This window comes from Triticum aestivum, chromosome 1A, assembly GCF_018294505.1.
Source record: "Triticum aestivum cultivar Chinese Spring chromosome 1A, IWGSC CS RefSeq v2.1, whole genome shotgun sequence".
Taxonomy (NCBI): domain Eukaryota; kingdom Viridiplantae; phylum Streptophyta; class Magnoliopsida; order Poales; family Poaceae; genus Triticum; species Triticum aestivum.
In genome coordinates, this window is record NC_057794.1 from 390429199 (window position 1) to 390500808 (window position 71610).

Sequence of the window (71610 nt, forward strand, 5' to 3'; positions counted from 1 at the left end):
GGCCCGGCCATAATGGGTCATTAATAGGCCGTAATTGATGATGCTACGTAAACAACCCAACGTGTTAACGGGCCACAAGCAGGCCGACTGTAACCACGGGCTGAATTTGGCCCACAAGTTGAACAGGCCAGTAACAGACCGTAAGTAATCGAATTCTGGAAATGAGCCCAAGAATAAATGGGCCCTTAGAAGGCCGAAAGTTAACACGGGCTGGAAACGGTCGACGGACTAATGGGTCATTAATGGGTATAAAGCGATAGACTGTTCATTACAGGCCAGTTTCACCAGGGTCATTAAGGGGCCAAGATTTACAAAGGGACTCATATGGGCAGAAAGACGTCATGGGCCAGACATGGGCTGGAAGCTACAATGGGCTGGAATCATACTGGACAGCCCAGATGACACTACTGGGCCTAATTCGGGTAAGCCGTAATGGGCCGTGACCTAGCGGGCTGTATATGGGCTATATGCTAACAGGCCGTTAACAGGCTTTTCGTGGGCTGGACCGCTACCTCTTTGACCAAGTCAAACGGGTGGGCCTTTTCACTGAAATGTGCCTCTATTGGGTCGTGCCACGTGTCGATGTGTCATAGGCGCCTCCTGTCCAGTGAGTGGATGACATCTGTCCCAACGGTGAGCCAACACATGTTTCCTCCGGCCAATGAGAATTTTACACGTGGAAAATCCCCATTGGTCCGTGTTGTTAACGGGTTATCGGATCCAAAACCGGACCCGATAGCTTAACGGCGACTCATTACGGTGGATGCCATGTGTCGGTCACCCTTGACGAAAGCACTTTCATGAAGCGCCATTTATCGTCATGGAAATGGACACTTCCGTGATGATAATTTTGGTAATGTCATGGAACACTTCTATGACAGCACAGGTATGACTATCTTGATTCTGTCATAAAATCGTCATGGATGTACATGCATGACAGAAAACGTGACCTACTATGACAAACACGTATCATCACAGAAGTGTATTTTTTTAGTGTACACTTCCACCATTCATTTTCTAAGAGAGAACCACCTACTCATGTATTGAGATCAAGTGTTTCCATTCCTACCATTTGAACCTTGATTTCTAGCCTTCCCAAGTTGCTTTCCACTCAAATCCTTCTTCCACCATAGCCAAATATGTGAGAGAGAGTTGAGTGTTGGGGAGACTATCATTTTAAGCACAAGAGCAAGGAGTTCATCATCAACACACTATCTATTACCTTTTGGAGAGTGGTGTCTCCTAAATTGGTTAGGTGTCGCTTGGGAGCCTCCGACATGATGTGGAGTTGAACCAAGAAGTTTGTAAAGGCAAGGAGATTGCCTACTTCGTGAAGATCTACCCGAGTGAGGCAAATCCTTCGTGGGTGATGGCCATGGTGGGATGGACAAGGTTGCTTCTTCGTGGACCCTTCGTGGGTGGAGCCCTCCGTGGACTCGCACAACCATTACCCTTCGTGGGTTGAAGTCTCCATCAACGTGGATGTACGATAGCACCACCTATCGGAACCACGCCAAAAATCTTCGTGTCTCCATTGGGTTTGCCTTCTTGAAACCCTTCCCTTTACCTTCATATGCAATGTTTTAAATTCCACTACTATACTCTTAGAATTGCATGTGTAGGTTGATTGCTTGACTTGTCATAATTGCTAAAATCTGCCCACAACTATAATTGTGAAAAGGATAGATTTTTATTTGGTCAAGTAGTATAATCACCCCCTCTAGATATACTTTCAATCCTACACAAGATCCGCAAGGGATTAGTGGGGGGAATCAAATTTCTCTTGGTGGAAGTGTAGATCTAGGCCTTCTCAACCAATCCCTAGGTAATCAACAAGTTTGATTGGCTAGAGAGAGAGATTGGGCAAGAATGACCTTTTAACCAACAATGGAGCTTGGAGGAGGATGAGGTAAGTCCACTTGAAGAAGAAGACTCACTTATATAGTGGGGGAGAGATTCCAACCGTTATGGCCCTTCTGTCGGATTTCGGGTTCCGGCAGACCCTTGAGGTTCGAACACTGGGGTGCGCACGAAGATTTCGCCTTCTACCTACCTGCACCCCTCCGCCTCGCTAAGATCTAAGCTATGGAAAGAACAGCACAAGAGACACAGGGTTTATACTGGTTCGGGCCACCGTTGTGATGTAATACCCTACTCCAGTGTGTGGTGTGGTGGATTGCCTCTTGGGCTGATGATGATGAGCAATACAAGGAAGAACAGCCTCGCGAGGGTCTGTTCTTGGCTGGGGGGATGAACTGCTAGGAGGAGTTCAGTCACCCTTCTCTCTCTCTCTTTTCTCGATTCTCTCTCTGATTTTGATCCGATCTCCCATATCTCCTATGGGTGGCTAGTCCTATTTATAGGCAAAGGCCCTGGGCCTATTCCCAAATATTGAGCGGGAAGGGCGCCAACAATTGGCCATTTCGAAGGGGAACATCTGGTACACTTATCCTGACTAAAGTTGGTCCTCGCCTGCCAAAGGCTCTGGTGGTGACGCTGGCTTGGGCTCCACAATGACTTCCTCCCTGCCGTTGGACTGGTCTTGGTCTCGTTGCACCAAAACGGGTGCCTTTGCTTGATGCTCTCGCCTGCGCTTGCTCCCTTTGCACCAAAGAGGAAAGGAGGACACTGCGCGGCTGGCGCCCGCGTGGCACCCTTGGTCGTTATGGCTTGCGTCACGGGCACCTCGTGAGGTACCCCGCCTTGATCTCTCCGCCTCCTCGCGAGCCAGCCTGATGAGGCCGTGCCTGAGGAAGCTCCGTGTCATCCGCCCCGCGAGTCTTGGCCCCTCACGAGGGTCTTGGGTCTGTGTTGATGAAGATGGGCCGCGCTGGGCCCCTCCTCGAGCCACGCCGTAGGCCGCAGGCAGGCAAGTCTGGGGACCCCCGTTCCTAGAACGCCGACAGTAGCCCCCGGGCCCAAGGCGCGTCCGGACTTGGCCGTGCAGGGAGGCGAAAGGGCAAGAGCGAAGCACCGCGGGCCCTAACAGCCTGCGGCCTTGGGCGCCGCATGGCTGTTGATTGGACGTGGGCGTATCCACTTCCCACGGCGCCTCGGCAACTGCATGGACTGGACAAGTCTCTGCATGCAAAGCGGGTCATGATTACCTGCGATCGTGGAGGTCGGCGGTTGGCCTTCGCCGTCCATAAGTACGGAACGGCGCGCGCCCTTCCAGTCCATCCCTTCTTGCTTCTCCTTCTTCCCGGTCCTTGCTCCATCTTGCTGCGATGGCTCCGATCCGCCGGTTCTCGGCGGCAGAGAAGGGAAAGGTTCCCCAAGAGGAACCAGACCCGCTCCCGCCGAAGAAACGGCTCGCCCTCCGCGGCCGGGATGAAGGGGCCCATCAGGTGGTGTCGAGGCCCTGGTGCGAGCGGTCACCGCCGGGGTTCCCGCTTCCCTTGTACGCCCACATCGAAGGCTCTGAAGGAGTCGATGCCGATCGCCACGGGCAGCGCCGCCATCGGCGCCGACGGGTCACGAAGGTGCGGGTCGTCCCCCCTGGGGTCCACACCGAGGGCTCCTCCCGAGAGTTCGTGTTCCACGCTGCCATGCCTCCTCAGTCTTGGATTTGCCTTCCTCCCTTCTTCGCCTCCATCATCCCGCAGGGAGAACTCCTGAAGCTTTGGCTACAGCACGCCGGCTGCAGCACCCTCGCAACCGAGGCAGAGGTCGCGGTCGTTGCCTCGGGCGAGGTCTTCATGACTCAAGGCTGGAGCGAAATCGCCCGGGTTTGCAGGACAAGAGGCGCCCTCATGATCCACTTGGAGTACGATGGTGCTTCGGTGATGTTCTTCAAGGTCTTCGATGCTAACGGGCGCCGGCTGGAGTGCTGCCCCGGGAGAGGTGGTCGGGACCCTGCTACGGCGAGGACTGGGCCCGCCGACCGCTCCCGCGGCGGCTCCTCAGGCGGCGGAGGCGGCGGAGGTTCCAGCGACTCCAACGAGCTCTTCGCGACTCCGGAGACGAGCGACGACAGCTACGAGCCCCTGAGCTGGCGCCGCTCCTGGAGCAGGGCGGGCTCGTCAGACCGTCGCCGACTCTGATCTGGATGGGATTGGCGCCGGTGCTTGACGGCCCACTGTTGATGATGGCGTCTTTTGCAGGGGCGCGTGTAGTTAGCGTCCTTTTAGGATCTGTTCCCTGCGAGGAATCAAAGACGCGTCCCGTGGGGGCTTGTAAGGTGCCTGTGATCCTGTTTTGTTAATATAACCCTTGTCGTAGAATTGTGCGAGTTGCTCATTCCGTCTTAACTCAGTTCTCCCTTTCGAACCTCACGAGGACTTGGTGCTCTGCGCCGGCAGGTCCCAGTCCCAAGGCGGCTTCAGCCGTCGCTGGTATGCCAGGTCACGATGCCATGGTCAAGGCCAGGAGGTGAGCGACCCGGGGTCCGGTAAGAGCCCCTGAGTCGCGATGCTCAGGAGGTCCCCTTTGGCGCTCAAGCAGCCGTCGTTCGGTGAGAAAGTAGAGCGGCGTCGCTAACACGGGATTGCATTAGGTGCGGGGATGGTGCCACGGTAGCTGGTGCTTCCGGGTGGTGACTTATCTCGAGAATCAGGGGCCACTCTCTGGTGTGTCATCGGGTCCGTGCATCGGCAGGCGTGAGGTTGCTCGGCGAGGTCCTCGCGTGTCCCTCCCCTCTCGCCTTTTCTCCCCTTTCTGCTCTACGTCCTCGGGTCCCGGCCCTTGAGCGAGTCTCAGCCGTCGCTGGTATGCCAGGTCGCGATGCCATGGACAAGGCCAGAGGGTGAGGGCTGGAGAGCCAGTAGGAGCCCTGAGTTGCGATGCTCAGGCACCCCCTCCCCTTTAACGTGCAAGCGGTTCGCCTGGATGAGAGTGAAGGAGACACTGCAAGGGCCTCGCCTGACGCAGCTCCTTTAGGAGATCCTGTAGACCCATCATAGAAAGAACGAGGGGTTGCCATGACAATTGACAGTCAGCCGTTGGTTGCTTCCGAGGGGCGATGAGGCACTGAAGGCTTGACGAGGTGGCGCCATGCGGGGCTGCCGCGGCCAGAGCTCAGCCATTCAGGTTTGTCGGTGTTGCAGGGACGGACCCATGCGCAAGCGTCGTGCCGTTTGGGAGCAGCTCCATCAGTTGGCGTCAGTTGAGTGGGCAACTAGGTCAAACACATTAGCCACGAAGGAGTGGATTCATTCAAATAGATGCTGGGAAGGCGGACATCACTGGGTCAGGCCCAAGCGACTTGGGGATGATGCAGCCCGAGGGGCGCCCCCAACAAGGTAAGCTAACAACATAAAATAAAAGGGATACATGCCGCAGGGACGGACCCACGCGGCCTGGGAATAATGCCTGGGGGCGCTCCCAGCTGGAAATGAAACTTGAAAGATGTCACCTGATGATGTTGAGGACGAAGGAGTGTTGGCGTAGCAGACTCGGTGGGCTGCGGAAGCCGATCCTCACGAGCCCCCAGGCCCAGGGGCCTCGGGAGGCTCCGGAGGTGCTGGTGGCTCCTCGTGAACCATCTCCATCTCCGCCAGGGCTGCGGAACGCCTGGCCTCTTGAGCCCCATGATGCCCCTCATGAGGCGCTGGTACGTGGCAGCCGCGTTCGGCAAGCCGTAAGGCATGCGAACGTAGTTGTGGGGTGGACCTTCGCAGCGCCCCACTCGCGAGGGCCAGAGGCGCTCCAGAGAGGCGACTCGATTGAGCCCTGATATGTCGATGCGGACGCGCAGCCCACCATCCTCACCTGGATGGGGAGCCACAACTGGTAGGCGGCGGCCGCCTCTCATAACTCTTGACTCCTGTAGCTCCTGAATGGCCTTGCTGACGAACTCCTGAGGGTCTGGCCCTCCTTGCCTTACTCCTTTTTGAGGGAAACGTGCTTCGAAACACGCCTCCATGTGGTGCCCAAGCGCCTCCCTCGTGACCTTAGCCAGGTCGGTGGCCCTCTAGGGGAGAGCCCCCAAGCACTACCTGAGGAGGGCGCCGGGCGCGCTTTCTTATGTGATGGAAGGAGGTTCCCCCTGGGCAGGCGCGGGCCCTGAGGGGCCTGCCTCCTGAGGGGCCGGGCCGGACGATGTCTTCTTCTTCTTGGGGGCGGTCTCGGGAAGCCTCCTGCTTCCGCGATCCGGGTCTTCCAGCGATGCGGCCTGAAACTCGTTCCATGGAACACACCGCGTCCTTCTCTTCACAGGGCACCATGATGACTCCGCCACTTCCTGGCATCTTGAGGACATTGTAGCCGTGGTGAGTTACAGCCATGAACTTGGCCAGCGCTGGGTACCCAAGGATGGCGTTGTACGGCAGGCGAATGTGAGCAACGTCGAAGTCGATGAGCTCGGTGCGGTAGTTGTCGCGTGCCCCGAAGGTGACAGGGAGGTGGACCTGCCCAATCGGGACCATGGAGCCATCGGTGACTCCGGACAAAGGCTTGGTTGGCTGAAGCTCGTTGTAGGACACTTGGAGATTGTTGAATGTTTCCACGGACAGGACGTTGAGCCCTGCCCCGCCATCGATGAGGGTCCTGGTGACCACCACGTTGCTGATGATTGGGGAACAAAGCATCGGGAGGACTCCGGCTGTGGCCGCACACTTGAGCTGATCTGCTGAGCTGAACGTGATGGCGCACGCCGACCACCTGAGAGGGCGCGTGGCTTCGAGCTTAGGGAGGACTGCATTCACTTCGCGGGCGAACTTCTTGAAGATGCATTGAGAGGCTGGGGCTTGAGCCCCGCCCAGGATGCAGGCGATCGCGCGCGGCTCCTGGAAGCCCCCAGCCCCCTCGTCCTGATGGCGGTCCTCGTTTCTCCTTGGCTACGGCGGCAGCGGAGGGAGGCCTGCGTTGCCTGTCGGGCGATCCTCGTGAGGCTGATCCCTCCAGTCTCCCTCGCGAGGCGGGTCTTGCCATCGATCCTCGCGAGGTCGATCGCGCCACCCTTGGCGCGGGCAGCGGTCTTCCCAGCGTCCTGCGTTCCTTCCTCCTCCTCGACCGTAGCCCCGGTCACCGCGGTCGGGGCGACGGCCGATCCTTCCTTCTCGCACGGCTCAGAGCTCTTGACATTCGTTGGTGTTGTGGGTGTGGAGGTTGTGGTACACACAGTACCGACTGCCCTTGGAAGATTCGGGCTGATCTCTGCCTCGCTTGGTGTCTGGTTCTGCTGCGAGCACGGCAGCCCCCTTGCGCTTCACATCCTTGGCCTTGCGCTTCTTCTCTTCTGGGTCCGCGGCAGGCAGCTCGAGGAGGGAGAGATGCCCTTCTTTAGCCCTGGCGCACTTGGTTGCCAAGTTGAAAAACTCCAAGGAAGTGCACAGGTCTTCATGCATCGCCAGCTCCTCCTTCATCTTGACGTCACGCACGCCGTCGGAGAAGGCTGAGATGATGGCCTCCTCGGTCACCTTGGGAATCTTGAGGCGTGCGTTGTTGAAGCGCTGGATGTACTTCTGCAGGGTCTCTCCGGGTTGTTGCTTGATGCGGCGCATGTCGCTCACGGTGGGTGGCCGGTCGCGAGTACCTTGGAAGTTGGTGATGAAGTGGGTGCGCATCTCGTCCCAGGAGGAGATCGTGCCTGGAGCCAGGTTCAGGAGCCAGGTGCGGACCCCATCCTTGAGCGCCATGGGAAACCAGTTCGCCATGACCTTCTCGTCTCCGTTGGCAGCTTTGATGCCCAGCTCATAGAGCTGGAGGAACTCCGCGGGGTCGGCCGTGCCGTCGTAACGAGGAGGCAGGTCTGGCTTGAACTTGCCGGGCCACGCGATGCTGCGTAGCTCGGTGGTGAAGGCACGGCGGCCTGCTGTGGCCATGGGAGGCCTTGGGTGACGGAGAGCTTGGTCTTGCATGTCCCCATGCGCTGCAGCTGGGAGCAGCGCAGGGTCTTGACGTGCGGGAGCAGGAACATGGTCGCGACGTGCTGGAGCAGGGAGTGCCCGGGCATCTTCTTGCGGGCGAGGGACTTCTTGGCAGCTCTGCTCTTGCCGCGCTGGCACCTGACGGAGCGGGTTCCGCCCAGGGGCCACGCGCCTTGGAGCCATGGCACCTTCTTGAGGAGGAAGCGGCTGGGGCGCCCCCGAAGATTCGTCGCCCACGCGGGGCGGGGTGTGGTGCAGCGGAACGGACGGCGCAGGAGAGCCCCATGCGGCACGGACGAGCTCGGCGACGCGGTCGAGCCATTCTTCGTAGACGTCGTCGACGGGACGGTAGCGCAGGAGCTCGTTTGCCGCGATGAGCGCAGCTCGAGCCTCCATGGGTGCGCGGAGCGCGCGGGACGAAGAACCAGCTGGGATGAGCGAGGGAGTAGCGGTGCGGCCGTCTTGCCGCACGGACGGATGCTGAGACGACGCTTGCTGCTCGTCCCCCGCCGGGCCGGTGGCAGTGTTGACGGCAGGTGACGGGGAACGGCAAGGACGCCCGCCGACAGGAGCCGTCTGGGCGATGCGGGAAGCGAGAGCGTCCCGGCGCTCGGTGCGGGCCCGACGAGCGTCAGACATGGACGCGATGGTCGGAGGAGAACGGGGTGGTGGAAGACGAATTCCGGCGCACCCGTACCTGGCGCGCCAAATGTCGGATTTCGGGTTCTGGCAGACCCTTGAGGTTCGAACACTGGGGTGCGCGCGGAGATTTCGCCTTCTACCTACCTGCACCCCTCCGCCTCGCTAAGATCTAAGCTATGGAAAGAACAGCACAAGAGACACAGGGTTTATACTGGTTCGGGCCACCGTTGTGGTGTAATACCCTGCTCCAGTGTGTGGTGTGGTGGATTGCCTCTTGGGCTGATGATGATGAGCAATACAAGGAAGAACAGCCTCGCGAGGGTCTGTTCTTGGCTGGGGGATGAACTGCTAGGAGGAGTTCAGTCACCCTTATCTCTCTCTCTTTTCTCGATTCTCTCTCTGATTTCGATCCGATCTCCCATCTCTCCTGTGGGTGGCTAGTCCTATTTATAGGCAAAGGCCCTGGGCCTCTTCCCAAATATTGAGCGGGAAGGGCGCCAACAATTGGCCATTTCGAAGGGGAACATCTGGTACACTTATCCTGACTAAAGTTGGTCCTCGCCTGCCAAAGGCTCTGGTGGTGACGCTGGCTTGGGCTCCATAATGACTTCCTCCCTGTCGTTGGACTGGTCTTGGTCTCGTTGCACCGAAACGGGTGCCTTTGCTTGATGCTCTCGCCTGCGCTTGCTCCCTTTGCACCAAAGAGGAAAGGAGGACACTGCGCGGCTGGCGCCCGCGTGGCACCCTTGGTCATCATGGCTTGCGTCACGGGCACCTCGTGAGGTACCCCGCCTTGATCTCTCCGCCTCCTCGCGAGCCAGCCTGATGAGGCCGTGCCTGAGGAAGCTCCGTGTCGTCCGCCCCGCGAGGCTTGGCCCCTCGCGAGGGTCTTGGGTCTGTGTTGATGAAGATGGGCCGCGCTAGGCCCCTCCTCGAGCCACGCCGCAGGCCGCAAGCAGGCAAGTCTAGGGACCCCCGTTCCCAGAACGCCGACACCTTCAGCCCGAGCACAAGCAGTAGTACGACTCGGGTAGCGCTCGGGTGAGCGGTACTTCCGCTTACACGGAAGTTCTAGCACTGCATTCAACTGAACAAGTCAGGGAGGCGGTAGCGCCACTGGAGCGGTACTGCCGCTTCCACCGGCGGTACCGAAGGAAATATGCCCTAGAGGCAATAATAAAGTTGTTATTTATATTTCCTTATATCATGATGAATGTTTATTATTCATTCTAGAATTGTATTAACCAGAAACTTAGTACATGTGTGAATACATAGACAAATAGAGTGTCACAAGTTTGCCTATACTTGACTAGCTCGTTGAATCAATGATGGTTATGTTTCCTAACCATAGACATGAGTTTTCATTTGGTTAATGGGATCACATCATTAGAGAATGATGTGATTGACTTGACCCATCCGTTAGCTTAGCACGATGATCGTTTAGTTTGTTGCTATTGTTTTCTTCATGACTTATACATGTTCCTATGACTATAAGATTATGCAACTCCCGAGTATCGGAAGAACACTTTGTGTTCTACCAAACGTCACAACGTAACTGGGTGATTATAAAGGTGATGTACAGGTGTCTCCGGTGGTACTTGTTGAGTTGGCATAGATCGAGATTAGGATTTGTCACTCCAATTGTCGGAGAGGTATCTCTGGCCCCTCTCGGTAATACACATCACTATAAGCCTTGCAAGCATTGTGACTAATGAGTTAGTTGCGGGATGATGCATTACGGAATGAGTAAAGAGACTTGCCGGTAACGAGATTGAACTAGGTATGGTGATACCGACGATCGGATCTCGGGCAAGTAACATACCGATGACAAAGGGAACAACGTATGTTGTTATGCGGTTTGACCGATAAAGATCTTCATAGAATATGTAGGAACTAATATGAGCATCCAGGTTCCGCTATTGGTTATTGACCGGAGACGAGTCTCGGTCATGTGTACATAGTTCTCGAACCCGTAGGGTCCGCACGCTTAAAGTTCGGTGACGATCGGTAATATGAGTTTATGTGTTTTGATGTACCGAAGGTAGTTCGGAGTCTCGGATATGATCACGGACATGACGAGGAGTCTCGAAATGGTCAAAACATAAAGATCGATATATTGGAAGCCTATATTTGGACATCGGAATATTTCCGGGTGAAATCGGGATTTTACCGAAGTACCGGGAGGTTAACGGAACCCCCCGTAAATGTATGGGCCTTATTGGGCCATAGTGGAGAGAGAAAGAGAAGATACCAGGGCAGGACGCGCGCCCTCTCTCCCTCTAGTCCGAATTGGACTAGGAGGGGGGTGGCGCCCCCCTTTCCTTCCTCCCTCTCTCCCCCTTCCTTCTCTCCTAGTCCAACTAGGAAATGGGGGGAATCCTACTCCCGGTGGGAGTAGGACTCCTCCTGGCGCGCCCTGCTAGGGCCAGCCGACCTCCCCCCTTGCTCCTTTATATACGGGGGCAGGGGGCACCCCAAAACACACAAGTTGATCAGTTGATCTTTTAGCCGTGTGCGGTGCCCCCTCCACCATAATCCACCTCGGTCATATTGTAGTGGTGCTTAGGCGAAGCCCTGCGTCGGTAGCATCATCATCATCGTCATCATGCTGTCATGCTGACGGAACTCTCCCTCGAAGCTCTGCTGGATCGGAGTTTGTGGGACGTCACCGAGCTAAACGTGTGCTGAATTTGGAGGTGCCGTACGTTCGGTACTTGGATCGGTCGGATCGTGAAGACGTACGACTACATCAACCGCGTTCTCATAATGCTTCCGCTTACGGTCTACGAGGGTACGTGGACGACACTCTCCCCTCCCGTTGCTATGCATCACCATGATCTTGCGTGTGCGTAGGAATTTTTTTGAAATTACTACGTTCCCCAACAGGTACTACCGCGTAGTGTTGAGCAACCAGTAGGAACAGCGGTAGTAGAGAAGGACGATGCGGTAGTGCCGCACATAGCGGTACTACCACTGGGTACTGCCGCTCTACTTCTGCTCGAAGGACAGAGCAGTCTGGAAGACTTAAAATAAGCGGCACTCACAGCGGTACAACATAGCGGTAGTTTCACCCGGCGGTACTATCGCTTCGCATGACCGGTACTTTCGCGCTACTGTTAGTAGTCCAGTAAATTTGCGATAGTGGAGTGCTAGTCAGGGCCGCAGTATCGCGGGGGAGATACTACTGCGTTGAACTACCGCCCTACTACCGCTCATTTACAAAGCACTAAAAATAGGTGGAAGTGCCAGTAGCACTGAACTGTGGCAGTACCGCTGGAGCGGTACTACCGTGGTGCAGAGCGGTACTCCCGCTTATGTGCCTTAGGAAATCCCATGCACAAGGAAGGACAAGCTCCATTGCCGGGAAGAAAAGAGGGTACAAAAAGACTGTGTATGTGTTGATTCCACCCAAACATTTTTGAAGCGGGCCCCCTCTTAATAGTACGGTGATCCTACGACTCAAATCCACCAAAAATGAAATGTAAGAAAACAACCGTCTTCGCAATATCTCCGAGGGGTACGAATCGTATTGTGCCATATGATAGATTCTCTGAAATGCTCAATGCACATGATTAGTCCACAAAAGTATTGTCATCAATCACCAAAACCACTATGGGAGAAATATGCCCTAACACTACTTAAGCGGTGACAATCTGGTCACCTATTTACACCACCTAGTTTCCTATGAAAACAACTTGCTTGGCTTTGGATTTGATAAGTTCGAACTTGATTTAAATAAGATTGGGATAAAGAAAAGGCTTATTTATCTTGGGCTTAAACTGGTTACCCACTCATGCCTCGGTAAAGCTATTGAACAAGGTTTTGTGTGTGCGTGTGGGTGGGTGATATGGGTTGGGAGGGGGCTCCCCCCCTGAATTGTTGCGTAAGCCAACTTTGTATCTCGGTAAAGCTATTGAATCGAGGTTTTGCGTGTGCATGTGGGTTGGGTGGGGGCTTCTCCCCCGTTGAAATGTTGCGTAAACTAGTCGTGTTATGGTTGCCAGCTGGTCGATCGGCGTGAATCTCGCGAGCGATCGTAAGCAAAAGTTTTGGTCCCTTTCGCCTCGAATTCTCCGTCGCCGGGGCTATATAAAGCAAGTTTCTCGCTCCATCTCCTCTACTCTTCCCTAACGAACCTCCTCTGCTCTTAGCTACACATGGAAAACTCACCATGGTTGCCTCACTCGCAAGTTGATGGTGAGGAGTGAAGTGAAGCCTTCTCTAATTTGGCGGTGATGATCGGTAACTTACTATGTTCACATGTCTAGCTTTATGTTCGTTGCAGTTCTGAAAAATACTTGCGGGTAAGGCATAGAAGACGTGGTTTATTCTTCTATATATGAAACCCTCTCTACCAACTCCGATGATTCATCGGCCAGCCGAGAGGGGGGAGGGGGTGACACTATACTTCTTCCCCTTTGGTTTACCCATACGAAAGTTCCTCTCTTCCTATATCCCTTTCTTTCGCTGCCGACAATTTTCTCCTCCGCATCCATTATCATCCAACAATACCACCGGAGGTTCGCTAGCAGATGGGTAACTTCATCTCCCCTCCCTTCCCTCCTTGATCCCAGAGAAAATAAATTTGCTCAGATCTACTCATGTCGACAATATAACAAGTTTCATTGTTAGGATTTTTCTGTCTAGATAGATGACCGGATTGAATCGCGATATTATTCGGAAGTTTTCCATATCCTATTTAAGCACTCTAGACCGAAGAAGCAGATTTTTCTTTTAGGGGAGTTGTCCAGTTAACCCGAGCCCCCAGGTGAGCTTACCCTCTTGCAGCTCTAGAGAGTCACCACACCAGATCCGCTCCACCAAAGCCGTGGCGTGAGGAGAAAGACCTGGGGAAGATGATGTAATTTCTAACTTGTTAGGGCTAACCTTTTCCAGCTGCATCGAGCTTTTGCATTGTCGTTTTGGTAACCGAAGCTTATCCCATTTTTGGCAGTTTTACCTTTGCGTGAAACCAGGCGCAGTAAGCAACAAGGCTCACATTGAACCAGCATCAGAAGAGACCAACGGTGGTTCATCTCGCCGCTGAGCTGGATGCATGCGTTCATATGCGGCCGAGATCGAGGAGCCCCTCCCATGGACGGCGTGCACCCGGCTGCTCGCCTCGCGTGCGACCGGCCTCCTTTCCACGTCCTCTGCAGCTTACCCGCAAGCCTTTTCCGGAGAGCCGCGACGAACTCGAGGCTACTGGACGTGTAGACAAGGTGGAGTTACTGGTCTTCACCGCGAGATTAGCGGAGGGGGGCTTCAGTTCGCCCCTGATCACCGCGGGCGCACCGGCAACCGGCGGGTGAGGCGAGCGATGCCGGGCCGGGCTTTCCATGTGAAGGGTGCCGTGTGTACGCCGAGCCGTGCGCCCCTGCGCTGCGTGCTCTCCCTTGCGCGCCCTGGCCTTGTCTCGTAGCCGGGGCGCGCAACAAACCTCTGTGGACGCACGCGCACGCGCGGCGTGCCAGGGCACGGAGCTGGGCCTTTATCAACCCCACCTCGCCGTGCCATTGCCATCCGCCAGCGAGCGAGCGAGAGAGAGAGAGACAGTGTGTTTGTGTGAGAGTGAGGGATCGAGCGAGGTAGTGGTGGCTAGGCGGCCATGGCTGGATTGCGTGAGATGGCGATATTCTACTCACAAGAGCGCAGCTTCTTCCACAGGCTGGTGCGCGACCTCGGGCAGGAGAAGGAGCATATGAGGTGGGTGATCGCGCTCTGGCTCTGGTTCGAGGCCGATGGGAACGACAAGTTCATGCGCCGCGCGGCCGCGCTTCCGGGCCCCGTCGTGCTGCGCTTCGTCGACGAGGCGCTGGCGTGCCTCGCCCGCCTCGCCGGCCGCGTGCTCCCCGGCGCCAGCACCCTCCTCCCCTGCACCAACGCGCTCCTCAACAAGCCCATCGACGACGTCACCTACTTCGACGAGCACCGCGACAACATCATGCCCCGCGTCAAGTTACTGTACAAGACCGTCTGCCGCGTCGTCCTCGACGACGCCTGCGCCTCCGACGACGCCGTCTTCTTTCCCAGGAGCAGCGCCGCCTCCGCGCCGCGCGCCATCGGCACTCCCGTGCTCGCCAGCGCCGTCTCCCCACCCCCCCAGACGCCAACGACGCCGAGGTTCGCCGACCTGAACGCAATAGTGACGCCGAGGTTCTCCCAGCTGAACGCGATGGCGCCGCCGTGGGCCCCGATCCGGCTGGCGCAGCCGTACCAGCCCCAGCCCCCACCCCAGCACCAGCACCAGCAGCATCAGATGATGATCATCGACCGCCTTCCAGAGGAGTTCCGCTCGCTCTTCATCACCTTCTCCCGCGGCTACCCCATCGACAAGGACGACATCAGGGACTTCTTCAACTCGTAAGCTCATCGCGCCGCCACTACTATATATCATCAGCATATCTATCTCTGGTCAATATATATACAAACGATGACCGTCATCATATATATGCGTGCATGCATGCATGCATGGATGGATGGATGCAGGCTGCACGGGCGCCCGTGCGTGGAGGACGTGATGGTGGAGAGGGCGGCGCCGGGGCAGATGCCGGTGTACGGGAGGGTGGTGCTGCAGAGCGCGGACATGATCCCGGCGCTGCTCGGGGGCGAGCCGACGGCCAAGTTCATCATCAAGGGCAGGCACCTCTGGGCCAGGGTCTACGTGCCCTGCTCCAGGAACACCTTCCAAGCCTGAATGCTCGATCCGTCCATCCATGCATCCAGCTACCTGGCCTACAATTAAGCTGCATGCGTGCATGGAGCTGGAGCTTCAAGATGTGCCATGGCACAGTCAGTTACCCGGTTCATATGCTACCTACTACTACTCGATCGATTGGTCCAGAGACTATGCTCGAGAGATGAGACAACCATCGATCGATATACATATGTGTGTCCAGTTTGTGCTTTGTGCTTGTCTTAATTATATCGGATATGTGGAATAAATGTGTGTTTACTTCCGTTTGATACATGAAAGTATTTATGTTACTCTGTTATTATGCTTGTTAGGTCCACCAGGGCCTCCATAATGCCAAGCCCGTCAATGCTTCTTTTGTTTGATCAGCTGATCTCGATCAGGCCCTGGTTTGAGATAGCGGGGTTTATTTCCTGTTCCTGCCAGAATTCAACACTTCATTGCCTCTTTGGTTCAAAGGATTTTTATAGTAGGATTTTGGGAGGATTGAAAAAAAATTAGGAGTTAGTTCTAGGTTGGTCGTTTGATTAGTATGATTGAATCTATAGGGATTTCCATAGTAAATCTTAGCATCCACTCCAATCTGCTGGAAAATTTCTTTGCTTTTCTTGTGATGCAATCAAACAAACTCCAAAGTCAAATCATGTAGGATTCAATTGGGCATGACACTCTAAGGCTTCCTCTGGATATCATGAGAATAGGAAAATCATAAGAAATGAGATGACATGTATTTCAATTTCATGGAGAAAGAGATGTCATTCGATGCATAGGATAGGAATTTTGTCATTGAGTCTAGGGTAATGTTTTTTTTCCTTTGAAATGCGAAGTATTGGTTCCTATCCTACATAAGAATAGTAATCCATTTCTACAAAGTAAAGGGCTCCGAAGGAATTTTACCTTTGAAAATTATATCCTATATAACTCCCACAAAATTCCTACAGACCAAAGGAAGCCTGGTCATGTATTCTTCCTATTCCGGTGTTTTTACAATCATGCGAATGAAATAAGTCCAGGCCTTCTTTGGTTTAGAGGAATTTTGTAAGAATTCTAAAGGATAGAAATTTTGTAGGCAAAATTCCTTTGGAGCCATTTGCTTTGTAGGAATGGATTCCTGATCCTGTGTAGAATACGAATTAATCCTTCACATTTCAAAGGCCAATGGAAAAATTCCTACCGTATGAATCAAGTGACATCTCTTTCTCTATAGGAATTGAGAAGTAACATCTCTTTCCCTATAGAAATTGAGATACATGTCTTCTCTTCCTATGGTTTCCTATTCCTATCATATGAACCAAACGAGTGGAATTTCCCACGATATTTCTGTGTTCCAAACAGGCCACTAGTTATGCGAATCGAACAGTTTCATGTGAAGTTCCTGCATTCCAAACAGGCCGTTGTTTACGGTTTACCAGACAGTTTGGTAGCCTCTACTTACATGGCGGCACCAAGGATGTTTGCAGTCACAGAACAGGCTCAAGCTCCCAATATAGAAACTACCCAAATCCATGTCTACATCAATAGTATCTTTCAGGGTACTATGCCTCATAAGATCATATATACCAATTATGGAAACATTTTGTGGCATGTGAAATGGATACAGATGATCACGTCGACATCTACCGACTTATTCCTCCGTGGGCGTTTTCTCCCACATAATCCAGCACATCTAGTGTCACCGCCTACAAGCTTCAATTCACACTGCTTACAGTTTTGATGCTGCGACATAGCTCTGCTCAGAATGCCCCTCGACAAAGCTCTGCTTGGCATGTTTGCCAGATAGCCAGGGAGCGAGCGCGTCGACCAGCCTCTTGATGTCATCCGAGGAATGAGAAGCACTCAAAGTTATTCGCAGCCTGCCAAGAGATTCATGGCCAGTTAATCTTGGTCGACAGTTGAAACAGAGTCTCATTGGTGATCATCTGTACTAACATCGAGCAGGAATCCATAGATACAGAGACATGCATGCTACAACAGATCTTGCTAATTATGACATTGTGCTATATGCCCTTAATCGAAAAGTCCTAGTCCAGTTACTTGGACACAGGGTTGCAGGTTCTATATTGGTGAAGTTCATGACAAGACACTGGATTGCAAACGAAAAAACAGAAGGGAGGAGGGACCTGCATGAGTTGGGCGGCACGGTGGGTGGTCGAATTGGTGTAACATGAAATCCAGATCTTAGCATATGCCTGCAGTTCAAAGATGGAATAATTAGGAACATAAGATGACCAGACTGGCACTAAATAAAATTGGAAGGAAGAGATATAACCTGCCAGCCCTCAATGCTGCTTCTTCACTTCCTACTACTATGGAAATTATGGGACTAGTTATATTGAGTTTAGTCAAGGATGCAAAATACTGCACATGCCTCCAGACCAATAATCTCCGCCATCGTTCCTTCCTCGAGACATGGAGCGCAGCTGAAATGAGAAAACAGCACGGATGTTTGAAGCAGTGTGATAGTTTCTCTTTCAGAAAAATGCAAGTTCCTGATAACTATAGTTTCTTAAGCTAGCTGAAGTGTTTGTACCCAGTTATCATTCTTACTGACCAATGTGAAAGCACTAGTCATCATTTTAAGCATTTCCTAATGAAAAGAAGGTAAGAGAAAATAGTGGACATCAGCCCAATAAATGGAACACAACAATGACAGACCGCTAGCTTGCGATATTCATTTTAGAGGGTTCTATGACATACTCCCTTCGTCCCATAATATAAGAACGTTTTTGACACTACACTAGTGTCAAAAACATTCTTATATTATGGGACGGAGGGAGTAGTTGGTATGTTGTGAATATTACCTTGAACAGAAGCAACTACTGGCACTGGCAAAGCAGTTGAAAAAATGAACGAACGACCTCGCGACTGAATTAAACTCTTCCATCGGGTGCTGCTCAACACATTGCAATTTTTTAGTTATTAGCCAGTAAACTATCAAGATATCATAGTAAGTCCAAAGTGTAGGGAAGCCATGCAGTGTGGAGTGCTGATATTCCAGAGTCAAGTGTCCAGTACCATAAATATACAGTGTTGCAAATGTGCATAACATCCTATTCATTGAATTATAAGCATGGGGCACTGTGGTGCAAATTTGCCAAAGCTAATTTATATGATATGATCCAGAACCTTGAAAATCACTTTATGTGATCTCGTTTTTTTTTTTACTAAAATCAGTGCCGCAATGTACAAAAGTGTGTGCATTCATACGACAACCTGATATAAGTGTCTGTTTACCTGCATGCCACAAACCCACCCTGGCAGCCAGCAGCCTTGCTCAAGGTGCCAACACTTATGTCAATTCCACTCTCACATTCAAGCAGCTCGGGTACACCACCACCATTATCACCACAAACAAGTGTTCCATGGGCCTGTCCAAGGAAAATCGCAACAAAATCGATCACTAAGAAATTCTGCAAAACTGTATCTGAGGGGAGATAAAATTACTAACATCATCGATGACCAATAAAAATCCATACTTCCTGCGTAGTTCCACAAGTTCAGGTAATGGAGCAAAATCACCATCCATGCTAAACAAGCTGCATTGTATCAATAAAAGAGTATCTGAATTTGGTGCTCTGACAATATGCATACACAAGCATGCCTCTACTTATACTTCACACAAACATAAATATACTTTTTAAGTGAGGAAATTAAATTTGAGAAAAAACTTGCCTATCTGTGACAACAACTTTCTTTTTTATTGAGCAACTGGACCTGCACGGATAATGGTATTGTATTGTAGCTATCTCAGTTCATGATTACATATGGCATATTATGCAATAATGATATTATGACTGAAAAGTGAAAAAACATACAGGAGGAAATCAAGATGGGACATGTCACAGTGCTTGTAGACAAACACTACAGCTTCTTGCTGCCGCTCAATAAGGCGAATCCCATCGATGATTGAAGCATGATTCAGGGCATCTGAAAAAATAGCAATTCTCTCGTCCTTTGCAGGTTTTCTGCCAACCGCCAAAAGAGAGCTGATACTTCCCAGAGCAGTCATCACAGCCATATTGGCAGAAAATCCGGTGGGGCAGAGAAGGCAATCCTGTAGAAAAACTCTAAAGTGAGGATGCAAAACTTGTGAAATAATGACTACTTGAACTAAAAAAATACGACGCTGGACCTCTTTTTTCTTCAACTCTGCCAATGATTCCTCCACCAATTTGTGATAAGTAGTATACCCACATATCAATGCGGAGCCTCTAGGGCCCATGCCATACTCTTGAGCTGCCTAGCAAACGCACCCAATCGTTAGCTCAAGCAGAGACTCGTCGATTCAGAGTACTCTACAGTCCTAACAATCGCCACGATTGCAGAACTTGCACACCTTTGCTGCGGCCTCACGGACTGCCGGATGTGAGCTGAGTCCCATGTAGTCATTCCCGGAGAAAAGAATGAGCTTCTCACCCAGCTCCTCTTCCTGGCCACTGGCCTCGCCACCTAAACCAAACGTGCCCATGAACAAGCCATGTAGTGAGCACTAGCAGTAAATCTTGAAAGTGCAATATAACCAGAAACTATAAATAAATAAACACAAATAAACTCTGGAGCGTTGTTCTTTCTTTTTGCAAACCATATCCTAACAGCTAACAGGGACACAGTCACACAGCAAGGCATCAAGTATATATTAATAACACCCAAAAATAGTAAGCGGAATTGTCTAGGGCGTTATAGCGAGCAAGGGAGGTATATTGACACTGCCTGCTGCAGACCTTCGGCGAGCCACTGGTGGAGGGTGGCGCGGTCGAGGCGGATCTCGACGGCGGCGCGGTCCCACGGGCCGGGGCCTGGGAAGGTCTCCGGCGGCGCGGGCGGCAGCGCCAGGGAGATGGGGCGCGTGGCGCGCAGGAGGCTCCTGGACGCCAGCTCGCCGAGCGCGGCGTCCACGAGCGCGTCCCATTGCGCCATTCCGTCGAACAGGCGGCCGCCGCTCCCTCCTCGCTGGTGGTGGGACGGAGAGGACGAGGCGCGGACACGGAGAAGGGTCACATGACAGAGCGGTTGGCCCACGCTTCCGTGACCAACAACGTCAGCCCAACCAGGATCGGCCCGAGTTAAAGACTATATTGGGCCACAGGCCCACAACCGATTGTATTGTACTCGGCCCCGTGACGCTCATCGTGTCTCAGTTTCCCTGAAAAAACGGTAGTCATGTCTCGGTCAAGCCGCCTCGAGCTTTCCCTCGAAAAAAAGAGACCGCCTCCACCACCACCAGCTCTCCACTCCGGCGACTCGAGCGCTCCTTTCGCCGGCGGGCGGTGGTTCTGCGCGGCGGTTGCTCGTGTATAGGTGCGACTCCCTCTCGCGCTCCCGACTCCTCCTCTCCACATCTCAGACACGAAGTCCCTCGTCTGCACGCTTGTTTTCAGTAGCCTCTGTTTATGCTTGGTTTCTGCTACGTCCTGTCACAATTATGCCGGATCCGTCTGTTATGCTCGCGCGTGGTGTTCAGCCTAGTTTTCGATGTGTTCGTGCCTGATTTTGTGATGAACTGATGATGGCATGCTGTTGTTCTCGCTTTCGCGTGGTAGGGTTTCAGTTCAGCCCCTTTATGTTGAGCACGATCGAGGCGAAATAGTTCATACCATGCCTGGTATTACATGATTATGTGATACTTTCTGTAGACCTGGTATAGAACATGTTTGTGGCATGCTTGTTTAGTTCATATGGGAAGAACTGTGACTGTCCTTACCGGCTGATTTTATTTTGGCAAACACATTGATGGATTCCTGTCTTTTCTACTGTGATTGCTTTTCTTCGAGCCACGAGCTTGGGATTTGAGAATGATTCTTAGCTATTTTCAGTTGCCACTTTGTCATTAGGTATGCAGTAATTTGTCTTTGGATTATCTACTTGTTGTTGCTTGCGTAGTTCAGAACTGTTGTTATTTTTCTGAAAATCTGTAAGTTTGGACGGGGAAATTCGAACAGCATATATTTCATAACGGTCAAGGATGTGGAACTTATGAATACTTGTGTTTACGAGTTTGCACGTGACTGTGTGCTTTTAATATTTTAATTGGCAGTTTATATACATTGCGTGTTCTTGTTCAGGCTCTCGGTTATGCGGCCTGCCGGCCCACCAATATAAGAGCTGGTTCGCGAGAAAATGATGTTTGGAGATTTTTCACTTTGATTGGTGTCACGTCATGATTTTTTTGCTCCAGTTGTTATTGTTCTTGTCATGTTGCTGTACTGTGTGGATATATAGTTTGCGTGCCATCTACTTATATAGAGTCATGAAAACGTTGACTTTATTCTGCTTTTACATAGTGCTTGCTCGTAATTTTAGGACTTTAGGTATATATGCAAGGTTTAGCCAGCAGAGTTTGTCTCAATTTTAGATTTAGATGTCAAAAATTGTTTGAGTGTCCCCTGTTGGTGAGTTTTCGTATGGTTCCGGTACCTGTGTTACAGAATGGCTTCATCTCATTGACTTCATTAAGCATTACTATGTTTCTTATGTTGGAAAACTGAGAAATTCAAAGCAGATTGCACCCTGTTGCTATTTTTTACATTGAATATCTACAATTTATTCCGGAATAATGTACGTGAAATCTAGAAGCTTGCCTCTGATACCTGTTTTTTGTTGAACAATCAGGAAAATGTCATCAAATCCTGAAGAAGGCAAGCGTTATGCACGCAGAGACCTTTTGCTCAAGATCCAGTCAGATGCTCATAAGTGTTGGGAGGATAGCAAAGTTTTTCATGCTGAGCCGGGCAATAAATCTCCAGGCCCTGGTGAAAAATTCTTCGGCAACTTTCCGTATCCTTACATGAATGGATTGCTTCATTTGGGACATGCGTTCTCATTGTCCAAGCTTGAGTTTGGTGCTGCATACCACAGACTCCGTGGCTCAAATGTTCTATTGCCATTTGCTTTCCACTGTACTGGGATGCCAATCAAGGCCTCAGCTGATAAGCTGGCCAGGGAGATACAACAGTATGGAAACCCTCCAGTGTTTCCTCAACCAGAGAATAATTCAAGTGCTGAAGTGGCAGATGATAGAGAAGTTGAGCAGGCTGCTGTCGTTACCCCAGATAAATTTAAGAGCAAGAAATCTAAGGCTGCTGCAAAGACTGGCATGCAGAAGTTCCAATGGGAGATCATGAAGAGCTTTGGCCTGTTAGATGAACAAATTGCCAAATTTCAAGATCCTTATCACTGGTTGACCTACTTCCCTCCGTTGGCGGTAAAAGACCTTAAGGACTTTGGCTTAGGTTGTGATTGGAGGCGTTCATTCATAACCACCAACATGAATCCTTTCTATGATGCTTTTGTTCGATGGCAGATGAGAAAGCTCAAGAAAATGGGGAAAGTTGTCAAGGACCTGAGGTACACAATCTACTCCCCATTGGATGGCCAACCTTGCGCCGACCATGACAGGGCAACAGGTGAAAATGCACAGCCACGAGAATATGTGCTGATTAAAATGGAGGTGATTCCACCTTTTCCCACAAAGTTGAAGGTCTTGGAAGGAAAAAATGTTTATTTGGCAGCAGCTACATTGAGACCAGAGACTATGTATGGCCAAACAAACTGTTGGGTGCTGCCTAATGGAATTTACGGGGCTTTTGAGATCAATGATGCCGATGTCTTCATTCTGACAGCAAGGTCTGCTCTTAATCTTGCATATCAGAATCTATCCAGGGTCCCCGAAAAGCCAACCTGCCTAGCTGAGCTTTCTGGCAATGATTTGATTGGTTTGCCATTAAAGTCTCCTCTTTCCTTCAATGAAATCATATATGCGCTTCCCATGCTCACTATCTTAACAGATAAAGGTACTGGCATTGTGACTAGTGTTCCAAGTGATTCGCCAGACGATTTCATGGCACTGCAAGCTTTAGTCACAAAGCCGGCATTGAGAGCAAAATTTGGAGTCAAAGACGAGTGGGTTCTTCCATTTGATATTATACCAATAATCGACATTCCTGGATTTGGAGACAAGTCAGCTGAGAAGGTGTGTGTTGATCTTAAGATTACGAGCCAATACGACAAGGAAAAACTTGCTGAAGCGAAAAGGATGACATATCTTAAAGGGTTTACAGAAGGAGTGATGGTTGTAGGGGAGTACAATGGCAGAAAGGTTGAAGAAGCAAAGCCACTGATTAAGAACAAGCTTTTGGAAGAAGGCTTGGCTGTTTTGTATAGTGAGCCTGAGAAAAAAGTTATGTCAAGATCTGGTGATGAGTGTGTCGTTGCTCTCACAGATCAATGGTACATAACTTATGGTGAGGTTGAATGGAAGCAGAAGGCGGTCAAATGTTTGAAGAACATGAATACATTTTCAGCTGAAACTCGTAATGGGTTCGAGCATACATTGGGCTGGCTGAACAAGTGGGCTTGTTCACGTTCTTTTGGCCTAGGTACTCGCCTTCCATTTGATGAACAGTTCCTTGTAGAATCTCTTTCTGATTCAACTCTATACATGGCGTATTACACGATTGCGCATCTTCTACAAAATGGTGACATGTATGGAAAAGAAAGATCTTCTATTAGGCCAGAGCAAATGACGGATGAGGTATGGGATTATGTTTTCTGTGATGGTCTGGCACCCAAAAGCGACATCCCTCCTGCTCTGTTGAGCAAAATGAAGCAAGAATATGAGTACTGGTATCCCTTGGATATTCGGGTATCTGGTAAGGAGCTTATCCAGAACCATCTGACATTCAGCATTTACACTCATACAGCTATCCTTCCAGAGCATCATTGGCCTCGTGGATTCCGCTGCAATGGACATCTTATGCTTAACTCTGAGAAAATGTCCAAGTCAACAGGGAATTTCCAAACTCTTGGGCAGGCCATTAAAGTGTACTCTTCAGATGCCACCAGGTTTGCCCTTGCTGATGCGGGTGATGGTATGGATGATGCAAATTTTGTCACTGAAACTGCAAAATCTGCCATCATGAGGCTTACAAAAGAAATTGCATGGATGGAAGAGGTTATAGCTTCTCAATCTTCTCTGAGATCTGGTCCTCCCTCTACTTATGCTGACCATGTGTTTGCCAATGAGATCAACATTGCTGTGAATGAAACCGAGAAGAGCCACAGTTCTTTTATGTTCAGAGATGCCTTGAAGTCTGGGTTCTATGACCTACAATTGGCTAGAGATGAGTACAGGCTCTCTTGTGGAGCGGCAGGCATGAATCGTGATTTATTGGTGCGGTTCATGGAAGTTCAGACGAGGCTCATCACCCCAATTTGTCCACACTATGCTGAACATGTGTGGCAGAATATCCTAAGCAAGGAAGGTTTTGCAATAAAGGCTGGATGGCCTATCGCAGACACTCCCGATCCTACTCTTAGAATAGCAAACAAGTATTTACAGGATTCGATTGTTTTGATGAGGAAGCTGCACCAGAAGCAAGGATCAGGCTCCAAGAAACACAAGAAGGGCGCGGCACCACCTCGGACCGCAGAGAACAAGCTCACTGTCGGTCTCATATATGTCAACGAGCACTATGACGGATGGAAAGAGCAATGCCTGAGGGTGCTTCAATCGAATTATGATAGCCAAACGCGTTTGTTTGCTCCTGACGAGGACATTAGTGAGGCACTGAAGAATTGCTTCATTGAACATGAAGCAAGCTTCACACAAGTCCAGAAGCTCTGCATGCCTTTCATCAGGTTCAAGAAAGATGAAGCAAGGACCATTGGTCCCCAGGCTTTGAATTTGAAGCTTCCGTTTGGTGAAATGAACGTGCTTGAGGAGAACCTGGAGCTGATCAAAAGGCAGCTGGGCCTTGAGCATGCAGAGGTGCTGTCGGCATCTGATGGAGCTGCTCGTGCCAGAGCTGGACGGCATGTTTCTGTGCTGAACAACAACCCGCCTTCCCCTGGGGAGCCAGTTGCAATATTCATGAGCAAGCAGGAGTTCGAAGCCCAAAACTAAGCTCAGCTTCATCGATGTAAGTCATACTATTAGCTTGCCTTACATGTTTGCAGCTTGGCCATTTCATGTTAGTCATGGGTGTAATTATTATGAGAATAAATGTAGGTTGTATTGCAGTGTTGTGGTCTGAAACTGGTTCCTCCTTGTGATGGTTTGCTCTACTGTTAAGGCTCAATTCGCTTCTAGATTAATGTGTTTAGTCAGATTACATGCACCCATGTGTACACAAGTTCTGCTATGCTTTTTGGCTGCACTGAAACCAAGTTCTAGAATGTTCAGGAAAAACAAGTTCTGCACTGAAATCTCTGTTCATTTACCATGCCTTGTATGTGATATGTATGGGGCTTTTTACCTGTCGTGGCAATCCTGTGTGCTATATGTAGCTTGGGAAATCATGTATATAAATGAGTGATTTGTGTCTAGAATCTCCTGCACCGTTGTCAGCCTTATTAAAGATAGAAACTCTGCCACTTGATGTTACTGCTGCAACAGAAATGTTGTCAGGCTTACTCAAGATGGTCACTAGATCACTCCATGCTGGTAGTGTTGTAGCAGAAGATGGGTCAGTAGCATTACTGTAGTTGTGCCTTACGTCGCAGGGTAATTGGCTCATAGTGCTGAGGTAAATATCACTTTTGACATTGTGTGTTTGTTATGCGGTGTATGGATTCATCTGTTGCGACACTCCTATGAGGTATATGCTGCTTGAGGTCATGTATGAAATGTGCTGAGGTTCTTCTTCCTTTGGATGAATAGGTGAGGAAAGGAAAGCTGGCGTGCTTGACGGTGTGAGGATCCGAGAAGGTCAAGGATTCAGAAATGGTAGGCATGCTGTTTGACGTGGCTGTTCATTCATGGGAGTGACTTCGAATTCATCATACGGAAGAACTGAGGAAGTGCAGCCATTGGGAAATTGTACCATACTTGCACAGGTTGACACGTGGGACGCCCACGATCAGTCCCGCCTGCAGCCTGACATGACATGTTAATTTGGCAGGTTTCCTGTGTTTAGACTTGAACATACTTTTTTGCCTCGTGTGAATATTACAAAGGAATAGGTTGATGCGTGAGAACGATTCCTGAGCTCCATGCTCTTGTACAATTAGTGCAAAAAACACTATTATATTATGGGACGGAGGAAGTAGCTTTTAAGCTTGCTTGTCTATACATCTTTTTTCTGAACAAGGCGTGTACATTTTACAACTTCTCTGCTGTGTGCTTGTGAAGGTATTAGTACAGAAGCCCTGGAGTTTTTACTAGGGAGTATGGAACTCCAAGCCCTGGAGCGCGCTTCTCGCGAATTGGCGCTTGAAACTTGGAATTGCACTTGTTATTAACAGTTGAAACATTCAAGTTACTGTCAGCTCAAAATGCTCTTGTTATTCTTGGTTTCTTTACCCTTTCCAAATGCAGTGGAGGCCATCAGTTGTGTGCTCCATGCATGTGTTTCTTTAGTGCGCTGTACTCCAAGTGAGAGACCAAAAGCGGGGGAAACGGAGAGGAAGAAGATGCAAACTAAACCATACTGTATGTTACAGAAGACTGGTGTAATTGATCATGTAGATCGATCGATCTGTTGGCTCCTGTTGTGACAAACTCGTGGTGGTGCTTGCTCCTTATGGCACCGTTTGCCACACTGATCACACACAGGAGGACGGATGAAGTGAACTGAACTGAGCAGAGGAGCGTCAGGTCAGTCGATCAATCAAAGTAAACGTCGTGCCAGCTCCTCCGGCCGAGAAGCGCGGACTCGGGCGGCCACGCCCCCCACGCATGGCGCGAGCCTACTGGACCGAAGCCCAATCAGTCGCCGTCGGGGGAGACGCCCGCCAGTGCCGCCGGGCCATGCCATGCCATGCCAGCGTGCACGCCACTGTGGCTCGTTCGCCTCAGGGTGCAGTGGCGCCGGTGCGCAGCGCGTGGCGTGCGCCGCGCACATGGGGAGCGAGCGGCGCCGAGGCGAGGGCGGGCGCGCGCGGGGCTGCCGGGCACACGCACATGGTCAACCGGCACATGCCCGCCCCCTGTGCGCGCTGCGACCCCGTGCTCCGCACCGCGGCGCGTCCGTTCGTGGTTCACCCTCCACCTGGCGAGTGATCGCCAGAGGGCAGGGGGCACGCGGGTGCGGCACCGCCACCCACCACGACGCACCGGCGCCGCCCGGGCCTACCGACGATCTCTTCTCCGGCGACCGATCGATCCCGCACAGGGGCCTGTCGCTCGGCCAGCCGGGCTGCACCTGCACACACACACCCACCGGCGGCCACGCGTTCCACGCCATGTTACGCACAGTCCATGGGCCGAGCACGCACAGTGGCGGTACACATATAGAATATCTTTTCTGCCGGGGACCGCGGCCGGGTAAGTAAAATCCCTGGCCTGAAGATCAAACAAAGCTTTTGGAAGAAGCTTATTAAAAAGGGGTCCCAGGGAATGATGGGAAGTGCGGAAGCAACCGTGGCCGCGGGTAAACGCCTAGCTAGGAGAGGCCCAGACCCAAGGCCAAGGCCAAGGGGGCACGCACGCACGACACGATCACTGCACATGGTACGGCGCCATGCCATGCCACCCGGACCCGGCCGATCTAGAAGGAGTCAGTAGCCTGACAGGATCAAAATAAGCAAGGCAGCATCATGGTAAACGCAGGCACCAACATGCGCTGCAATTTGCAGGACGCCAACCGCGAACGCAATCCCGACCGATTAGTTATATGGGAATCCAAGGAAACCCCGGCCCAATTATAGGGGCTCGCCTCACTCACTCGCCGCCACAAAAATCCAAGGAAACCGAGCACAGCAGGCAAGCCTGTTTTGCTTCCAGAGAAGAGGAGAGCGTGCTCGTGCAGGGGCGCTCCGAGAGCCAGCCCCGGGCCCGACCAGGAGACCATCGCCTCGCCCTCGTCCATGTGCTCCGATCCCAATGCCGTATTGCCATCCATCCACTGATCCACACAGGCACACAGTAGCATGGTGTACAATATGCTCCGCCATGCGCCCGCCCCTTGCTTTTCCGGTTCTGCACTGGATGCATGGGCAGGCAGTCATTTTCACATCACAGCTTGGCTTGCAGCTGCAGGTACAACCGCGTTGGTTGTCTCCACTCTGCTTTGGCAGCTAAAGCCAAGGCCAGTGGGCACACCGGACGACGGACTGGACAGCAACATCAACGTGCGGCTCCTCCCTCCAGCAGGGCCTGCGTGGGTGAGTTGTAAAAACATGCAAACAGGCGTGGGGGGGGAGGGGGAGGGTGGTGTGCAGTGTGCTATGCTACCTTTGGCCTTTGGGGATGGAATGGATGGATGGGCTGGTTGTGTCACCAGCAAGGCACCAGCCACCAGGGTGGTGGTGAAAGGAACAGAGCGTTGCGCATGTCCCTGCCAGCTTCTTCTGGCAAATGGGCCCAAGCTGTCAGCCATTGTATTTTGGATTCAACTCAGTTCACTTCTTTTTTTTTCGGTGAGAAGTGAACTGAGAGAAAATACCCTGGTTCGTCCAAATATAAGACGAGGGAAATGATTTGAAGTCATTCAACGCAATTAGATCTCGTCCGAACAAAGAAGGGCAGATGGATACTTATTATTTAGCATAGTCATGATAAAAAAAATTGTAAAGAAGGATGACCCCTCAGCCTTTGCATCAGAACGATGCATGCAACCATCATAGGCGTGATAATGGTGTGCTGCAACGTTTTTTTTTTTTTGCATGAGGCCGTCACATCACATCACATTGTGGCACTGGTATGAAATGGGCTTGATGCTGATATGTGCCACCCCTGTGGTGTGCACATCAAAATGGTGTGCAGGTTTTACACGGATTTACCCAACCATGCACATCAAAAGATCTACGTGATGTTGTTTCTTTTTTGTAAAGGAGCGACGTTGCTTCTTTTACAAGACTGAATTTGCAAATTACAGAATCTGATATACTTCTTTTGTTGTTTTCGAGATCGCACTCATGTGAATATCTTATAGAATTCACCAATGGAAAATCATGTATGTCTTGACTTCTTCAAGAATGAACCCTACTGTACCGTATATGAACAACAAGACATGAACTCTACCCGCAAAAAAAAACACGTCAACTTTTTTGTGTAACGATTCAAGAAGGTTCATGAATTATAATTAAAATGGTGCTATTGATTCTCGGCCGTCAGGAACTTTCACAAACCTTAGCCAACAATAATTGCACATTATTTGCCTAATATTATGTTACTGCCAATGTATAACTTTGGCAGAACCTTGATACAATTATTAGTTGTAGGTTATATGTGTGGTGATATAAAAGGGTGATGAACAGGTGTTTAATGGAAAGTTTGGAAGTTTAGCTAACATTTAAGAAATATTAAACTAATTTATTAATATATAATCTTAATTTTGAAAAAGAAAAAAAAATCTCCATAGTCTACCTAACTTAACACCGACTCAGAGCTAGAGTTGTCTCGTCCAATATACATATGAGCACCCTTCTGCATATTGAACTAGCCCCTTGGAAAAAAGGGAAAACCATCCACAACCACTTGAATTTGTATCACTGAATATCTAGTGTGTACTGAAAAGTTTGGAAATCTAACTACACATGTAACAAAGTTCCAACTATTTTTTTCTATAGATAATCTCAATTTTGGCAACCAAAAATCTCCATAGTACCTAAATTAAAGACGACTCCGATCTAGAGTTGGTCTTGCCCCATACGTTCCGACAAATAAAACACGACATCATATTTATGAGCACCGCCTGCATATTGTGCTAGCGGGTAAGGGCCATTCTTTTGGGCGGCTTAAAAAATAAGCCGCCTCTCCAAGCTTCAAAAATAAGCCGCCCCTAATTTTGTTGACACTTCTAAATCAGTTAATCCATAACTAGTTTAAAAGTCTTAATAAATAAAAAAGGCGGCTTATGAAAAATGCCGGGGAGGAGGCGGCTTATTTTTTTAATCTACCAAAAGAACTTGTCCTTGGTATCAGGTGATACCACCATTCGCATGCACAAGTGCTCCTAATTATAGAAACTCGCACTTAAATGTTTTAAAAATTCACAAAAGTTGTGGATGTTCACAAGGGATGTCTACAACTATTTAAAAAATCAAATCCAAAATCAAAATACACATAGAGAAACAAAAAAGAAAAATTCTAATATGAATAGTGTCAAAAAAGACAAAAACATGAACAACGTGGAAACATGACGCTATTCACATCTGGATTTCCTTTTTTGTTTCTCTATGCATGTTACGAATTTTTGTTTGAAAATTTTAAGGGCTGCAGATACTTGTCTTATAGACATGCACACGAAAAAAAAATCAAATAATTGTGAACCATTTAAATGTAAATTAGGAGCATGGGAGGAGCATGCATGTGAATGGTGGCATCACCTGATATTCTCCCTTGTCCTAGCTCCAAAGCCCACCACCACTCAAATTTGTACCGTTGAATCTGTGGTGCCAATTTTGTGAAATGATGATGTATATCATGTAGTGCCACAAGGCACCAAAAAGCCAATGATGAACATGTGCCCTTGGAAACAAAACAGTGGGGACAAGACCAGGGGGGCACCAAGCATATATATCGCCCTCCCATGGTTTCTTAATGGACCCCGATAACTGCCACACGCGTGGTGTATCGGATGGTTGTGCCGCACGTCCTGTGTGGCACGGAGACGACCCCGCCCACACGATCGCGTCCGAGCGCGCGCAGCCACAGCCCGCACGTCCGGTGCAGCGCGATCGCCCCGCACGAGCACGTCCGGGTGAGCGAGCACGCGGCCCGCACGACCCGTCTCGGCCGTCGCCCCTCCCCACCTGCGAGCCACACGCCCCGCGTGTCAGTAACCACGCGTCCCGCCACGATTGGCATGATCCGGACCCTCTTCAGTTGCCATGTTGCTCAACTGCAGTTGCCATATTGCTGAACTACAGTTGCCATGTCGGACAACTACAGTTGCCATGGTTGCTCAACTGCAGTTGCCGTCTTAGGTCAAGTGCCGGATGCCATTTTTGGGCAACTGCAGTTGTTGCCATATCGGACAACTACAGTTATCATGATTTTGGAAAACTTTAAGAGTTGCCACCTACTAACACTAGACAGTTGTCATGTAACGTTGCAAAACAGACGTGGCAACAATAACATGTTCGGGTAAAAAGAGAGTTGCTATATGCTTATAAGCATGCTAGGGTAGTTGCCATGTATCCTGCAAAACACATGGCAACTGATGGCTTTTGGTGTGTGGGAGAGGAGACGGGAGGGCAGTTGCCATGTATCCTGCAAAACACATAGCAAACTGATGGCTTTTGGTGTGTGGAAGAGGAGACGGGAGGGCAGTTGTCATGTATCCTGCAAAACACATGGCAACTGATGGTTTTTGGTGTGTGGGAGAGGAGACGGGCATGTGGGTGACGGTGGTATCTTTAGGAGTTGCCACCTACTAACACTGGACAGTTGCCATGTAGCACTAAAAAACATGGCAAAAAACATGTTACGGGTAAAAAGAGAGTTGCCATCTGCTTACAATCACAAATAGGGCAGTTGCCATGTACCCTTCAAAAACATGGCAAATGACAGCTTAGGTGTGGGAGAGTGGGTGAATGGCAGTCGTGAGAGATGTGAAATAGGAGTGGTGCGTGGCGTGCGGGCGCGACAGCAGTTCCACCGCACGCCCCGACTGGCGAACGTTGGCCGCGGAGAGAAAACAGGCGTGTGGGCGAACTCCCCCACATGCCACACACACGAGTGGTCCTACGTGGCACATAAAATCAATCTTTTTATGCCAAGATTCGTGCAAAAGGCGTTGGACGGTGATGTAGGTGTGTGGGCGAGTTGGCTAACATCCACACGTGTGGGCGTTAACATTTTCGTTCTTAATTAGCTTTTTCACCAGTAAACTTTTCTCCCACCTCCCTCTCTCTCATATAAACCCCCACTGCAGATACGAACAGACACACACCACCGCAAGTCCAAGGCGGAGCGGCAAGCAAAGCCAATACTCCTTCCCTCGTCGTGCACCCACTGCACGCGACCATGGCGCCTGCTCGGGAGCTCCAAGAAACCTCGTCGTCCTCGTCGTCATCGACGTCGTCGTATACGACCAGCTCCACGTCCATGTCGTGCTCGTCCACCGTCACGGACTCCTCGTCGTGTCCCTCCTCGCCGGCGAGCGCCGCCAATGCCGTGAAGGCGGCGCCGCGCAAGCGGCAGCTGGACGAGGGAGAGGGAGGGCAGGAGGAGACGGAGGAGGGGAAGACGACGACGACGGCGACGACGACGAAGAAGAGCAAGCGTAGCAGCGACGGGAAGCACCCGGTGTACCGCGGCGTGCGGATGCGGGCGTGGGGCAAGTGGGTGTCGGAGATCCGCGAGCCACGCAAGAAGTCGCGCATCTGGCTCGGCACCTTCCCCACCGCCGAGATGGCCGCGCGCGCGCACGACGTCGCCGCGCTCGCCATCAAGGGCGCCCGGTCCGCGCACCTCAACTTCCCGGAGCTCGCCGACGTCCTCCCGCGCGCCGCCTCGCCGGCGCCCAAGGACGTGCAGGCCGCCGCCGCATTGGCCGCCGCGTTCACGTCTTCGCCGCCGCCCTTGTCCACGGATCAGTCGGAGTCGGAAGAGGGCCTCATCCAAGAGGAGACCGTCAAGAACGACGCCGGCGCGGGCGCCACCGCGCCGCCGGAGTCTGCCGCCACGGCTACGAGCTGCGGCGGCGCCGCTGAGCAGGCGGAGGAGGAGGAGCTGCGGCAGCTGTTCGACCTGCCGGACCTGCTCATCGACATCGAGGACGGATTCGGATTCTCCACCATGTGGGCTCCGCTCCCCGACGTCGAGGAGGTCAATGCAGACCTCCGGCTCGAGGAGCCGCTCCTTTGGGAGTAGCAGATGCTTGCGAAGACTAGATGATCAAATATACTAGGAGTACTTAATCGCTAGTGTAATCTCTTCTTTGCCTTTCTTTTTTTTACTACTAGCGTTTTTTTTAGTTTGCCTTTTTTCTTTTACTTTGCTGGTTTAATAAGCACAAGGGAGTACGTAGTGATATACATATGCAAAAAAAGTTTGCTACTACCACTACTACATGTTACCTGAGAGAGTTAATTATCAGTACTATTACCACATAGTAATGTGTGAATCCTAGTGGTTTGACCTTGCCATCAGATTATTGGGTGATTGTACTGTATTCGTTATGCTTGGAATACTCGTTGTACTGCATTGAGTCTCCCCAGAAAAAAAGAGAGTATAAATTTGAGTGTCATGCCATGGAGACTGAGATGAGAAGAAGGAATAGAATGCCAGGAAGCTCGAAGTTAAGAGGCCACTGAAGCTGACTTTGAAAACTTAATCTATTCCACTTCCACCCCTCACTTGTTTATCAGCAAGTGATGTTGCTCAACAAGAGGTGCTTTGCCACTGCCAGCAATTTCATGTTTCTTTATCAGCATTCAGATCCTGTCGTAAACACCATGCTGAACTTTATTAGTTTGTTCAGTGAAGTTGGGAGAAGAAGGAAGCTCTTTTACTATTCAAAAACAGCAGAAAAAAGGGTTAAAAATGTTGATTTGTGGATATGAGGTTGTCTGGCTAGTGTTGGTCTCCCCCATGATCAAGCAAGCAGAGGCGGTGCAGACAAAAGGTGGCACTCCTCATGTGGCTCCAGTGCAGCATCTCATCATCATCAACTTCTTCTTCTTCTTCTTCCTCTGGCTTCCCCTGCTTTTTTCTCCCTTTTGCCATCTGCTTTGGAAAGCTGCTGCTGATCAAGACGAGAGAATGAGATTCTTCTTCTTCTTTTCCTTGTGGGAGAGAGAGAGGAGTGAGGTTATTTTAAGCATGGCCATCATTTCCAGTGGGAAAGCTAATGCTCCCACTTACCAAGCATGTGCCGGACAGAGCCCCCTGGCTAGGTGAGCTGACCGTGCATGCATGCTCTGCCCTTTCGCTGGAGTTGAACACTGTTCCTCCAAACAAAGCATGGGTGTCATCTTCATGGCTAGGCAAGCCACAACGGCCGCCTTAATTGCATCTCATCTCCCTGTTTCTGTCAGCTCAAATCGAAGCTACAGTGCCAGTTCATCCACTCTACCCCTACCACGGTGTCACCCAGGTTGCCACGTGGACGGCCCCGATACGCCCACAAGGTTACGGCTGGAACTTTTTTTTGCCAGGTTCAGTTTGGCGTATATAAAAATGGTTTTTTGGTTGCCCACGATTTTAGGGAGCATTGGCAAGAAAAATAAATTAGAGTAGACAAAAAGTCATTGTCATGACATAGAAATTAGCAAGCATCCAAACAAATAGTACCAATTTTTTGTTTTTGTTTTGAACTGCATCGCAAAGAATTTAGTAGAATGGATTTTGTTCACCATCAAAACAATACCCTTGTGTAAATACGACGGGACCAAATACTAAAGAGGATCGCCTCGTGTAATTACAGCCCTGCCTCGCCGATCGGACGGCGGGCGGCGAAGTAGGTGGACGGCCCTCCCGGGGTCTCTGGGCCGGCCATGGTGGAGGGTGACTCACCCGCTGGTGGCGGCCACGTCGGCAACCGGACAACGGCATGACCGCGGCGCCGATGGATCGCTCGCCGAGCTGGACTGCACTGCGCTCCGGCCGGTACACTCGTACACGTATGTACTGCGTACGCTAGACACGGATCCGGCCGTTGGTAGGTGAGGCATACGGAGGCACGTGGGTGCATGGTGTGCCTACGTGCTCGTGTGTACTGTCGCGCGCGTAGGCGTAGAGAGACGCTCGTACGTACGCGTCGTATACTACAGTCCAGGTGAAGCGGAGAGCGACGCGTCGCGAGCCCCGACTATTCATGAAAAGAGAAGGGTGGGAAACAAAAGGGGAGAGGGGAAAAGATCGAAAGATTGATGCGCCCCGCTGGATGCAGTTGTCGCCCTCGTGTGCCATTAATTTGGCCAGCAACGCCCCGCCGAGCCAACACCAAGTGAGCGGTCAGTCAGAGTCTCGAGGGACGCCCCCGGCTGACGCCAGCATCACGACTGCCTGCCCGAGCCTCGGAGATTCTGGTTTCTGAACCTGCTGCAGAAGAAGCAGATGCTCTGGCTTGATTAATTACCGGGATTCACATGAGTTTTGCAGTGAAAAAACGGAATCCGACGGCGGCCTGATCAGGAGAAGCCGTAATAACCTGAGCTGATCGATGTGCCTGACAGGTCCCATTCTCCGCTGTCCGGAAGCGCTGGGCACGTTTACTTAATGGAACCGCCCGCTAACCAACGGGATCGGATGTACTGTTACCATCCATCCATGACCGGTGAAAATGAAATAAAAGTCCGGGCTCGGTGATCCCGGTGACCCGTTGCGGTCGGCCTGCCCCCCCCCCCCCCCCTCTCTCTCTCTCTCTCTCTCTCTCTGTGTGTGTGTGTGTGTGTTCCGCACTTTTTACGTAAGCTCTGTGGACTGCATGCTTAGTTAGTTTGTACTGCACTGTCAAGATGATATTCACTACGGCGGTAAATGATCCCGTGAGAATTACGGGGCAGGAGCTTGTCCTATGCCGACTTTCCTTCAACCACGACGGTAACTGCTGTAGTGGTAGGAGAGAGCGACACACGCCGTGCGCCGCAAGGTAGTGTATCAGTCGCTGCTTTTCAATCAGAGAGAAGCAGTGTTAGAGTATGGTTACGGACGGGTACGTTGCTGCTCGGACGATACGGAATCCCATCCCTGGATTCTTAAAATGTTCCATATTACTTGTCGCTGCTGAAATTACACTGAAGCAACTAAAAGTACTCCCTCCGTTTCATAACATAAGAGTGTTTTGTCTAGTGTCAAAAACGCTTTTATATTATAGGATAAAGGGAATAATATGGATCCAAGGAAGTGGCTAATTAAGCAGGCCACGATCGTGTCATGTTAATTAGGGCACCACTGCTTGATTTAGTTTGTCGAGAGCATGGGCTCAGCCAACACCAACTAGCTGGTTATTAGAACCAATTTGGTCCGCGTGTTCGGTTAATTTTGTCTTGCTTGTAGAGGCTGATCAACATGTTGCCCGGTCTTTTCTTCCACGGGATCAGATCACGCGGAAGCTATAGCTATTAGCTAGAGACAGCAAGATGTGCACACCCTGAGAAGTTGCATGCACACTAGAGTCCCACAAAGCACACTGCTCATAACTCATGAGTGCAAAGCAAGACCTCCTGGGATCAAAAGCAAATCTTTGAATCGCTAGTGTTTGTTGCAAAGTTGTGATCGCGGACCTCATCATGGCCTACTTATTTGCCAGCAAGTAGGGCACTGCATTGACACACAGGACAAATGGAAATTAAAGTATCTATCATATGTCGTATGTGCAAATATAATTTTGTTGGGAAAAGCTATTACACTGATTGAAGCATGATCGTGAACAAACAAGAATATCACATAGTACGTGCTCGCTACTCCCGGCTTGTGAGTTGTGGCTACAATTGACATGCTTGTTCATTTTCAACGATGGAAATATATTAATACCGACAAAATATCAATTGCACTCGCAAAAAGTAAAATAAAATCAATTACATCCTACCTATGCACCAATACAACCTGAAGAGCTATTCAAGATATCGAGGATGCAGACACCCAAATTATTAGTACAAAATAAGAAGAAAAAGTGACCAATGAAACAACTCCAAAAAGATAAGAACAACAGTAACCATCAATGACGACAACCATAGAATATGTGCTCCAGCAATGACGCTCCTAGGAAGAGAACGACCTAGGGGCGCCATCGTAACTGGACCTAAAAACAAGGTTAGATCATGGATTTTCACCTAGTATTGGCACTGGGGTTTTCAAGATCATGCAAGAGAATTGCGTGTATTAGAGGAGGAAAAGAGGTCAGATCATCTTCAAGGTAGACCCGTAAAACTCCGGTATATATCCGACCTGACACTTTTTTTCACTTTTGTAATCCAACACGGTCCTGCACAAGCTACCAGAGCCCACAACGCTCGTCTAGCGCCACGCAAGGGCAATGTACTACCAGCACTGGTCACCTAGCTAGATATGAACTGTTGTACTAGGAGCTAGCTTGACCAAACGCCATCAATGCAAGGTGGTTTAGAAACGTATGGATCCCAATCTAATGATGCACAAATGTTCCTACATATGCATACATACATGTCGATTCGCCCAAGACGTGAAGCTTTGGAGAGAAAAGAAGAAGAAGAAGAAGCGGGTGCCCAACTCAAAACTGTTTAACAATGACTAGGCAGCAACAAAAGGGTGCATTTTATTTTTCCTTTTGGTAATTGACTCTAGCCTAGCTCAGTTGCTTTCAGGGCGAAAGGGAAAAGGCCGTAGAGCTAGCACAGTGCTGTGGCTACAAGCAAGGAATAAAGCAACATCAACAAAGGCCCCAACTATTAGTACACACTTCCTCCTTGTGTGTCTTGTGTGTTGTGTCCCTTGCTTCTCTGCTGCGAGGTGGAGGAGATGAGCCCTGTGATGCAGCCTTGACAGTTGTTTACTGTTGGAAAAGGAAGCTCATCATATGGATTCAGCAGATGCTGACCGTTGAGCTTTTGTACTTGCCATCATTTGATGCTTCACAAGATTGGACATGCATGTGAATGGGCAAAAGGCACAAATTTGACCTTAGGTCGAAACTATTTCACAAACTAAACTGTTCTTAAAAGTATTTTACCCTACTGACCTTTAATGTGCAGCGCCTGACATTAAGGCGCTGCACTCTACTGTGCAACGCCTAACACTTAGGCGCCACACTGTGCAGCGCCTAGCTCTAAGAAGTTGCACTACACTGTGCAGCGCCTAGCTGTAAGGAGTTGCACAGTAGAGTGCAACGCCTTGTTGTCGGGCGCTGCACAAAAGGGTCAGCAGTGTGAAATATTTTCTAAAACAGTTTAGTTTGTGAAATACTTTCGTTTTAAGGTCAGATTTGCCAATTTTGCCATGTGAATGTGCTACCTTTGTTGGAGAACCAAAGTCTTCTCTCTTGCTAATTTCGTCTGGTTTGTACCTAAAATTGATGATACTCATATTCTCATTCTTGGCGAGAAAATTACGTACCATGGTATTTTGCAGTACTAATTTACACCTGTTGCTACTGACCAATTTCCTTTTTGCCGTGAAAGTATTCTCGAGAGAGGAAGAAAATTGCTCGCTCTTACAAGAAGAGGTAGCGAGTCAATCTGGTGAAGTAAATTTTAATTCATTATGAGTTAAATACGGCCATTTGGCATGTGAGCCTGACACTTTAGTCTTGCAATGCCCATTGGTCGATCAAAGAGTGTGCAATACTCCATCACAAACTCATGTCTGCCCCACATATTATATCTTTTTTTTCTTTTGCCAATACACATATTACTCTTTGCAAGAATATTCTTAGCTTGCATAGAGATTTTCCACTTTTGACTTGGCCATCAGTGATGACGCTGTCCATATGCATGCCACTGCCACTCTTGCCAGCTTAGCTTGCTAGTGTCAGATCTAAAAATCCTGAGAGAAGAGGAGCTGTTGATCCACATCGATCAGTGATAGTATACAGTAGTATCACAAAAGATATTAAGGCCAAGTCATGATGCATCACTTCGAATTAATTGAGCATTGAACACATCATAAATTTAAACCGGCAAGACCGGAACATGCATGGTCGCTTGATAAATCATATCCCATGAGTTGGTCTATGCCGAGACTATAGCCAGGATCGGATAAATTAAACATGAACAATTAGGTCAACAGTAGTAGCCACTGTTCTTTTGTTTGTAGACTTCGATCGGTCAAGTGTTCTAATGAGTTTCAAGGCAATGATAAGGGGGCTATTGGCTAGCTTCAAGGCAATGGAATTATTTTTTCGAACACAGTAAGACGCAAGCGCTCATATACACGGGCATACATTCACCCTTATGAACGCACACACACACACATCATACCTCTATGAGCATCTTCGAGAGAGACTGAGCCGGCATATCATTATGACATTTTATAAAAATATTAGTAGGGGGCTATTGACTAGCTTCCAAGGCAATGGAAAGTTAACAATGTAAAGTACCATATTGCGTGAAAAAAATATATAGTACCATGCAGTTTAGGTAAACAGTAGCGAGTGTGCTTTTTTTTTTTCTGATTTTGATCGGTCAAGCAGGCCGTATGTTTTCATGTGCAGGGCGGGGGGCCTTGGAAGAGCTCCGCAAGATTCGGCAGAGTTAGTCCTGCAACAGTGCGAAGAATCCCGAGAAGATGGTACCAGCTGTTGCTCCGACTATTACTTCCTGGGGCGTTCCCGGGAAGAGGCGCGTCGACACGCCTGGGAGGAGAAAACCCCGTCCCCAAGACAAACGAGCGGTGACCCATGCCCAAAGGATGGTCGCTAACGCTAGGTGGCAGGCTAAGGGTGTACCTCTCTGGCCTCCCGCCTATACTCCTGAGGGATCCGTGTATACCAAGGAATCCATGGTGGTCATGATAAGATTCGCCTGCTGCCCAGGAGGCAACAGTGCCGGTACTTCGCCGCCACCCAACGAATACCGAAGGAGGCGGGCAAATGTCCAGGGGGCAACGCGTTGCCCCGGAAGGACGTCATCATCAGTCGTACAAGCATGATGTGGGCGACCACCACTACAAAAAATACACTTTCATGATGATACGTGTTTGTCACAGTAGGTCACGTATTTTGTCATGCATGTATATTCATGACGATTTTATGATAGAATTAAGATAGTCATACATGTGCTGTTGTAAAAGTGTTCCATGACATTACCAAAATTATCATCACGGAAGTGTCCACTTTCATAACGATAAATTGCGCGTCATGGAAATGCTCTCGTCAAGGGTAACCGACACGTGGCATCCACCATAACGGAAGCTATCGAGTTCCGATTTGGATCCGGTAACCCGTTAATAACCCGGACTAATGGGGATTTTCCACGTGTAAAATCATTATTGGCTGGAGGAAGCACGTGTCTGCTCCTCGATGGGCCAGATGTCGTCCGTCCAATGTAGGAGACATGCCTATGATACGTCAACATGTGGCAGGCCCAACAGAGGCACATATAGGTTAAAAAGGCCGGCTCAATCAAAGACCCGTAGTACTTACTCAGGTACTAGTGGGCCAGCCCAATAACAGCCTGTTTAAACATGGCTCATTTATGGCCCGAAGCCGGATCTGTCCCATTAATTGTTTGCCAAATATTTGGGCCCAATTACGACCCGGCGACTTTCGGCCTGTTAGAGGCCCAATGTAGACATGGACCCATTTAAGTCCGGTGTATCTTTCGGCCTGAGAATGGCTTGTGCTACCCATGGGCCATATATTGTCCGACGCGACATCCGACCCGCTAACGGCCCATGAAAAAGGTGGCAATAGTTCATCCCAACGTGACTTTGGGCCTGTTAAAGGCTTGTCGCATAATTCGGCCTGTTGATGCCTGTACTAAGCTTTCAGCCTCTTAGAAGCCCATGATATCAGTGGTCCAACTAAGGCCCGAGATATGTTTCGGCCTGGTAATGGCCTGTCATATAACTGGGCCAAAAAAGGCTCGGTCTACATTCCAGCCTGTTAAAGGCCCATCGACGACTAGTGAAAATTGATGCCCGACATGCATTTCGGCCTGCTAAAGGCCCACGGTTTCATCTGGGCCGTAAAAGGCCAACAGAATATTCAGCCTGTTAATGGCCCAAAGCTACATGGGCCCAACTAAGCACTGGGTCCACTAAAGGCCCAACTAAAATTTGGGCCGAATATAGGCTCGAGTAAGTTGTGGGCCTGACGCAAAGTGTGAAGGCCTCAATGGCCTTTCAGTCCCAAGAAAGTTGCAGGCCGGCCCAATTGTGGCCTGTTAAAAAGCAGGCCCGTTAGAGGCGAATATTTCGGCCCGGTCGACTACATCAGATTTTTTTCAAATAGCGAATGATGGCAATAACTAGTAAAATTAAGAACATACCTACTCTATACAATAAAGAAATTACGACATAGTAACTTAGAATAAACCTACACTATACAATAAAGGATTTATGGTATATTACATCCACTGGGCATCTAAGTTCGCCACCAATGATCATAAAGCGCAACGAAGAAGCAGATTACAAAAACTAGGCACCATTGCAGCGTAACAAAATAATATTGAACCAAGACCACTTCCAAGACAATTCAAGAAAGGTTAGCCTTGCACGGGAACTGTTGCGCAAGCTGCTGAGCAAGGCTGTGAGACCGGCCTAGCATGTCGGTCATAGCTTCCAGGTGTAGCTGTTTAGCAATGAGGTTCTCATTGGTGTTCTACACAATCTTTCTTAGAGATAGGACTTCAAGTCGAAGTTGAGTTGCAGAATGCCTTCCTGCTAGAACTTGGGACTGAAGAAGTTAAACTGATTCAGACCACGAATTCTGTGAGCTTGTCTGACTGCTAGTCTCAAGTAACTTGAACACTGCATCAAGACAAGACTTTGGGGTTGTCTCGCTATCTTCAAGATGTTTTGCCTTCTTTGCTGCAATATATGTTGGGTTTGTCTCACAACGTTCAGCAGACTTGTGCATGCCATCAGGCATATCACCCTGAAATAAGCAGAGAGATGACAGGTTTTGCACGTTGATACGTCCATTTTGCATAATGCTTTTATATTGATATTTATTGCATTATGGGTTGTTATTACACATTATGTCACAATACTTATGCCTATTCTGTCTTATTTTACAAGGTTTACAAAAAGAGGGAGAATGCCGGCAGCTGGGATTCTGGGCTGGAAAAGAAGAAAATATTAGAGACCTATTCTGCACAGCTCCAAAAGTCCTGAAACTTCACGGAAGACGTTTTCAGAATAAATAAAAAATACTCAGCGGAAGAGATTCACCAGGGAGGCCACACCCTACCCACGAGGGTGGGGGGTGCGCCCCCTACCTCGTGCCCCCCCTGGTGGCCATCTTCTGCTATATGAAGTCTTTCGATGGGAAAAAATAACAAGCCATCTTCTCGAACGAAACTCCACCGCCACGAGGCGGAACCTTGGCGGAACCAATCTAGGGCTCTGGCGGAGCTGTTCTGTCGGGGAAACTTCCCTCTCGGAGGGGGAAATCATCGCCACCGTCATCACCAACGCTCCTCTCATCGGGAGAGGACAATCTCCATCAACATCTTTATTAGCACCATCTCCTCTCAAAACCCTAGTTCATCTCTTGTATCCAATTCTTGTCTCCAAGTCCGGGATTGGTGCTAGTAGGTTGCTAGTAGTGTTAATTACTCCTTGTAGTTGATTCTAGTTGGTTTAATTGGTGGAAGATCATATGTTCAGATCCTATATGCATATTAATACCCCTCTGATTATGAACATGTTTATGCTTTGTGAGTAGTTACGTTTGTTCCTGAGGACATGGGAGAAGTCTTGCTATTAGTAGTCATGTGAACTTGGTATTCGTTCGATATTTTGATGAGATGTATGTTGTCTCTCCTCTAGTGGTGTTATATGAACATCGACTACATGACACTTCACCATTATTTGGGCCTAGAGGAAGGCATTGGGAAGTAATAAGTAGATGATGGGTTGCTAGAGTGACAAAAGCTTAAACCCTAGTTTATGCGTTGCTTCGTAAGGGGCTGATTTGGATCCATATGTTTCATGCTATGGTTAGGCTTACCTTAATACTTTTGTTGTAGTTGTGGATGCTTGCAATAGAGGTTAATCATAAGTGGGATGCTTGTCCAAGTAAGGACAGTAACCAAGCACTGGTCCACCCACATACCAAATTATCAAAGTACCGAACGCGAATCATATGAGCGTGATGAAAACTAGCTTGACGATATTCCCATGTGTCCTCTAGAGCATTTTTATCTATATAAGAGTTTGTCCAGGCTTGTCCTTTGCTACAAAAAGGATTGGGTCACCTTGCTGCACTTTATTTACTTTTGTTACTTGTTGCTCGTTACAAATTATCCTATCACAAAACTATCTGTTACCACTTATTTCAGTACTTGTAGAGAATACCTTGCTGGAAACCACTTATCATTTCCTTCTGCTCCTCGTTGGGTTCGACACTCTTACTTATCGAAAGGACTACGATAGATCCCCTATACTTGTGGGTCATCAAGACTCTTTTCTGGCGCCATTGCCGGGGAGTGAAGCGCCTTTGGTAGGTGGAATTTGGTAAGGAAAATTTTATATAGTGTGCTAAAATTTACTGTCACTTGTTACCATGGAAAGTAATCCTCTAAGGGACTTGTTCGGGGTATCTTCACCCCGACTAGTAGAGCAAAGAGTTGCTCCTCAACCTACTGAACCTACTAAAAATGAAAATGTCTGCTTTGAAATTCCTTTGGGTATGATAGAGAAACTGCTAGCTAATCTTTTTTTAGGAGATGGAACAAAACATCCTGATGAGCATCTAATATATGTGTATGAAGTTTGTGGATTATTTAAGCTTGCAGGTGTACCCGGAGATGTTGTTAAGAAGAAGGTCTTCCCTTTATCTTTGAAGGGAGATGCATCGACATGGTATAGGCTATGTGATGATATGGGGTCTTGGAATTACAAACGATTGAAATTGGAATTTCATCAGAAGTTTTATCCTATGCATCTTGTTCATCGTGATCGCAATTATATATATATAATTTTTGGCCTCGCGAAGGAGAAAGCATCGCTCAAGCTTGGGGAGGCTTAAATCAATGTTATATTCATGCCCCAATCATGAGCTCTCAAGAGAAATGATTATTCAAAAAAAATTATGCTCGGCTTTCTGATAGCAATCACACCATGCTTGATACTTCTTGTGCTGGCTCTTTTATGATGAAGACTATTGAATTCAAATGGGATTTATTGGAAAGAATTAAACGCAACTCTGAAGATTGGGACCTCGACAAAGGTAAGGAGTCAGGTATGATACCTAGGTTTGATTGTGTTAAATCTTTTATGGATACCGATGTTTTCTGTAAATTTAGCACTAAATATGGACTTGACTCTGAGATAATAGCTTCTTTCTGTGAATCTTTTGCTACTTATGTTGATCTCCCCAAGGAGAAGTGGTTTAAATATCATCCTCCCATAGAAGTAAAAGTAGCTGCACCTATTAAAGTTGAAGAAAAGATTGTCACCTATAATGATCCTATTATTCCTACTTCTTATGTTGAGAAACCATCTTTTCCTGTTAGGATAAAGGATCATGGTAAAGCTTCAACTGTGGTTCGTAAAAGCAATATTAAAACTTATACACCTCATGAGCAAATTAAAGTTGAACCTGATATTGCTATTGTTAAAGATCTCTTGTCTGGTAATATTGATGGGCATGTTATTCATTTCCTTGATGGAACTGCTAGAATTGCTAAACCTTGTGCTAAAGATAAAAACAGACTTGTGGTAGGCATGCCTGTTATTTCTGTTAAAATAGGAGATCATTGTTATCATGGCTTATGTGATATGGGTGCTAGTTCTAGTGCAATACCTTATTCCTTATACAAAGAAATTATGCATGATATTGCACCTGCTGAGATAGAAGATATTGATGTCACAATTAAACTTGCCAATAGAGATACTATTTCACCAATGGGAATTGTTAGAGATGTTGAAGTCTTGTGTGGGAAAACTAAATATCCTGCTGATTTTCTTGTTCTTGGTTCCCCACAAGATAGCTTTTGTCCCATTATATTTGGTAGGCCCTTCTTAAATACTGTTAATGCTACCATAGATTGCAAAAGGGATGTTGTTACTATCGGTTTAGATGATATGACTCATGAATTTAATTTCTCTAAATTTAGTAGACAACACCGTGAAGAAGAATTACCTAGTAAGGATGAAATTATTGGTCTTGCTTCTATTGCCGTACCTCCTAGTGATCCTTTAGAACAATATTTGCTAGACCATGAAAATGATATTTTTATGAATGAAAGAAGGGAAATAGATGAAGTATTCTTTAAACAGGAACCTATTCTGAAAAACAATTTGCCTGTTGAAATCCTAGGGGATCCTCCTTCACCCAAGGGTGATCCCGTGTTTGAGCTTAAACCGTTGCCTGATACTCTTAAATATGCTTATCTTGATGAGAAAAAGATATATCCTGTTTTTATTAGTGCTAACCTTTCAGAGCATGAGGAAGAGAGATTATTGAAAACTCTGAAGAAGCACCGTGCTGCTATTGGGTATACTCTTGATGATCTTAAGGGCATTAGTCCCACTCTATGTCAACATAAAATTAATTTGGAAGAAGATGCTAAACTAGTTCATGATCATCAACGATGGCTGAATCCTAAAATGAAAGAAGTGGTAAGAAAGGAAATACTAAAGCTCCTTGAGGCAGGTATAATCTATCCCGTTGCTGATAGTCAGTGGGTAAGTCCTGTCCATTGTGTTCCTAAGAAGGGAGGTATTACTGCCGTTCCTAATGATAAAGATGAATTGGTTCCTCAAAGAATTATTACAGGTTATAGGATGGTAATTGATTTCCGCAAATTAAATAAGGCCACTAAAAAGGATCATTACCCCTTACCTTTTATCGATGAAATGCTAGAAAGATTATCCAAACATACACATTTTTGTTTTCTAGATGGTTATTTTGGTTTCTCTCAAATACCCATGTCAGCCAAAGATCAATCAAAAACTACTTTTACTTGCCCTTTTGGTACTTTTGCTTATGGACGTATGCCTTTTGGTTTATGTAATACACCTGCTACCTTTCAAAGATGCATGATGGCTATATTCTCTGACTTTTGTGAAAAGATTTGTGAGGTTTTCATGGACGATTTCTCCGTCTATGGATCTTCTTTTGATGATTGCTTGAGCAACCTTGATCGAGTTTTGCAGAGATGTGAAGAAACTAATCTTGTCTTGAATTGGGAAAAGTGCCACTTTATGGTTAATGAAGGTATTGTCTTGGGGCACAAAGTTTCTGAAAGAGGTATTGAGGTTGATAAAGCCAAGGTTGATGCTATTGAGAAGATGCCATGTCCCAAGGACATCAAAGGTATAAGAAGTTTCCTTGGTCATGTCAGATTTTATTGGAGGTTCATTAAGGACTTCTCAAAAATTTCTTGGCTTTTGACTAATTTATTACAGAAAGATATACCATTTGTCTTTGATGATGACTGTGTAGAAGCTTTTGAAATACTTAAGAAAGCATTAATCTCTGCACCTATTGTTCAGCCACCTGATTGGAATTTACCCTTTGCAATTATGTGTGATGCTAGTGATTATGCTGTAGGTGCTGTTCTAGGATAAAGAGTTGATAAGAAATTAAATGTTATTCAATATGCTAGTAAAACCCTAGACAATGCTCAAAGAAATTATGCTACTACCGAAAAAGAATTCTTAGCAGTTGTATTTGCTTGTGATAAGTTCAGACCTTATATTGTTGATTCTAAAGTAACTATTCACACTGATCATGCTGCTATTAAATATCTTATGGAAAAGAAAGATGCTAAACCTAGACTTATTAGATGGGTTCTCTTGCTATAATAATTTGACTTACATATTGTTGATAGAAAGGGAGCTGAGAACCCTGTTGCAGACAAGTTGTCTAGATTAGAAAATGTGCTTGATGACCCACTTCCTATTGATGATAGCTTTCCTGATGAGCAATTAAGTGTCATAAATGCTTCTCATACTGCTCCATGGTATGCTAATTATGCTAATTACATTGTTGCTAAGTTTATACCACCTAGTTTCACATACCAGCAAAAGAAAAAGTTCTTCTATGATTTGAGGCATTACTTTTGGGATGACCCACATCTTTATAAAGAAGGAGTAGATGGTGTTATTAGACGTTGTGTACCTAAGCATGAACAGGAACAAATCCTTGATACGTCCATTTTGCATCATGCTTTTATATCAATATTTATTGCATTATGGGCTGTTATTACACATTATGTCACAATACTTATGCATATTCTCTCTCATTTTACAAGGTTTACATAAAGAGGGAGAATGCCGGCAGCTGGGATTCTGGGCTAGAAAAGGAGCAAATATTAGAGACCTATTCTGCACAGCTCCAAAAGTCCTGAAACTTCACGGAAGATGTTTTCTAAATATATAAAAAATACTGAGAGCAAGAACCTCACCAGGGGGGCCACACACTGCCCACGAGGGTGGGGGCGCGCCCTACCCCCTGTGTTGGGGAACGTTGCAGAAAACAAAAAATTTCCTACGGTTTCACCAAGATCCATATATGAGTTCATCTAGCAACGAGTGATCGGATTGCATCTACATACCTTTGTAGATCACGCGCGGAAGCGTTCAAAGAACGGGGATGAGGAAGTCGTACTCGACGTGATCCAAATCACCGGAGATCCTAGCGCCGAACGGACAGCACCTTCGTGTTCAACACACGTACGGTCAGCGTGACGTCTCCTCCTTCTTGATCTAGCAAGGGGGGGAGGAGATGTTGATGAAGATCCAGCAGCACGACGATGTGGTGGTGGATGCAGGGGTCATCGCAGCAGGGCTTCGTCGTTCTACTACGAGAGGGAGATGTGTAGCAGGGGAGAGGGAGGCGCCAAGACTCAAGGGTACGGCTGCCCCCTCCCCCCCTTTATATAGGCCCCCTAGGGGGTGAGCCGGCCCTAGGAGATGGGATCTCCTAGGGGGGGGGGCGGCCAAGGGGTGGAGTGCCCCCCAAGCCAGGTGGGGCGCCCCCCCACCCTAGGGTTCCCAACCCTAGGCGCATGGGGTGGGCCAAGGGGGGCGCACCAGCCCACTATGGGCTGGTTCCCCTCCCCACTTTGGCCCATGGGGCCCTCCGGGATGGGTGGCCCCACCCGGTGGACCCCCGGGACCCTTCCGGTGGTCCCGGTACAATACCGGTGACCCCCGAAACTCTCCTGATGGCCGAAACTGCACTTCCTGTATATAATTCTTCACCTCCGGACCATTCCGGAACTCCTCGTGACGTCCGGGATCTCATCCGGGACTCCGAACAACTTTTGGGTTACTGCATATTATATCTCTACAACCCTAGCGTCACCGAACCTTAAGTGTGTAGACCCTACGGGTTCGGGAGACATGTAGACATGACCGAGATGGCTCTCCGGTCAATAACCAACAGCGGGATCTGGATACCCATGTTGGCTCCCACATGCTCCTCGATGATCTCATCGGATGAACCACGATGTCGAGGATTCAAGCAACCCCGTATACAATTCCGTTTGTCAATCGGTATGTTACTTGCCCGAGATTCGGTCGTCGGTATCCCAATACCTCGTTCAATCTCGTTACCGGCAAGTCACTTTACTCGTACCGTAATGCATGATCCCGTGACCAGACACTTGGTCACTTTGAGCTCATTATGATGATGCATTACCGAGTGGGCCCAGAGATACCTCTCCGTTATACGGAGTGACAAATCCCAGTCTTGATCCGTGTCAACCCAACAGACACTTTCGGAGATACCCGTAGTATACCTTTATAGTCACCCAATTACGTTGTGACGTTTGGTACACCCAAAGCACTCCTACGGCATCCAGGAGTTACACGATCTCATGGTCTAAGGAAAAGATACTTGACATTGGAAAAACTCTAGCAAACGAACTATACGATCTTGTGCTAAGTTTAGGATTGGGTCTTGTCCATCACATCATTCTCCTAATGATGTGATCTCGTTATCAATGACATCCAATGTCCATAGTCAGGAAACCATGACTATCTATTGATCAACGAGCTAGTCAACTAGAGGCTTACTAGGGACATGTTGGTGTCTATGTATTCACACATGTATTACGATTTCCGGATAACACAATTATAGCATGAATAAAAGACAATTATCATGAACAAGGAAATATAATAATAATCCTTTTATTATTGCCTCTAGGGCATATTTCCAACAGTCTCCCACTTGCACTAGAGTCAATAATCTAGTTACATTGTGATGAATCGAACACCCATGGAATTCTGGTGTTGATCATGTTTTGCTCTAGGGAGAGGTTTAGTCAACGGATCTGCTACATTCAGGTCCGTATGTACTTTACAAATATCTATGTCTCCATCTTGAACATTTTCACGAATGGAGTTGAAGCGACGCTTGATGTGCCTTGTCTTCTTGTGAAACCTGGGCTCCTTGGCAAGTGCAATAGCTCCAGTGTTGTCACAGAAGAGTTTGATCGGCCCCGACGCATTGGGTATGACTCCTAGGTCGGTGATGAACTCCTTCACCCAAATTGCTTCATGCGCTGCCTCCGAGGCTGCCATGTACTCCGCTTCACATGTAGATCCCGCCACGACGCTCTGCTTGCAACTGCACCAGCTTACTGCCCCACCATTCAAAATATACACGTATCCGGTTTGTGACTTAGAGTCATCCAGATCTGTGTCGAAGCTAGCGTCGACGTAACCCTTTACGACGAGCTCTTCGTCACCTCCATAAACGAGAAACATTTCCTTAGTCCTTTTCAGGTACTTCAGGATATTCTTGACCGCTGTCCAGTGTTCCTTGCCGGGATTACTTTGGTACCTACCTACCAAACTTACGGCAAGGTTTACATCAGGTCTGGTACACAGCATGGCATACATAATAGAACCTATGGCTGAGGCATAGGGGATGACACTCATCTCTTCTATATCTTCTGCCGTGGTCGGACATTGAGCTGAGCTCAATTTCACACCTTGCAACACAGGCAAGAACCCCTTCTTAGACTGATCCATATTGAACTTCTTCAATATCTTATCAAGGTATGTGCTTTGTGAAAGACCTATGAGGCGTCTTGATCTATCTCTATAGATCTTGATGCCTAATATATAAGCAGCTTCTCCAAGGTCCTTCATTGAAAAACTCTTATTCAAGTAGGCCTTAATGCTGTCCAAAAGCTCTATATCATTTCCCATCAAAAGTATGTCATCTACATATAATATGAGAAATGCTACAGAGCTCCCACTCACTTTCTTGTAAACGCAGGCTTCTCCATAAGTCTGCATAAACCCAAACGCTTTGATCATCTCATCAAAGCGAATGTTCCAACTCCGAGATGCTTGCACCAGCCCATAAATCGAGCGTTGGAGCTTGCACACCTTGTCAGCATTCTTAGGATCGACAAAACCTTCCGGCTGCATCATATACAATTCTTCCTTAAGGAAACCATTAAGGAATGCCGTTTTGACGTCCATTTGCCATATCTCATAATCATAGAATGCGGCAATTGCTAACATGATTCGGACGGACTTCAGCTTCGCTACCGGTGAGAAAGTCTCATCGTAGTCAACCCCTTGAACTTGTCGATAACCCTTAGCGACAAGCCGAGCTTTATAGATGGTCACATTACCATCCGCGTCTGTCTTCTTCTTAAAGATCCATTTATTTTCTATGGCTCGCCGCTCAACGGGCAAGTCAGTCAAAGTCCATACTTCGTTTTCATACATGGATCCTATCTCGGATTTCATGGCTTCCAGCCATTTGTCGGAATCCGGGCCCGCCATCGCTTCTTCATAGTTCGAAGGTTCACCGTTGTCTAACAACATGATTTCCAAGACAGGGTTGCCGTACCACTCTGGTGCGGAACGTGTCCTTGTGGACCTACGAAGTTCAGTAGCAACTTGATCTGAAGTTTCATGATCATCATCATTAACTTCCTCTCTAGTCGGTGCAGGCACCTCAGGAACATTTTCTTGAGTTGCGCCATTTTCCGGTTCAAGAGGTAATACTTCATCAAGTTCTACTTTCCTCCCACTTACTTCTTTCGAGAGAAACTCCTTCTCTAGAAAGGATCCATTCTTGGCAACAAAGATCTTGCCTTCGGATCTGAGGTAGAAGGTATACCCAATAGTTTCTTTAGGGTATCCTATGAAGACGCATTTTTCCGACTTGGGTTCGAGCTTTTCAGGTTGAAGTTTCTTATGAAGACGCATTTCTCTAGAAAGGATCCATTCTTGGCAACAAAGATCTTGCCTTCGGATCTGAGGTAGAAGGTATACCCAATAGTTTCTTTAGGGTATCCTATGAAGACGCATTTTTCCGACTTGGGTTCGAGCTTTTCAGGTTGAAGTTTCTTGACATAAGCATCGCATCCCCAAACTTTTAGAAACGACAGCTTAGGTTTCTTCCCAAACCATAACTCATACGGTGTCGTCTCAATGGATTTTGACAGAGCCCTATTTAAAGTGAATGCGGCAGTCTCTAAAGCATAGCCCCAAAAAGATAGCGGTAAATCGGTAAGAGACATCATAGATCGCACCATATCTAATAGAGTGCGATTATGACGTTCGGACACACCATTACGCTGAGGTGTTCCAGGCGGCGTGAGTTGTGAAACTATTCCACATTTTCTTAAGTGTGTGCCAAATTCGTGACTCAAGTATTCTCCTCCACGATCTGATCGCAGGAACTTGATTTTCCTGTCACGTTGATTCTCAACCTCACTCTAAAATTCCTTGAACCTTTCAAAGGTCTCAGACTTGTGTTTCATTAAGTAGACATACCCATATCTACTCAAGTCATCAGTGAGGGTGAGAACATAACGATAACCACCGTGAGCCTCAACACTCATTGGACCGCACACATCAGTATGTATGATTTCCAATAAGTTGGTTGCTCGCTCCATTGTTCCTGAGAACGGAGTCTTGGTCATTTTACCCATGAGGCATGGTTCGCATGTGTCAAATGATTCGTAATCAAGAGACTCTAAAAGTCCATCTGCATGGAGCTTCTTCATGCGTTTGACACCTATGTGACCAAGGCGGCAGTGCCACAAGTATGTGGGACTATCATTATCAACCTTACATCTTTTGGTACTCACACTATGAATATGTGTAGCATTACGCTCGAGATTCATTAAGAATAAACCATTCACCATCGGAGCATGACCATAAAACATATCTCTCATATAAATAGAACAACCATTATTCTCGGATTTAAATGAGTAGCCATCTCGTATTAAACGAGATCCTGATACAATGTTCATGCTCAAACTTGGCACTAAATAACAATTATTGAGGTTCAAAACTAATCCCGTAGGTAAATGTAGAGGTAGCGTGCCGACGGCGATCACATCGACCTTGGAACCATTCCCGACGCGCATCGTCACCTCGTCCTTCGCCAGTCTCCGCTTATTCCGCAGCTCCTGCTTTGAGTTACAAATGTGAGCAACTGCACCGGTATCAAATACCCAGGAGCTACTACGAGTACTGGTAAGGTACACATTAATTACATGTATATCACATATACCTTTCGTTTTGCCGGCCTTCTTGTCCGCTAAGTATTTGGGGCAGTTCCACTTCCAGTGACCACTTTCCTTGCAATAAAAGCACTCAGTCTCGGGCTTGGGTCCATTCTTTGGCTTCTTCCCGGCAGCTTGCTTGCCGGGCGCGGCAACTCCCTTGCCGTCCTTCTTGAAGTTTTTCTTACCCTTGCCTTTCTTGAACTTAGTGGTTTTATTCACCATCAACACTTGATGTTCCTTTTTGACTTCTACCTCTGCTGATTTCAACATTGCAAATACTTCAGGAATGGTCTTTTCCATCCCATGCATATTGAAGTTCATCACAAAGCTCTTGTAGCTCGGTGGAAGCGACTGAAGGATTCTGTCAATGACCGCGTCATCCGGGAGATTAACTCCCAGCTGAGTCAAGCGGTCATGTAACCCTGACATAGTGAGTATGTGCTCACTGACAGAACTATTTTCCTCCATCTTACAGCTGAAGAACCCTTCGGATACTTCATATCTCTCGACCCGGGCATGAGCTTGAAAAACCATTTTCAACTCTTCAAACATCTCATATGCTTCGTGTCTCTCAAAACGCTTTTGGAGCCCTGGTTCTAAGCTGTAAAGCATGCCGCACTGAACGAGGGAGTAATCATCGGTACATGTCTGCCAAGCGTTCATAACGTCTTGTTCTGCAGGGAGAACAGGTGCTTCACCTAGCGGTGCTTGTAGGACATAATCTTTCTTGGCAGCTATGAGGATGATCCTCAGGTTTCGGACCCAGTCCATATAGTTGCTACCATCGTCTTTCAGCTTGGTTTTCTCTAGGAACGCATTGAAGTGTAGGACAACGTTGGCCATTTGATCTACAATACATGTTGTAAAGATTTTAGACTAAGTTCATTATAATTAAGTTCATCTAAATCAAATTATTCAATGAACTCCCACTCAGATAGACATCCCTCTAGTCATCTAAGTATAACATGATCCGAGTTAACTAGGTCGTGTCCGATCATCACGTGAGACGGACTAGCCAACATCGGTGAACATCTTCATGTTGATCGTATCTTCTATACGACTCATGCTCGACCTTTCGGTCTTCTGTGTTCCGAGGCCATGTCTATACATGCTAGGCTCGTCAAGTCAACCTAAGTGTTTGCATGTGTAAATCTGTCTTACACCCGTTGTATGTGAATGTTGGAATCTATCACACCCGATCATCATGTGGTGCTTCGAAACAACGAACTGTCGCAACTGTGCACAGTTAGGGGGAACACTTTCTTGAAATTATTATGAGGGGTCATCTTATTTACTACCGTCGTTCTAAGTAAACAAGATGCAAAAAACATGATAAACATCACATGCAATCAAATAATAATAGTGACATGATATGGCCAATATCACATAGCTCCTTTGATCTCCATCTTGGGCTCCATGATCATCTTGTCACCGGCATGACACCATGATCTCCATCATCATGATCTCCATCATCGTGTCTCCATGAAGTTGCTTGCCAACTATTACTTCTACTACTATGGCTAACATGTTTAGCAATAAAGTAAAGTAATTTACATAGCGTTTCTCAATGACACGCAGGTCATACAAAAATAAAATAAAGACAACTCCTATGGCTCCTGCCGGTTGTCATACTCATCGACATGCAAGTCATGATTCCTATTACAATAGCATGATCATCTCATATATCACATATATATCATTCATCATTCATCACAACTTTGGCCATATCACATCACAAAACACTTGCTGCAAAAACAAGTTAGACGTCCTCTAATTGTTGTTGCAAGTTTTACGTGGCTGCAAAAGGGTTCTAGCAAGAACGTTTTCTTACCTACGTGAAAGCCACAACGTGATTTGTCAACTTCTATTTACCCTTCATAAGGACCCTTTTCATCGAATCGCTCCAACTAAAGTGGGAGAGACAGACACCCGCCAGCCACCTTATGCAACTAGTGCATGTCAGTCGGTGGAACCGGTCTCACGTAAGCGTACGTGTAAGGTTGGTCCGGGCCGCTTCATCCCACAATACCGTTGAAGCAAAATAAGACTAGTAGCGGCAAGAAAGTTGACAACATCTACGCCCACAACAAATTGTGTTCTACTCGTGCAAAAAGAACTACGCATAGACCTAGCTCATGATGCCAATGTTGGGGAACGTTGCAGAAAACAAAAATTTTCCTACGGTTTCACCAAGATCCATCTATGAGTTCATCTAGCAACAAGTGATCGGATTGCATCTACATACCTTTGTAGATCACGCGCGGAAGCGTTCAAAGAACGGGGATGAGGAAGTCGTACTCGACATGATCCAAATCACCGGAGATCCTAGCGCCGAACGGACGGCACCTCCGTGTTCAACACACGTATGGTCAGCGTGACGTCTCTTCCTTCTTGATCCAGCAAGGGGGGGGGAGGAGAGGTTGATGAAGATCCAGTAGCACGACGGCGTGGTGGTGGATGCAGGGGTCACCGCAGCAGGGCTTCGCCGTTCTACTACGAGAGGGAGAGGTGTAGCAGGGGAGAGGGGGGCGCCAAGACTCAAGGGTACGGCTGCCCCCTCCCCCCCCATTTATATAGGCCCCCTAGGGGGTGAGCCAGCCCTAGGAGATGGGATCTCCTAGGGGGGGAGGCAGCCAAGGGGTGGAGTGCCCCCCAAGCCAGGTGGGGCGCCCCCCACCCTAGGGTTCCCAACCCTAGGCGCATGGGGTGGGCCAAGGGGGGCGCACCAGCCCACTATGGGCTGGTTCCCCTCCCCACTTTGGCCCATGGGGCCCTCCGGGATGGGTGGACCCCCGGGACCCTTCCGCTGGTCCCGGTACAATACCGGTGACCCCCAAAACTCTCCCGATGGCTGAAACTGCACTTCCTATACATAATTCTTCACCTCCGGACCATTCCGGAACTCCTCATGACGTCCAGGATCTCATCCGGGACTCCGAACAACTTTTGGGTTACTGCATATTATATCTCTACAACCCTAGCGTCACCGAACCTTAAGTGTGTAGACCCTACGGGTTCGGGAGACATGTAGACATGACCGAGATGGCTCTCCGGTCAATAACCAACAGCGGGATCTGGATACCCATGTTGGCTCCCACATGCTCCTCGATGATCTCATCGGATGAACCACGATGTCGAGGATTCAAGCAACCCCGTATACAATTCCCTTTGTCAATCGGTACGTTACTTGCCCGAATTCGATCGTCGGTATCCCAATACCTCGTTCAATCTCGTTACCGGCAAGTCACTTTACTCGTACCGTAATGCATGATCCCGTGACCAGACACTTGGTCACTTTGAGCTCATTATGATGATGCATTACCGAGTGGGCCCAGAGATACCTCTCCGTTATACGGAGTGACAAATCCCAGTCTTGATCCGTGTCAACCCAACAGACACTTTCGGAGATACCCGTAGTATACCTTTATAGTCACCCAGTTACATTGTGATGTTTGGTACACCCAAAGCACTCCTACGGCATCCGGGAGTTACACGATCTCATGTCTAAGGAAAAGATACTTGACATTGGAAAAACTCTAGCAAACGAACTATACGATCTTGTGCTAAGTTTAGGATTGGGTCTTGTCCATCACATCATTCTCCTATTGATGTGATCTCGTTATCAATGACATCCAATGTCCATAGTCAGTTAATCATGACTATCTATTGATCAACGAGCTAGTCAACTAGAGGCTTACTAGGGACATGTTGGTGTCTATGTATTCACACATGTATTACGATTTCCGGATAACACAATTATAGCATGAATAAAAGACAATTATCATGAACAAGGAAATATAACAATAATCCTTTTATTACTGCCTCTAGGGCATATTTCCAACACCCTGGGCACGCCTCCTACCTCATGGGCCCCCTGGTGGCCCTCCGGTGGCCATCTTCTGCTATATGGAGTCTTTCAATGGGAAAAATCATAAGCCATCTTCTCGGACGAAACTCCACCGCCACGAGGCGGAACCAATCTAGAGCTCTGGCAGAGCTGTTCTGCCGGGGAAACTTCCCTCCCGGAGGGGGAAATCATCGCCATCGTCATCACCAACGCTCCTCTCATCGGGAAAGGGCAATCTCCATCAACATCTTCATCAACACCATCTCATCTCAAAACCCTAGTTCATCTCTTGTATCCAATTCTTGTCTTCAAGTCCGGGATTGGTGCTAGTAGGTTGCTAGTAGTGTTAATTACTCCTTGTAGTTGATGCTAGTTGGTTTAATTGGTGGAAGATCATATGTTCAGATCCTATATGCATATTAATACCCCTATGATTATGAACATGTTTATGCTTTGTGAGTAGTTACTTTTGTTCCTGAGGACATGGGAGAAGTCTTGCTATTAGTAGTCATGTGAATTTGGTATTCGTTCGATATTTTGATGAGATGTATGTTGTCTCTCCTCTAGTGGTCTTATGTGAACGTCGACTACATGACACTTCACCATTATTTGGGCCTAGAGGAAGGCATTGGGAAGTAATAAGTAGATGATGGGTGGCTAGAGTGATAGAAGCTTAAACCCTAGTTTATGCGTTGCTTCGTAAGAGGCTGATTTGGATCCATATGTTCCATGCTATGGTTAGGTTTACCTTAATACTTTTGTTGTATTTGTGGATGCTTGCAATAGAGGTTAATCATAAGTGGGATGCTTGTCCAAGTAAGGGCAGCACCCAAGCATCGGTCCACCCACATACCAAATTATCAAAGTACCGAACGCGAATCATATGAACGTGATGAAAACTAGCTTGACGATATTCCCATGTGTCCTCGAGAGCGCTTTACATCATATAAGAGTTTGTACAGGCTTGTCCTTTTCTACAAAAAGGATTGGGCCACCTTGATGCACCTTATTTATTTTTGTTACTTGTTGCTCATTACAAATTATCTTATCACAAAACTATCTGTTACCACTTATTTCAGTACTTGCAGAGAATACCTTGCTGGAAACTGCTTATCATTTCCTTCTGCTCCTCGTTGGGTTTGACACTCTTACTTATCGAAAGGACTACGATAGATCCCCTATACTTGTGGGTCATCAATACTCTTTTCTAGCGCAGTTTCCGGGGAGTGAAGCGCCTTTGGTAGGTGGAATTTGGTAAGAAAAAATTTATATAGTGTGCTGAAATTTACTGTCACTTGTCACTATGGAAAGTAATCCTCTGAGGGGCTTGTTCGGGGTATCTTCACCCTCGACCAGTAGAGGAAAGAGTTGCTCCTCAACCTACTGAAAATGAAAATGAAAATGCTTGCTTTGAAGTTCCTTCGGGTATGATAGAAAAACTGCTAGCTAATCCTTTTATAGGAGATGGAACAAAACATCCTGATGAACATCTGATATATGTGGATCAACTTTGTGGATTATTTAAGCTTGCAGGTGTACCCGGAGATGTTGTTAAGAAGAAGGTCCTCCCCTTATCTTTGAGGGGAGATGCATCGACATGGTATAGGCTATGTGATGATATGAGGTCTTGGAATTACAAATGATTGAAATTGGAATTTCATCAGAAGTTTTATCCTATGCATCTTGTTCATCGTGATTGCAATTATATATATATAATTTTTGGCCTCGCGAAGGAGAAATCATCGCTCAAGCTTGGGGGAGGCTTAAATCAATGTTATATTCATGCCCCAGTCATGAGCTCTCAAGAGAAATGATTATTCAAAACATTTATGCTCGGCTTTCTGGTAACAATCGCACCATGCTTGATACTTCTTGTGCTGTCTCTTTTATGATGAAGACTATAGAATTCAAATGGGATTTATTGGAAAGAATTAAACGCAACTCTGAAGATTGGGACCTCGACAACGGTAAGGAGTCAGGTATGACACCTAGTTTTGATTGTGTTAAATCTTTTATGGATATCGATATTTTTCGTAAATTTAGCACTAAATATGGGCTTGACTCTGAGATAGTAGCTTCTTCCTGTGAATCTTTTGCTGCTTATGTTGATCTCCCCAAGGGGAAGTGGTTTAAATATCATCCTCTAATAGAAGTAAAAGTAGCTACACCTATTAAAGTTGAAGAAAAGACTATTACATATAATGATCCTATTGTTCCTACTTATGTTGAGAAACCACCTTTCCCTGTTAGGATAAAGGATCATGCTAAAGCTTCAACTGTGGTTTGTAAAAGCAATATTAAACATATACACCTCCTGAGCAAGTTAAAGTTGAACCTAATATTGCTATTGTTAAAGATCTCTTGTCTAATAATATAGATGGGAATGTTATTTATTTCTGTAATGAAACTGCTAGAATTGCTAAACCCCGTGATAAAGATAAACCTAGACCTGTGGTAGGCATGCCTGTTATTTCTATTAAAATAGGAGATCATTGTTATCATGGCTTATGTGATATGGGTGCTAGTGCTAGTGCAATACCTTATTCCTTATACAAAGAAGTTATGCATGATATTGCACCTGCTGAGATGTAAGATATTGATGTCACAATTAAACTTGCCAATAGAGTTACTATTTCACCAATGGGAATTGTTAAAGATGTTGAAGTCTTGTGTGGGAAAACTAAATATCCTGCTGATTTCCTTGTTCTTGGTTCCCTACAAGATAGCTTTTGTCCCATTATATTTGGTAGACCTTTCTTAAATACTATTAATGCTACCATAGATTGCAAAAGGGATGTTGTTACTATCGGTTTAGATGATATGACTCATGAATTTATTTTTTCTAAATTTAGTAGACAACACTGTGAAGAAGAATTACCTAGTAAGGATGAAATTATTGGTCTTGCTTCTATTGCCGTGCCTCCTAGTGATCCTTTAGAACAATACTTGCTAGACCATGAAAATGATATGTTTATGAATGAAAGAAGGGAATTAGATGAAGTATTCTTTAAACAGGAACCTATTCTGAAAAACAATTTACCTGTTGAAATCCTAGGGGATCCTCCTCCAACCAAGGGTGATCCCGTGTTTGAGCTTAAACCGTTACTTGATACTCCTAAATATGCTTATCTTGATGAGAAAAAGATATATCCTGTTATTATTAGTGCCAACCTTTCAGAGCATGAGGAAGAGAGATTATTGAAAACTCTGAAGAAGCACCGTGCTGCTATTGGGTATACTCTTGATGATCTTAAGGGCATTAGTCCCAGTCTATGTCAACATAAAATTAATTTGGAAGAAGATGCTAAACCAGTTTGTGATCATCAATGCCGGCTGAATCCTAAAATGAAAGAAGTGGTAAGAAAGGAGATTCTAAAGCTCCTTGAGGCAGGTATAATTTATCCCGTTGCTGATAGTCAATGGGTAAGCCATGTCCATTCTGTCCCTAAGAAGGGAGGTATTACTGTTGTTCCTAATGATAAAGATGAATTGATTCCTCAAAGAATTATTACAAGTTATAGGATGGTAAATGATTTCCGCAAATTAATTAAGGCTACTAAAAAGGATCATTATCCCTTACCTTTTATCGATCAAATGCTAGAAAGATTATCTAAACATACACATTTTTGCTTTCTAGATGGTTATTCTGGTTTCTCTCAAATACCTGTGTCAGCCAAAGATCAATCAAAGACTACTTTTACATGCCCTTTTGGTACTTTTGCTTATAGACATATGCCTTTTGGTTTATGTAATGCACCTGCTACCTTTCAAAGATGGATGATGGCTATATTCTCTGACTTTTGTGAAAAGAGTTGTGAGGTTTTCATGGATGAGTTTTTCGTTTATGGATCTTCTTTTGATGATTGCTTGAGCAACCTTGATCGAGTTTTGCGGAGATGTGGAGAAACTAATCTTGTCTTGAATTGGGAAAAGTGCCACTTTATGGTTAATGAAGGTATTGTCTTGGGGCATAAAGTTTCTAAAAGAGGTATTGAAGTTGATAAAGCCAAGGTTGATGCTATTGAAAAGATGCCATGTCCCAAGGACATCAAAGGTATAAGAAGTTTCCTTGGTCATGCCAGTTTTTATAGGAGGTTCATTAAGGACTTCTCAAAAATTTCTCGGCCTCTGACTAACTTATTACAAAAAGATATACATTTGTCTTTGATGATGATTGTGTAGAAGCATTTGAAATACTTAAGAAAGCATTGATCTCTGCACCTATTGTTCAGCCACCTGATTGGAATTTACCCTTTGAAATTATGTGTGATGCTAGTGATTATGCGGTAGGTGTTGTTCTAGGATAAAGAGTTGATAAGAAACTAAATGTTATTCAATATGCTAGTAAAAACTCTAGACAATGCTCAAAGAAATTGTGCTACTACTGAAAAATAATTCTTAGCAGTTGTATTTGCTTGTGATAAGTTTAGACCTTATATTGTTGATTCTAAAGTAACTATTCACACTGATCATGCTGCTATTAAATATCTTATGGAAAATAAAGATGTTAAACCTAGACTTATTAGATGGGTTCTCTTGCTACAAGAATTTGATTTGCATATTGTTGATAGAAAAGGAGCTAAGAACCCCATTGCAGACAACTTGTCTAGGTTAGAAAATATGCTTGATGACCCACTACCTATTGATGATAGCTTTCCTGATGAGCAATTAAATGTCATAAATGCTTCTCATACTGCTCCATGGTATGCTGATTATGCTAATTACATTGTTGCTAAGTTTATACCACCTAGTGTTGGTGTAAAAACCCGCAGATCTCGGGTAGGGGGTCCCGAACTGTGCGTCTAGGCGGATGGTAACAGGAGACAAGGGACATGATGTTTTTACCCAGGTTTGGGCCCTCTCGATGGAGGTAAAACCCTACTCCTGCTTGATTAATATTGATGATATGGGTAGTACAAGAGTAGATCTAGCCTATGGTATGATTGTTGTTATTGTGTCCTATAGACTAAACCCTCCGGTTTATATAGACACCGGAGGGGGCTAGGGTTACATAGAGTCGGTTACAAGGAAGGAGATCTACATATCCATATTGCCAAGCTTGCCTTCCACGCCAAGGAGAGTCCCATCTGGACACGGGACGAAGTCTTCAATCTTGTATCTTCATAGTCCAACAGTCCGGCCAAAGGTTATAGTCCGGTTGTCCGGATACCCCCTAATCCAGGACTCCCTCAGTAGCCCCCAAACCAGGATTTAATGAGGATGAGTCCGGCGTGCAGATTGTCTTCGGCATTGCAAGGCAGGTTCTTCTCCAAATCCCGAATACCTGTTAAATAGTGTCCGGCTTCTCGTAAATGTTGCGCTCCTTGGCTTCTACGCCATATAATGGCCACCTTCCACGTGTCAAGCGAATGTGAAGATCCAGGTTGTTTTTACATTTACCCTCCTAGCTATGCAAATGAGCTGTCTATTAAAGAGACGGGGATTCAGATCCAAACCACACCATCCTCCCTTAGCGAGCATTCATCGGAGCGCACCCGAAAGAAATCCATTCCATCATGGCCGATCGACGCAGCTCCTCCTCTCGTTCCCCCAGCCCCAAGCCTGGAGATTGGGAGAGGTGTTCCGTCCCGCACAGCCAACTGGTGAAGCTTTAGACCCAGGGATTTCTCCCCCTAGCGTATATGGTCCCGGTTCGAGCCGGGCTCGCCACCTACAATGGTGGAGAGCAAGCGGAGAGCTTTCCCAATCCCTCTAAGGGAGAGCGGGTAAGCCTCGTCCCCGATTTGATAAGAGGACTCGCATTTCCAATTCATCTGTTTCTCCGGGGGCTCCTGGAGTTCTACGGCCTCCAGTTGCACAGCCTTACCCCTGCATCCATACTACATATCGCGGGCTACGTAGCCCTTTGTGAGCTGTTTTTGGGTTGTGAGGCTCATTTCGCACTATGGAAGAAGTTGTTCTGCCTTGTGCCCCGTTCTCAGAGGGGGTCAATATATCAAGTGGGCGGAGCCGAAGTATGGCGCATCGCCGGGACCGGATATCTATCCGGAACCCCGAAGAAGGCGTCCGAAGACTGGCCTTCAGAGTGGTTTTATATAGAAGACGTCCCCTTCCGGATCCTATTCGGATCGGTCTTCCCGAGTTCGATAATGCTCCTTTGAAGAAACGCCTGAGCTGGCGCCCACAGAGCCCCCAGGAAGAAGATGACGAAGACGCCCTTTACCCTATGAGCCGGATAAAGTTGTTGGCTCAATTCGGACTGACCATGATCGAAGTCATGGCAATGTGCATTATGCGGGGGGTGCAGCCGCTTCAATATAGATGCCACCCCATGTGGGATTTCAACGGGGAGGATGATGCCACCCACTGCGGCCGCAAGGGGCCGGACTCGACCGCTGCTCTAGCAAATCTTGTCCGATTTGTACAAGGGAGAAGAGGAGGAATTCCTCCGCGTCAATCTACAGGGCGGATTTTCTATGCATAATCCTCTGAGCTGGGTAAGTCAACACCTTTCATGTCCATCCGTTCCCATATTCCCATAGTTAAGTATTTTACCTTGCGATTTCAATGCAGGAGCTGCGTAAGGCTGTAAGGGAGATCAACAGCCCGCCTCCACAACTAGAGGATCTGGAGCGATCCCTCGACCCGGCCTCCCAAGAGGATCCGGACATATCTGTGGAACTAATTGATACGGTGTTTTACCAATTAAGCAGCGACGAGGCCTTGGTGGCCATTACGGCCGATTACCCTGGGCTGCTCCCAGCTTCGCAGGTAACTGAGACCAAAGGCCCAACATTTTGAAAAGGATTCATCCTTGTGCACTTTGCTTACCGTATACCAATGGTGTTTTATAGGGGAGGCCCTCAGGACGTCATGCCGAGGCCACGGCGGCTAGCCAGCAAGGGGCTGCGAGGCCGGGCAGGCTGAAAAGAAATGCGGTCCGGACTGAGACACCGGCGCAGCGGTATGGCGCACCACCTATCATTTTTAAAGGCATATTAACACTCATGCTTTCTTAGGAAGAAGAACGCTCGCCGGACTATATCCGGAGAGGTCGCCAATCATGCCTCCACCAGTCAGGCTCCAAGGCCGGACCCGGAAGAGGGAGAGAATATGAGGCGCACGCCGGATGCTCCTTCGACAGAGGATGTGGACAGACTGTCCGCCACTAATTCTGAGGTGGAGAGCGCCATGAACCACAGGCGTCGCCGAGCCGTTCTCCGTGACGCTGTTTCTCCCAAGAGGCATTTGACGCCTTCAACTCGGGAGACGCGTACCTCCGTGCTGCTCAAAATGGTCTAGCCAGAGCCACGGATCAGTATGTAAAGGACATACGGGTGAGAAAATTTGATGATTATATATAGTAGTACCCCCTGAGACTTGAAATAGTTAGAATAACTGATTTAAGGATCATTTGTTATGCATGTTCTTACAGAAAAGAATACCCAACTGTCCCATGAGCTTGAAGAGTGCAAAGCCCAACTTCAGGCCGCACTGGCCGCAGAAGAGAAGTCCAAGAAGACCCCCTCTAGTAACACATATTTAAAATGATAGATACCGTATAGAGTGCGGCATATGTGCACATCTAACAACAAATATTGCAGATGACGCCGGAGGAAATCTGGATGAGCAACATCTCTTACGCCGGCTAAAGGCCAGCGAGAGCGTGCTTATGAGGGTTAGGCAGGAGAAAAATAATCTCCAGGATGCCAACACCCAGCTGGGCGTGGAACTGAAGGACGTTCGTGCCCAACTGTCGGACTCCGTGAAGGAGAATCAACGGCTTCGACGCGACATTTTCAGTAACTGCTTGAACAAATTTGTTAAAAAGAGTTCGGCGAAGAAGCCTACTAACAGAGTTATGTCTGTAGGTATGCTGACAGGTCATCCCGCGGATGAGATGCCCGGGTCTGCGGGTGATCTTCTACCAGAGCTATCGCAACTGCACGAATGAGGTCGGCAGGTGATGCAAGGTGTTGCCCAGGCCTTATGGCCATTCCTATCCCTGCCTGAAGGTCTTGGAGAGCTTGCGGAGAAGCTTAAGGTAGCGCGGCGGCGCTTCCGATTATGGAACACATCAGCCTGCCGTCTGTTGGAAATATGCCCTAGAGGCAATAATAAAATGGTTATTATTATATTTCTTTGTTCATGATAATTGTCTATTGTTCATGCTATAATTGTGTTAACCGGAAATCATAATACATGTGTGAATACATAGACCACAACACGTCCCTAGTGAGCCTCTAGTTGACTAGCTCGTTGATCAAAAGATAGTCATGGTTTCCTGACTATGGACATTGGATGTCATTGATAACGGGATCACATCATTAGGAGAATGATGTGATGGACAAAACCCAATCCTAAGCATAGCTCAAAGATCGTGTAGTTCGTTTGCTGTAGCTTTTCCGAATGTCAAGTATCATTTCCTTAGACCATGAGATTGTGCAACTCCCGGATACCGTAGGAGTGCCTTGGGTGTGCCAAACGTCACAACGTAACTGGGTGACTACAAAGGTACACTACAGGTATCTCCGAAAGTGTCTGTGGGTTGGCACGAATCGAGACTGGGATTTGTCACTCCGTATGACGGAGAGGTATCTCTGGGCCCACTCGGTAATGCATCATCATAATGAGCTCAATGTGACCAAGTGGTTGATCACGGGATCATGCATTACGGTACGAGTAAAGTGACTTGCCGGTAACGAGATTGAACGAGGTATTGGGATACCGACGATCGAGTCTCGGGCAAGTAACGTACCGATTGACAAAGGGAATTGTATACGGATTGATTGAATCCTCGACATCATGGTTCATCCGATGAGATCATCGAGGAGCATGTGGGAGCCAACATGGGTATCCAGATCCCGCTGTTGGTTATTGACCGGAGAGGCATCTCGGTCATGTCTGCATGTCTCCCGAACCCGTAGGGTCTACACACTTAAGGTTCGGTGACGCTAGGGTTGTATAGATATTAGTATGCAGTAACCCGAAAGTTGTTCGGAGTCCCGGATGAGATCCCGGACATCACGAGGAGTTCCGGAATGATCCAGAGGTAAAGATTTATATATAGGAAGTCCAGTTTCGGCCATCGGGAAGGTTTTGGGGTCGCCGATATTGTACCGGGACCACCGGAAGGGTCCCGGGGGTCCACCGGGTGGGGCCACCTATCCCGGAGGGCCCCATGGGCTTAATTGGGAGGGGAACCAGCCCCTGGTGGGCTGGTGCACCCCCCCTTGGGCCTCCCCTACGCCTAGGGTTGGGAAACCCTAGGGGTGGGGGTGCCCCCCCACTTGGCTTGGGGGGAAGCCACCCCTTGGCCGCCGCCCCCCTTGGAGATTCATCTCCTAGGGCTGGCGCCCCCCCAAGGCCCCTATATAAAGAGGGGGGAGGAGGAAGGGCAGCCGCACCCTTGCTCTTGGCACCTCCCTCTCCCTTTGTAACACCTCTCCTCCCCGCTTGCGCTTGGCGAAGCCCTGCCGGGATCCTGCTGCATCCACCACCACGCCGTCGTGCTGCTGGATCTTCATCAACCTCTCCTTCCCCCTTGGTGGATCAAGAAGGAGGAGACGTCTTCCCAACCATACGTGTGTTGAACGCGGAGGTGCCGTCCGTTCGACGCTAGGTCATCGGTGATTTGGATCACGACGAGTACGACTCCATCAACCCCGTTCTCTTGAACGCTTCCGCGCGTGATCTACAAGGGTATGTAGATGCACTCCTTTCCCCTCGTTGCTAGATGACTCCATAGATTGATCTTGGTGATGCGTAGAAATTTTTAATATTCTGCTACGATCCCCAACAGTGGCATCATGAGCTAGGTCTATGCGTAGTTTCTATGCACGAGTAGAACACAAAGCAGTTGTGGGCGTCGATATTGTCAATTATCTTGCCGTTACTAGTCTTATCTTGATTAGGCGGCATTGTGGGATGAAGCGGCCTGGACCGACCTTACACATACGCTTACGTGAGACTGGTTCCACCGACTGACATGCACTAGTTGCATAAGGTGGCTGGCGGGTGTCAATCTCTCCCACTTTAGTCGGATCGGATTCGATGAACAGGGTCCTTATGAAGGGTAAATAGAAATTGGCAATTCATGTTGTCGTTTTGGCGTAGGTAAGAAACGTTCTTGCTAGAAACCTATAGCAGCCACGTAAAAACTTGCAACAACAATTAGAGGACGTCTAACTTGTTTTTGCAGCAAGTGTTTTGTGATTTGATATGGCCAAAGGATGTGATGAATGATATATGTGATGTATGAGATGATCATGTTCTTGTAATAGGAATCACGACTTGCATGTCGATGAGTATGACAACCGGCAGGAGCCATAGGAGTTGTCTTTATTTATTTATGACCTGCGTGTCAACATAAACGTCATGTAATTACTTTACTTTATTGCTAAAGCGTTAGCCATAGTAGTAGAAGTAATAGATGATGACACAACTTCAAGAAGACACGATGATGGAGATCATGATGATGGAGATCATGGTGTCATGCCGGTGACAACGATGATCATGGAGCCCCAAAGATGGAGATCAAAAGGAGCAAATGATATTGGCCATATCATGTCACTATTTGATTGCATGTGATGTTTATCATGTTTTACATCTTATTTGCTTAGAACGATGGTAGCTTAAATAAGATGATCCCTCGTAATAATTTCAAGAAAGTGTTCCCCCTAACTGTGCACCGTTGGGAAGGTTCGTTGTTTCGAAGCACCACGTGATGATCGGGTGTGATAGATTCTAACGTTCGAATACAACGGGTGTAAGCCAGATTTACACACGCAATACACTTAGGTTGACTTGACGAGCCTAGCATGTACTGACATGGCCTCGGAACACAGAAGACCGAAAGGTCGAGCATGATTCGTATAGAAGATGCGATCAACATGAAGATGTTCACCGATGTTGACTAGTCCGTCTCACGTGATGATCGGACACGGCCTAGTTGATTCGGATCATGTTTCACTTAGACGACTAGAGGGATGTCTATCTGAGTGGGAGTTCATTGAGTAATTTGATTAGATGAACTTAATTATCATGAACTTAGTCTAAAATCTTTACAATATGTCTTGTAGATCAAATGGCCCACGTTGTCCTCAACTTCAACGCGTTCCTAGAGAAAACCAAGCTAAAGATGATGGCAGCAACTATACGGACTGGGTCCGGAACCTGAGGATCATCCTCATAGCTGCCAAGAAAGATTATGTCCTAGAAGCACCGCTAGGTGTCGCACCTATCCCAGAGAACCAAGACGTTATGAATGCTTGGCAGTCACGTGCTGATGATTACTCCCTCGTTCAGTGCGGCATGCTTTACAGCTTAGAACCGAGGCTCCAAAAGCGTTTTGAGAGTCACGGAGCATATGAGATGTTCGAAGAGCTGAAAATGGTTTTCCAAGCTCATGCCCGGGTCGAGAGATATGAAGTCTCCAACAAGTTCTTCAGTTGTAAGATGGAGGAAAATAGTTCTGTCAGTGAGCACATACTCAAAATGTTTGGGTTGCATAACCGCTTGACTCAGGTGGGAGTTAATCTCCCGGATGACGCGGTCATTGACAGAATCCTTCAGTCGCTTCCACCGAGCTACAAGAGCTTTGTGATGAACTTCAATATGCAGGGGATGGAAAAGACCATTCTTGAGGTATATTCAATGCTAAAATCAGCAGAGGTGGAAATCAAAAAGGAACATCAAGTGTTGATGGTGAATAAAACCACTAAGTTCAAGAAAGGCAAGGGTAAGAAGAACTTCAAGAAGGACGGCAAGGGAGTTGCCGCGCTCGGTAAGCAAGCTGCCAGGAAGAAGCCAAAGAATGGACCCAAGCCCGAGACCGAGTGCTTTTATTGCAAGGGAAGTGGTCACTGGAAGCGGAACTGCCCAAAATACTTAGCGGACAAGAAGGCCGGCAACACTAAAGGTATATGTGATATACATGTAATTGATGTGTACCTTACCAGTACTCGTAGTAGCTCCTGGGTATTTGATACCGGTGCGGTTGCTCACATTTGTAACTCAAAGCAGGAGCTACAGAATAAGCGGAGACTGGCAAAGGACGAGGTGACAATGCGCGTCGGGAATGGTTCCAAGGTCGATGTGATCGCCGTCGGCACGCTACCTCTACATTTACCTACGGGATTAGTTTTAAACCTCAATAATTGTTATTTAGTGCCAGCTTTGAGCATGAACATTGTATCAGGATCTCGTTTAATTCGAGATGGCTACTCATCTAAATCCGAGAATAATGGTTGTTCTATTTATATGAGAGATATGTTTTATGGTCATGCTCCGTTGGTGAATGGTTTATTCTTAATGAATCTCGAGCATAATGTTACACATATTCATAATGTGAATACCAAAAGATGTAAGGTTGATAATAATAGTCCCACATACTTGTGGCACTGCCGCCTTGGTCACATAGGTGTCAAACGCATGAAGAAGCTCCATGCAGATGGACTTTTGGAGTCTCTTGATTACGAATCATTTGACACGTGCGAACCATGCCTCATGGGTAAAATGACCAAGACTCCGTTCTCAGGAACAATGGAGCGAGCAACCAACTTATTGGAAATCATACATACTGATGTGTGCGGTCCAATGAGTGTTGAGGCTTGCGGTGGCTATCGTTATGTTCTCACCCTCACTGATGACTTGAGTAGATATGGGCATGTCTACTTAATGAAACACAAGTCTGAGACCTTTGAAAAGTTCAAGGAATTTCAGAGTGAGATTGAGAATTAACGTGACAAGAAAATCAAGTTCTTGCGATCAGATCGTGGGGGAGAATACTTGAGTCACGAATTTGGCACACACTTAAGAAAATGTGGAATAGTTTCACAACTCACGCCGCCTGGAACACCTCAGCGTAATGGTGTGTCCGAACATCATAATCGCAATCTATTGGATATGGTGTGATCTATGATGTCTCTTACCGATCTACCGCTATCATTTTGGGGCTATGCTTTAGAGACTGCCGCATTCACTTTAAATAGGGCTTCGTCGAAATCCGTTGAGACGACACCGTATGAATTATGGTTTGGGAAGAAACCTAAGCTGTCGTTTCTAAAAGTTTGGGAATGCGAAGCTTATCTCAAGAAACTTCAACCTGAAAAGCTCGAACCCAAATCTGAAAAATGCGTCTTCATAGGATACCCTAAAGAAACTATTGGGTATACCTTCTACCTCAGATCCGAAGGCAATATCTTTGTTGCCAAGAATGGGTCCTTTCTAGAGAAAGAGTTTCTCTCGAAAGAAATAAGTGGGAGGAAAGTAGAACTTGTTGAAGTATTACCTCTTGAACCGGTAAGTGACGCAGCTCAAGAAAATGTTCCTGAGGTGCCTGCACCGACTAGAGAGGAAGTTAATGATGATGATCATGAAACTTCAGATCAAGTTGCTACTGAACTTCGTAGGTCCACAAGGACGCGTTCCGCACCAGAGTGGTACGGCAACCCTGTCTTGGAAATCATGTTGTTAGACAACGGTGAACCTTCAAATTATGAAGAAGCGATGGCGGGCCTGGATTCCGACAAATTGCTGGAAGCCATGAAATCCGAGGATCCATGTATGAAAACGAAGTATGGACTTTGACTGACTTGCTCGATGATCGGCGAGCCATAGAAAATAAATGGATCTTTAAGAAGAAGACAGACGCAGATGGTAACGTAACCATCTATAAAGCTCAGCTTGTCACTAAGGGTTATCGATGAGTTCAAGGGGTTGACTACGATGAGACTTTCTCACCCGTAGTGGAGCTGAAGTCCGTCCGAATCATGTTAGCAATTGGCGCATTCTATGATTATGAGATATGGCAAATGGACGTCAAAACGACATTCCTTAATGGTTTCCTTAAGGAAGAATTGTATATGATGCAGCCGGAAGGTTTTGTCAATCCTAAGAATGCTGACAAGGTGTGCAAGCTCCAATGCTCGATTTATGGGCTGGTGCAAGCATCTCGGAGTTGGAACATTCATTTTGATGAGATGATCAAAGCATTTGGGTTTACGCAGACTTATGGAGAAGCCTGCATTTACAAGAAAGTGAGTGGGAGCTCTGTAGCATTTCTCATATTATATGTGGATGACATACTGTTGATGGGAAATGATATAGAATTCTTGGAAAGCATAAAGGCCTACTTGAACAAGTGTTTTTCAATGAAGGACCTTGGAGAAGCTGCTTATATATTAGGCATCAAGATCTATAGAGATAGATCGAGACGCCTCATTGGTCTTTCACAGAGTACGTACCTTGACAAGATATTGAAGAAGTTCAAAATGGATCAGTCAAAGAAGGGGTTCTTGCCTGTATTGCAAGGTACGAGATTGAGCACGGCTCAATGCCCGACCACGGCAGAAGATAGAGAAAAGATGAGTGTCGTCCCCTATGCCTCGGCCATAGGGTCTATCATGTATGCTATGCTGTGTACCAGACCTGATGTAAACCTTGCCGTAAGTTTGGTAGGTAGGTACCAAATTAATCCCGGCATGGAACACTGGACAGCGGTCAAGAATATCCTGAAGTACCTGAAAATGACTAAGGATATGTTTCTCGTTTATGGAGGTGACGAAGAGCTCGTCGTGAAGGGTTACATCGATGCTAGCTTCGACACAGATCTGGATGACTCTAAGTCACAAACCGGATACATGTATATTTTGAATGGTGGGGCAGTAAGCTGGTGCAGTTGCAAGCAAAGCATTGTGGCGGGATCTACATGTGAAGCGGAGTACATGGCAGCCTCGGAGGCAGCACAAGAAGCAGTCTGGGTGAAGGAGTTCATTACCGACCTAGGAGTCATACCCAATGCGTCGGGCCCGATGACTCTCTTCTGTGACAACACTCGAGCTATTGCCCTTGCCAAGGAGCCCAGGTTTCACAGGAAGACCAGGCATATCAAGTGTCGCTTCAACTCCATTCGTGAAAGTGTTCAAAATGGATACATAGAGATTTGTAAAGTACATACGGACCTGAATGTGGCAGATCCGTTGACTAAACCTCTCCCTAGAGCAAAACATGATCAACACCAGAACTGCATGGGTGTTCGATTCATCACAATGTAACTAGACTATTGACTCTAGTACAAGTGGGAGACTGTTGGAAATATGCCCTAGAGGCAATAATAAAATGGTTATTATTATATTTCTTTGTTCATGATAATTGTCTATTGTTCATGCTATAATTGTGTTATCCGGAAATCGTAATAGATGTGTGAATACATAGACCACAACATGTCCCTAGTGAGCCTCTAGTTGACTTGCTCGTTGATCAAAAGATAGTCATGGTTTCCTGACTATGGACATTGGATGTCATTGATAACGGGATCACATCATTAGGAGAATGATGTGATGGACAAGACCCAATCCTAAGCATAGCTCAAAGATCATGTAGTTCGTTTGCTGTAGCTTTTCCGAATGTCAAGTATCATTTTCTTAGACCATGAGATTGTGCAACTCCCGGATACCGTAGGAGTGCCTTGGGTGTGCCAAACGTCACAACGTAACTGGGTGACTATAAAGGTACACTACATGTATCTCCGAAAGTGTTTTGGGTTGGCACGAATCGAGACTGGGATTTGTCACTCCGTACGACGGAGAGGTATCTTTGGGCCCACTTAGTAATGCATCATCATATTGAGCTCAATGTGACCAAGTGGTTGATCACGGGATCATGCATTACGGTACGAGTAAAGTGACTTG

The 71610-nt window shown here is 47.5% G+C and overlaps 4 protein-coding genes across 7 annotated transcripts; 3 read left to right on the top strand and 1 right to left on the bottom strand.

Annotated features, from left to right (window-relative positions):
* Positions 1-12575: 12575 nt before the first annotated feature.
* LOC123136434 (uncharacterized) lies at positions 12576-15418 on the top strand. Of its 4 annotated transcripts, none has more exons than XM_044556006.1 (3): positions 12576-12692; positions 14118-14813; positions 14940-15418. In XM_044556006.1, exons 2-3 carry the CDS (start codon positions 14152-14154, stop codon positions 15145-15147), a joined length of 870 nt encoding a protein of 289 aa, XP_044411941.1. In that variant the 5' UTR covers positions 12576-12692; positions 14118-14151; the 3' UTR covers positions 15148-15418. The 4 variants fall into 4 exon arrangements, with proteins under 4 accessions (XP_044411941.1, XP_044411879.1, XP_044411810.1 ...); XM_044555944.1 differs by having other exon boundaries at positions 12584-12692; positions 14106-14813; XM_044555875.1 differs by having other exon boundaries at positions 12596-12682.
* Positions 15419-16609: 1191 nt separating this feature from the next.
* On the bottom strand, positions 16610-20152 carry LOC123052472 (8-amino-7-oxononanoate synthase). The gene is made up of 11 exons (XM_044475661.1): positions 19866-20152; positions 19481-19593; positions 19277-19384; positions 18960-19198; positions 18817-18858; positions 18593-18680; positions 18379-18512; positions 17946-18034; positions 17414-17564; positions 17265-17333; positions 16610-16997 (listed from the first exon to the last, which is right to left on the bottom strand). The coding sequence occupies exons 1-11, from the start codon at positions 20059-20061 to the stop codon at positions 16847-16849; spliced, it is 1380 nt and encodes a 459-aa protein (XP_044331596.1). The 5' UTR covers positions 20062-20152; the 3' UTR covers positions 16610-16846.
* Positions 20153-20280: 128 nt separating this feature from the next.
* On the top strand, positions 20281-26416 carry LOC123052467 (leucine--tRNA ligase, cytoplasmic). The gene is made up of 3 exons (XM_044475657.1): positions 20281-20442; positions 21754-25061; positions 25802-26416. Exon 2 carries the CDS (start codon positions 21758-21760, stop codon positions 25043-25045), a length of 3288 nt encoding a protein of 1095 aa, XP_044331592.1. The 5' UTR covers positions 20281-20442; positions 21754-21757; the 3' UTR covers positions 25046-25061; positions 25802-26416.
* A 5539-nt stretch (positions 26417-31955) lies between these two features.
* LOC123136638 (ethylene-responsive transcription factor ERF039) lies at positions 31956-33177 on the top strand. Its single transcript, XM_044556099.1, has one exon. It carries the CDS (start codon positions 32054-32056, stop codon positions 32900-32902), a length of 849 nt encoding a protein of 282 aa, XP_044412034.1. The 5' UTR covers positions 31956-32053; the 3' UTR covers positions 32903-33177.
* Positions 33178-71610: the final 38433 nt, after the last annotated feature.

Coding starts and splice junctions, on each gene's coding strand:
- LOC123136434 (XM_044555822.1), top strand. CDS start 14,059: ATGGCTGGATTGCGTGAGATGGCGATATTCTACTCACAAGAGCGCAGC. Junction 14,814..14,939: donor ATCAGGGACTTCTTCAACTC/GTAAGCTCATCG, acceptor GGATGGATGCAG/GCTGCACGGGCGCCCGTGCG.
- LOC123052472 (XM_044475661.1), bottom strand. CDS start 20,061: ATGGCGCAATGGGACGCGCTCGTGGACGCCGCGCTCGGCGAGCTGGCG. Junction 19,594..19,865: donor CCACCAGTGGCTCGCCGAAG/GTCTGCAGCAGG, acceptor CGTTTGGTTTAG/GTGGCGAGGCCAGTGGCCAG. Junction 18,681..18,816: donor AAAGTTGTTGTCACAGATAG/GCAAGTTTTTTC, acceptor GATACAATGCAG/CTTGTTTAGCATGGATGGTG.
- LOC123052467 (XM_044475657.1), top strand. CDS start 21,758: ATGTCATCAAATCCTGAAGAAGGCAAGCGTTATGCACGCAGAGACCTT.
- LOC123136638 (XM_044556099.1), top strand. CDS start 32,054: ATGGCGCCTGCTCGGGAGCTCCAAGAAACCTCGTCGTCCTCGTCGTCA.